The 70924-nt window shown below is 56.9% G+C and overlaps 2 protein-coding genes across 2 annotated transcripts; both read left to right on the top strand.

The window, feature by feature from the left end:
• The first annotated feature begins 14184 nt into the window (after window positions 1–14184).
• On the top strand, window positions 14185–20462 carry LOC138353814 (uncharacterized). Its single transcript, XM_069307228.1, has 3 exons — window positions 14185–14304; window positions 17179–17310; window positions 20355–20462. The coding sequence occupies exons 1-3, from the start codon at window positions 14185–14187 to the stop codon at window positions 20460–20462; spliced, it is 360 nt and encodes a 119-aa protein (XP_069163329.1).
• A 912-nt stretch (window positions 20463–21374) lies between these two features.
• Window positions 21375–43161, top strand: LOC138353813 (fap1 adhesin-like). The gene is made up of 18 exons (XM_069307227.1): window positions 21375–21494; window positions 22520–22621; window positions 23511–23642; window positions 24831–24962; window positions 25803–25857; window positions 26782–26912; window positions 27201–27332; window positions 27441–27572; window positions 27801–28013; window positions 28959–30962; window positions 31611–31742; window positions 32001–32153; window positions 32601–32810; window positions 33819–33941; window positions 38253–38384; window positions 39873–40004; window positions 42283–42432; window positions 42751–43161. Exons 1-18 carry the CDS (start codon window positions 21375–21377, stop codon window positions 43159–43161), a joined length of 4596 nt encoding a protein of 1531 aa, XP_069163328.1.
• Window positions 43162–70924: the final 27763 nt, after the last annotated feature.

The following is a 70924-nucleotide window of genomic DNA, read 5'->3' as shown; positions in this document are numbered from 1 at the left end:
AGGAGTGATCTACGTCCTGGGCTGCCTCAGGCACCACCTCTTGCACCTGCTGCAGGAGCAGCAGGGCTGCTGGAGCTATCTGCCTGTTGTGGGCAGGTTCTTCACGTCGCAGGATGCCATCAGGGGCCTGACCCAAGACCCGGACACAATGATGACGCAAGTGCCGGTCGCTGGCTCGCTGGTTACTCTCTGCTGCCGCATCTGGCAGGTGTCGGTCCTCTTGTGGCGTGTAGAGCCGCGTCGCCTGCTGGAGGGAGGCGTCCTCTACGGTGCTGGGCAGCTGGCAGCCCTCCTGTGTGTTATCTGTGGAGCTGTTATCGTCTTTATGAAGACTCGTATGGCGGACCTCCGGGTGAGGGCCCGGTCTCCCGGTCCTCCCCACCAGCACCACCAGCAGCAGCAGCAGCAGCAGGTGGAAGAGGACCACTCTCCCCACCAGCACCACCACCAGCAGCAGCAGGTGGAAGAGGACCACTCTCCCCACCAGCAGCAGGTGGAAGAGGACCACTCTCCCCACCAGCACAACCAGCAGCAGCACCAGCAGCAGCACCAGCAGCAGGGGGATGAGGACCACTCTCCCCAACAGGACCCCCAACAGGACCACCAGCAGGGGGATGAGGACCACTCTCCCCACCAGGACCACCAGCAGGGGGAAGAGGACCACTCTCCCCACCAGCACCACCAGCAGCAGGGGGAAGAGGGCCACTCTCTCCGGCTCCAGCATAGAGTGGTTGCGAATCTCCCTTCCTCCAAAAACGGTTGTTCCCAGCAGCAGCAGGTAATCTGCCTCTCTGAACCCTGCGGACGACCGGAGCCCTGCGGACGACCGGAGCCCTGCGGACGACCGGAGCCCTGCAGACGACCGGAGCCCTGCAGACGATCGGAGCCCTGCGGACGACTGGAGCCCTGCGGACGACCGGAGCCCTGCGGACGACCGGAGCCCTGCGGACGACCGGAGCCCTGCGGACGACCGGAGCCCTGCGGACGACCGGAGCCCTGCGGACGACTGGAGCCCTGCGGACGACTGGAGCCCTGCGGACGATCGGAGCCCTGCGGACGATCAGAATGCTTCAAGCGGATACTGAAGAAGAGAGTGAGAGAAGACGACTGGAGGCAGTTAGTTCTGCCGCAGGAAGATCAGCGTACCGCAGACCGGAGGCAGAGGACACCGCAGGAAGATCAGCGTACCGCAGACCGGAGGCAGATGACGCCGCAGGAAGATCAGCGTACCGCAGACCGGAAGCAGATGACGCCGCAGGAAGATCAGCGTACCGCAGACCGGAAGCAGATGACGCCGCAGGAAGATCAGCGTACCGCAGACCGGAGGCAGAGGACGCCGGAGGAAGATCAGCGTACCGCAGACCGGAGGCAGAGGACGTCGCAGGAAGATCAGCATACCGCAGACTGGATGCAGTTAATGCTGCCGCAGAGACAGTGTGAAGCATACTGGAAGGTGGTGAGTTTACAGAAGCTTCAGCAGGGTCTCGCAGACATTCCATCGCCAGTACGAGACGCAGAATTCGTCTTGGTTTACTTCAAAGTTGGCGGATGTGCGTGCGCCGCCTGTCTCAAGCACCACTTTCAGTTCTACTTGCAGGCGCATCACTCGCTCACTCCTCTCCACTACAAGTGCTCGGCCACAGAAGGGCATTCCAAGGCACACTCGGGCAGCAAAGAGGGACCTCAGATGATCTCAATAACCAAAGGAGAACCTGAGGTAGGGGCTCACTCATCCCGCCTCCAGCATAGGATTGTTGCGGATCTCTCTCCGTCCACAACGGGCGAATCCCAGCAACAGCAGGAGCAGACCACATATATCTCTGAACCCAGCGGACGATTTGAACCCAGCGGACGACCTGAACCCAGCGGACGATCTGAACCCGGCGGACGACCTGAACCCAGCGGACGACCTGAATCCTCCAGACGATCAGCGCTCTGCGGACGACCTGAGCCATGTGGACGACAAGACTGCTTCGAGCAGATTATGAAGAAATGGCAGGAGAGAGATAGAGGAGACGACTGGAGGCAGGAACATCCCATAGTGCGCTTGGCCCCCAAGGAGGAACCTCGGGACCACTCGAGAACCAGAACAGAATACGAGGTCTTCTCTGTTCCCGAAAAGAAGATCGATGATCGTCCGGCATTAGAGGAAAAATCTGGGATTCGATCGGTGCCTGAAGAACACACGCTCATCTCAACCACCGAAGAGGAACCTGAGGTGGAAGAAGTACCTGAGGTGAGCTCCATCACTGTGAAAGAACCCGAGGTGAGCTTCATCGCCGAGGAAGTACCCGAGGTGGGCTCCATCACCGAGGAAGAACCCGAGGTGAGCTTCATCACCGAGGAAGAACCCGAGGTGAGCTTCATCGCCGAGGAAGTACCCGAGGTGGGCTCCATCACCGAGGAAGAACCCGAGGTGAGCTCCATCACCGAGGAAGTACCCGAGGTGAGCTCCATCACCGAGGAAGTACCCGAGGTGGGCTCCATCACCGAGGAAGAACCCGAGGTGAGCTCCATCACCGAGGAAGAACCCGAGGTGAGCTCCATCACCGAGGAAGTACCCGAGGTGAGCTTCATCACCGAGGAAGAACCCGAGGTGGGCTCCATCACCGAGGAAGTACCCGAGGTGGGCTCCATCACCGAGGAAGTACCCGAGGTGGGCTCCATCACCGAGGAAGAACCCGAGGTGGGCTCCATCACCGAGGAAGTACCCGAGGTGGGCTCAATCACCGAGGAAGAACCCGAGGTGGGCTCATTCACCGAGGAAGTACCCGAGGTGGGCTCATTCACCGAGGAAGAACCCGAGGTGGGCTCCATCACCGAGGAAGAACCCGAGGTGGGATCCATCACCGAGGAAGTACCCGCGGTGGGCTCCATCACCGAGGAAGTACCCGCGGTGGGCTCCATCACCGAGGAAGTACCCGAGGTGGGCTCCTTCACCGAGGAAGTACCCGAGGTGGGATCCATCACCGAGGAAGAACCCGAGGTGAGCTCCATCACCGAGGAAGAACCCGAGGTGGGCTCCATCACCGAGGAAGTACCCGAGGTGAGCTCCATCACCGAGGAAGTACCCGAGGTGGGCTCCATCACCGAGGAAGAACCCGAGGTGAGCTCCATCACCGAGGAAGAACCCGAGGTGGGCTCCATCACCGAGGAAGAACCCGAGGTGAGCTCCATCACCGAGGAAGTACCCGAGGTGGGCTCCATCACCGAGGAAGTACCCGAGGTGGGCTCCATCACCGAGGAAGTACCCGAGGTGGGCTCCATCACCGAGGAAGTACCCGAGGTGGGCTCCATCACCGAGGAAGTACCCGAGGTGGGCTCCATCACCGAGGAAGTTGCCGAGGTGGGCTCCATCACCGAGGAAGTTGCCGAGGTGGGCTCCATCACCGAGGAAGAACCCGAGGTGGGCTCCATCACCGAGGAAGAACCCGAGGTGGGCTCCATCACCGAGGAAGTACCCGAGGTGGGCTCCATCACCGAGGAAGAACCCGAGGTGGGCTCCATCACCGAGGAAGAACCCGAGGTGAGCTCCATCACCGAGGAAGAACCCGAGGTGGGCTCCATCACCGAGGAAGTACCCGAGGTGGGCTCCATCACCGAGGAAGTACCCGAGGTGGGCTCCATCACCGAGGAAGTACCCGTGGTGGGCTCCATCACCGAGGAAGAACCCGAAGTGGGCTCCATCACCGAGGAAGAACCCGAGGTGAGCTCCATCACCGAGGAAGAACCCGAGGTGGGCTCCATCACCGAGGAAGAACCCGAGGTGGGCTCCATCGCCGAGGAAGTACCCGAGGTGGGCTCCATCACCGAGGAAGTACCCGAGGTGGGCTCCATCGCCGAGGAAGAACCCGAGGTGGGCTCCATCACCGAGGAAGAACCCGAGGTGGGCTCCATCACCGAGGAAGAACCCGAGGTGGGCTCCATCACCGAGGAAGAACCCGAGGTGAGCTCCATCACCGAGGAAGAACCCGAGGTGAGCTCCATCACCGAGGAAGTACCCGAGGTGAGCTCCATCACCGAGGAAGAACCCGAGGTGGGCTCCATCACCGAGGAAGAACCCGAGGTGGGCTCCATCACCGAGGAAGTACCCGAGGTGGGCTCCATCACCGAGGAAGTACCCGAGGTGGGCTCCATCACCGAGGAAGTACCCGAGGTGAGCTCCATCACCGAGGAAGAACCCGAGGTGAGCTCCATCACCGAGGAAGAACCCGAGGTGGGCTCCATCACCGAGGAAGAACCCGAGGTGGGCTCCATCACCGAGGAAGTACCCGAGGTGGGCTCCATCACCGAGGAAGAACCCGAGGTGGGCTCCATCACCGAGGAAGAACCCGAGGTGAGCTCCATCACCGAGGAAGAACCCGAGGTGAGCTCCATCACCGAGGAAGAACCCGAGGTGAGCTCCATCACCGAGGAAGAACCCGAGGTGGGCTCCATCACCGAGGAAGAACCCGAGGTGGGCTCCATCACCGAGGAAGTACCCGAGGTGGGCTCCATCACCGAGGAAGAACCCGAGGTGGGCTCCATCGCCGAGGAAGTAGCCGAGGTGGGCTCCATCACCGAGGAAGAACCCGAGGTGGGCTCCATCACCGAGGAAGAACCCGAGGTGGGCTCCATCACCGAGGAAGTACCCGAGGTGGGCTCCATCACCGAGGAGGAACCCGAGGTGGGCTCCATCACCGAGGAAGAACCCGAGGTGGGCTCCATCACCGAGGAAGAACCCGAGGTGGGCTCCATCACCGAGGAAGAACCCGAGGTGGGCTCCATCACCGAGGAAGAACCCGAGGTGGGCTCCATCACCGAGGAAGTAGCCGAGGTGGGCTCCATCACCGAGGAAGTACCCGAGGTGGGCTCCATCACCGAGGAAGTACCCGAGGTGAGCTCCATCACCGAGGAAGTACCCGAGGTGGGCTCCATCACCGAGGAAGTAGCCGAGGTGGGCTCCATCACCGAGGAAGTAGCCGAGGTGGGCTCCATCACCGAGGATGTACCCGAGGTGGGATCCATCACCGAGGAAGAACCCGAGGTGGGCTCCATCACCGAGGAAGAACCCGAGGTGGGCTCCATCACCGAGGAAGAACCCGAGGTGGGCTCCATCACCGAGGAAGTAGCCGAGGTGGGCTCCATCACCGAGGAAGTAGCCGAGGTGGGCTCCATCACCGAGGAAGAACCCGAGGTGGGATCCATCACCGAGGAAGAACTCGAGGTGGGCTCCATCACCGAGGAAGTACCCGAGGTGGGCTCCATCACCGAGGAAGTACCAGAGGTGGGCTCCATCACCGAGGAAGTACCCGAGGTGAGCTACATCACCGAGGAAGTAGCCGAGGTGGGCTCCATCGCCGAGGAAGAACCCGAGGTGGGCTCCATCGCCGAGGAAGAACCCGAGGTGGGCTCCATCACCGAGGAAGTAGCCGAGGTGGGCTCCATCACCGAGGAAGAACCCGAGGTGGGCTCCATCACCGAGGAAATACCCGAGGTGGGCTCCATCACCGAGGAAGTACCCGAGGTGGGCTCCATCACCGAGGAAGTAGCCGAGGTGGGCTCCATCACCGAGGAAGTAGCCGAGGTGGGCTCCATCACCGAGGAAGAACCCGAGGTGGGCTCCATCACCGAGGAAGAACCCGAGGTGGGCTCCATCACCGAGGAAGAACCCGAGGTGAGCTCCATCGACGAGGAAGTACCCGAGGTGGGCTCCATCGACGAGGAAGTACCCGAGGTGAGCTCCATCACCGAGGAAGAACCCGAGGTGGGCTCCATCGCCGAGGAAGAACCCGAGGTGGGCTCCATCACCGAGGAAGAACCCGAGGTGGGCTCCATCACCGAGGAAGAACCCAAAGTGGGCTCCATCACCGAGGAAGAACCCGAGGTGGGCTCCATCGCCGAGGAAGAACCCGAGGTGGGCTCCATCACCGAGGAAGAACCCGAGGTGGGCTCCATCACCGAGGAAGACCCCGAGGTGGGCTCCATCACCGAGGAAGAACCGGAGGTGGGCTCCATCACCGAGGAAGTACCCGAGGTGGGCTCCATCACCGAGAAAGACCCCGAGGTGGGCTCCATCACCGAGGAAGAACCGGAGGTTTGCTCCATCACCGAGGAAGTACCCGAGGAGGGCTCCATCACCGAGGAAGTACCCGAGGAGGGCTCCATCACCGAGGAAGTACCCGAGGTGGGATCCATCACCGAGGAAGTAGCCGAGGTGGGCTCCATCACCGAGGAAGAACCCGAGGTGGGCTCCATCACCGAGGAAGTAGCCGAGGTGGGCTCCATCGCCGACGAAGAACCCGAGGTGGTCTCCATCACCGAGGAAGTAGCCGAGGTGGGCTCCATCGCCGACGAAGAACCCGAGGTGGTCTCCATCACCGAGGAAGTAGCCGAGGTGGGCTCCATCACCGAGGAAGAACCCGAGGTGGGCTCCATCACCGAGGAAGTACCCGAGGTGGGCTCCATCACCGAGGAAAAACCCGAGGTGGGCTCCATCACCGAGGAAGTACCCGAGGTGGGCTCCATCACCGAGGAAGTACCCGAGGTGGGCTCCATCACCGAGGAAGAACCCGAGGTGGGCTCCATCACCGAGGAAGAACCCGAGGTGGGCTCCATCACCGAGGAAGTACCCGAGGTGGGCTCCATCACCGAGGAAGTACCCGAGGTGAGCTCCGTCACCGAGGAAGTACCCGAGGTGGGCTCCGTCACCGAGGAAGTACCCGAGGTGGGCTCCTTCACCGAGGAAGTACCCGAGGTGAGCTCCATCGCCGAGGAAGTACCCGAGGTGGGCTCCATCACCGAGGAAGTACCCGAGGTGGGCTTCATCACCGAGGAAGTAGCCGAGGTGAGCTCCGTCACCGAAGAAGAACCCGAGGTGGGCTCCGTCACCGAGGAAGAACCCGAGGTGGGCTCCATCGCCGAGGAAGTAGCCGAGGTGGGCTCCGTCACCGAAGAAGAACCCGAGGTGGGCTCCGTCACCGAGGAAGAACCCGAGGTGAGCTCCATCACCGAGGAAGAACCCGAGGTGAGCTCCATCACCGAGGAAGAACCCGAGGTGGGCTCCGTCACCGAGGAAGAACCCGAGGTGGGCTCCATCGCCGAGGAAGTAGCCGAGGTGGGCTCCGTCACCGAAGAAGAACCCGAGGTGAGCTCCATCACCGAGGAAGAACCCGAGGTGAGCTCCATCACCGAGGAAGAACCCGAGGTGAGCTCCATCACCGAGGAAGAACCCGAGGTGGGCTCCATCACCGAGGAAGAACCCGAGGTGGGCTCCATCACCGAGGAAGTACCCGAGGTGGGCTCCATCACCGAGGAAGAACCCGAGGTGGGCTCCATCGCCGAGGAAGTAGCCGAGGTGGGCTCCATCACCGAGGAAGAACCCGAGGTGGGCTCCATCACCGAGGAAGAACCCGAGGTGGGCTCCATCACCGAGGAAGTACCCGAGGTGGGCTCCATCACCGAGGAGGAACCCGAGGTGGGCTCCATCACCGAGGAAGAACCCGAGGTGGGCTCCATCACCGAGGAAGAACCCGAGGTGGGCTCCATCACCGAGGAAGAACCCGAGGTGGGCTCCATCACCGAGGAAGAACCCGAGGTGGGCTCCATCACCGAGGAAGTAGCCGAGGTGGGCTCCATCACCGAGGAAGTACCCGAGGTGGGCTCCATCACCGAGGAAGTACCCGAGGTGAGCTCCATCACCGAGGAAGTAGCCGAGGTGGGCTCCATCACCGAGGATGTACCCGAGGTGGGATCCATCACCGAGGAAGAACCCGAGGTGGGCTCCATCACCGAGGAAGAACCCGAGGTGGGCTCCATCACCGAGGAAGAACCCGAGGTGGGCTCCATCACCGAGGAAGTAGCCGAGGTGGGCTCCATCACCGAGGAAGTAGCCGAGGTGGGCTCCATCACCGAGGAAGTAGCCGAGGTGGGCTCCATCACCGAGGAAGTAGCCGAGGTGGGCTCCATCACCGAGGAAGAACCCGAGGTGGGATCCATCACCGAGGAAGAACTCGAGGTGGGCTCCATCACCGAGGAAGTACCCGAGGTGGGCTCCATCACCGAGGAAGTACCAGAGGTGGGCTCCATCACCGAGGAAGTACCCGAGGTGAGCTACATCACCGAGGAAGTAGCCGAGGTGGGCTCCATCGCCGAGGAAGAACCCGAGGTGGGCTCCATCGCCGAGGAAGAACCCGAGGTGGGCTCCATCACCGAGGAAGTAGCCGAGGTGGGCTCCATCACCGAGGAAGAACCCGAGGTGGGCTCCATCACCGAGGAAATACCCGAGGTGGGCTCCATCACCGAGGAAGTACCCGAGGTGGGCTCCATCACCGAGGAAGTAGCCGAGGTGGGCTCCATCACCGAGGAAGTAGCCGAGGTGGGCTCCATCACCGAGGAAGAACCCGAGGTGGGCTCCATCACCGAGGAAGAACCCGAGGTGGGCTCCATCACCGAGGAAGAACCCGAGGTGAGCTCCATCGACGAGGAAGTACCCGAGGTGGGCTCCATCGACGAGGAAGTACCCGAGGTGAGCTCCATCACCGAGGAAGAACCCGAGGTGGGCTCCATCGCCGAGGAAGAACCCGAGGTGGGCTCCATCACCGAGGAAGAACCCGAGGTGGGCTCCATCACCGAGGAAGAACCCAAAGTGGGCTCCATCACCGAGGAAGAACCCGAGGTGGGCTCCATCGCCGAGGAAGAACCCGAGGTGGGCTCCATCACCGAGGAAGAACCCGAGGTGGGCTCCATCACCGAGGAAGACCCCGAGGTGGGCTCCATCACCGAGGAAGAACCGGAGGTGGGCTCCATCACCGAGGAAGTACCCGAGGTGGGCTCCATCACCGAGAAAGACCCCGAGGTGGGCTCCATCACCGAGGAAGAACCGGAGGTTTGCTCCATCACCGAGGAAGTACCCGAGGAGGGCTCCATCACCGAGGAAGTACCCGAGGAGGGCTCCATCACCGAGGAAGTACCCGAGGTGGGATCCATCACCGAGGAAGTAGCCGAGGTGGGCTCCATCACCGAGGAAGAACCCGAGGTGGGCTCCATCACCGAGGAAGTAGCCGAGGTGGGCTCCATCGCCGACGAAGAACCCGAGGTGGTCTCCATCACCGAGGAAGTAGCCGAGGTGGGCTCCATCGCCGACGAAGAACCCGAGGTGGTCTCCATCACCGAGGAAGTAGCCGAGGTGGGCTCCATCACCGAGGAAGAACCCGAGGTGGGCTCCATCACCGAGGAAGTACCCGAGGTGGGCTCCATCACCGAGGAAAAACCCGAGGTGGGCTCCATCACCGAGGAAGTACCCGAGGTGGGCTCCATCACCGAGGAAGTACCCGCGGTGGGCTCCATCACCGAGGAAGAACCCGAGGTGGGCTCCATCACCGAGGAAGAACCCGAGGTGGGCTCCATCACCGAGGAAGTACCCGAGGTGGGCTCCATCACCGAGGAAGTACCCGAGGTGAGCTCCGTCACCGAGGAAGTACCCGAGGTGGGCTCCGTCACCGAGGAAGTACCCGAGGTGGGCTCCTTCACCGAGGAAGTACCCGAGGTGAGCTCCATCGCCGAGGAAGTACCCGAGGTGGGCTCCATCACCGAGGAAGTACCCGAGGTGGGCTTCATCACCGAGGAAGTAGCCGAGGTGAGCTCCGTCACCGAAGAAGAACCCGAGGTGGGCTCCGTCACCGAGGAAGAACCCGAGGTGGGCTCCATCGCCGAGGAAGTAGCCGAGGTGGGCTCCGTCACCGAAGAAGAACCCGAGGTGGGCTCCGTCACCGAGGAAGTACCCGAGGTGAGCTCCATCGCCGAGGAAGTAGCCGAGGTGGGCTCCATCGCCGAGGAAGAACCCGAGGTGAGCTCCATCACCGAGGAAGTACCCGAGGTGGCCTCCATCACCGAGGAAGTAGCCGAGGTGGGCTCCATCACCGAGGAAGAACCCGAGGTGGGCTCCATCACCGAGGAAGAACCCGAGGTGGGCTCCATCACCGAGGAAGAACCCGAGGTGGGCTCCATCACCGAGGAAGAACCCGAGGTAGGCTCCATCACCGAGGAAGTACCCGAGGTGGGGTCCATCACCGAGGAAGTACCCGAGGTAGGCTCCATCACCGAGGAAGTACCCGAGGTGGGCTCCATCACCGATGAAGAACCCGAGGTGGGATCCATCACCGAGGAAGAACCCGAGGTGGGCTCCATCACCGAGGAAGTACCCGAGGTGGGCTCCATCACCGAGGAAGAACCCGAGGTGGGCTCCATCACCGAGGAAGTACCCGAGGTGGGCTCCATCACCGAGGAAGAACCCGAGGTGGGCTCCATCACCGAGGAAGTTCCCGAGATGAGCTCCATCACCGAGGAAGTAGCCGAGGTGGGCTCCATCACCGAGGAAGAACCCGAGGTGGGCTCCATCACCGAGGAAGTACCCGAGGTGGGCTCCATCACCGAGGAAGAACCCGAGGTGGGCTCCATCACCGAGGAAGAACCCGAGGTAGGCTCCATCACCGAGGAAGTAGCCGAGGTGGGCTCCATCACCGAGGAAGTACCCGAGGTGGGCTCCATCACCGAGGAAGTACCCGAGGTGAGCTCCATCACCGAGGAAGTACCCGAGGTGGGCTCCATCACCGAGGAAGAACCCGAGGTAGGCTCCATCACCGAGGAAGTAGCCGAGGTGGGCTCCATCACCGAGGAAGAACCCGAGGTGGACTCCATCACCGAGGAAGAACCCGAGGTGGGCTCCATCACCGAGGAAGTACCCGAGGTGGGCTCCATCACCGAGGAAGAACCCGAGGTGGGCTCCATCACCGAGGAAGTAGCCGAGGTGGGCTCCATCACCGAGGAAGTAGCCGAGGTGGGCTCCATCACCGAGGAAGTAGCCGAGGTGGGCTCCATCACCGAGGAAGTAGCCGAGGTGGGCTCCATCACCGAGGAAGTACCCGAGGTGGGCTCCATCACCGAGGAAGAACCCGAGGTGGGCTCCATCACCGAGGAAGAACCCGAGGTGGGCTCCATCACCGAGGAAGTACCCGAGGTGGGCTCCATCACCGAGGAAGAACCCGAGGTGAGCTCCATCACCGAGGAAGTACCCGAGGTGGGCTCCATCACCGAGGAAGAACCCGAGGTGGGCTCCATCACCGAGGAAGTAGCCGAGGTGGGCTCCATCACCGAGGAAGTAGCCGAGGTGGGCTCCATCACCGAGGAAGTACCCGAGGTGGGCTCCATCACCGAGGAAGAACCCGAGGTGGGCTCCATCACCGAGGAAGTACCCGAGGTGGGCTCCATCACCGAGGAAGTAGCCGAGGTGGGCTCCATCACCGAGGAAGTACCCGAGGTGGGCTCCATCACCGAGGAAGAACCCGAGGTGGGCTCCATCACCGAGGAAGTACCCGAGGTGAGCTCCATCACCGAGGAAGTACCCGAGGTGGGCTCCATCACCGAGGAAGTACCCGAGGTGGGCTCCATCACCGAGGAAGAACCCGAGGTGGGCTCCATCACCGAGGAAGAACCCGAGGTGAGCTCCATCACCGTGGAAGTACCCGAGATGAGCTCCATCACCGAGGAAGTACCCGAGGTGGGCTCCATCACCGAGGAAGTACCCGAGGTGAGCTCCATCACCGAGGAAGTACCCGAGGTGAGCTCCATCACCGAGGAAGTACCCGAGGTGGGCTCCATCACCGAGGAAGTACCCGAGGTGAGCTCCATCACCGAGGAAGTACCCGAGGTGGGCTCCATCACCGAGGAAGTACCCGAGGTGAGCTCCATCACCGAGGAAGTACCCGAGGTGGGCTCCATCACCGAGGAAGAACCCGAGGTGGGCTCCATCAACGATGAAGAACCCGAGGTGGGCTCCATCACCGAGGAAGTACCCGAGGTGGGCTCCATCACCGAGGAAGTACCCGAGGTGGGCTCCATCACCGAGGAAGTACCCGAGGTGGGCTCCATCACCGAGGAAGTACCCGAGGTGGGCTCCATCACCGAGGAAGTACCCGAGGTGGGCTCCATCACCGAGGAAGAACCCGAAATGGGCTCCATCACCGAGGAAGAACCCGAGGTGGGCTCCATCACCGAGGAAGTACCCGAGGTGGGCTCCATCACCGAGGAAGTACCCGAGGTGGGCTCCATCACCGAGGAAGAACCCGAGGTGAGCTCCATCACCGAGGAAGAACCCGAGGTGGGCTCCATCACCGAGGAAGTACCCCAGGTGAGCTCCATCACCGAGGAAGAACGTGAGGTGAGCTCCATCACCGAGGAAGAACGTGAGGTGAGCTCCATCACCGAGGAAGAACGTGAGGTGAGCTCCATCACCGTGGAAGTACCCCAGGTGAGCTCCATCACCGAGGAAGAACGTGAGGTGAGCTCCATCACCGAGGAAGAACCCGAGGTGGGCTCCATCACCAAGGAAGTACCCCAGGTGAGCTCCATCACCGAGGAAGAACGTGAGGTGAGCTCCATCACCGAGGAAGAACGTGAGGTGATCTCCATCACCGAGGAAGAACGTGAGGTGAGCTCCATCACCGAGGAAGAACGTGAGGTGATCTCCATCACCGTGGTAATACCCCAGGTGAGCTCCATCACCGTGGAAGTACGCCAGGTGAGCTCCATCACCGAGGAAGAACGTGAGGTGACCTCCATCACCGTGGAAGTACCCCAGGTGAGCTCCATCACCGAGGAAAAACGTGAGGTGAGCTCCATCACCGTGGAAGTACCCCAGGTGAGCTCCATCACCGAGGAAGAACGTGAGGTGAGCTCCATCACCGTGGAAGTACCCCAGGTGAGCTCCATCACCGAGGAAGAACGTGAGGTGAGCTCCATCACCGTGGAAGTACCCCAGGTGAGCTCCATCACCGAGGAAGAACGTGAGGTGAGCTCCATCACCGTGGAAGTACCCCAGGTGAGCTCCATCACCGAGGAAGAACGTGAGGTGAGCTCCATCACCGTGGAAGTACCCCAGGTGAGCTCCATCACCGAGGAAGAACGTGAGGTGACCTGCATCACCGAGGAAGTACCCCAGGTGAGCTCCATCACCGAGGAAGTACCTGAGGTGAGCTTCATCACCGAGGAAGTACCCGAGGTGAGCTCCATCACCGAGGAAGTACCTGAGGTGACCTGCATCACCGAGGAAGTACCTGAGGAGAGCTTCATCACCGAGGAAGTACCCGAGGTGAGCTTCATCACCGAGGAAGTACCTCAGGTGAAGTACTCCAGGTGAGCTCCATCACCGAGGAAGTACCTGAGGTGAGCTCCATCACCGAGGAAGTACCTGAGGTGAGCTTCATCACCGAGGAAGTACCTCAGGTGAAGTACTCCAGTTGAGCTCCATCACCGAGGAAGTACCTGAGGTGAGCTCCATCACCGAGGAGACGACGAGGAGACGACATGGTAGTCCACCTCCCGGCGAGTCCCCCTCCCAGCGAGTCCCCCTCCTGGCGAGTCCTCCTCCCGGCGAGTCCCCCTCCTGGCGAGTCCCCCTCCCAGCGAGTCCCCCTCCCGGCGAGTCCCCCTCCCAGCGAGTCCCCCTCCCAGCGAGTCCCCCTCCCATCGAGTCCCCCTCCCAGCGAGTCCCCCTCCCGGCGAGTCCCCCTCCCAGCGAGTCCCCCTCCCAGCGAGTCCCCCTCCCGGCGGGCTTCCCGACCGGCGGGCGTCCCGACCGGCGGGCTTCCCGACCGGCGGGCGTCCCGACCGGCGGGCTTCCCGACCGGCGGGCGTCCCGATCGGCGGGCTTCCCGACCGGCGGGCTTCCCGACCGGCGGGCGTCCCGGCCGGCGGGCTTCCCGACCGGCGGGCGTCCCGACCGGCGAGGGGGACTCGCTGGGAGGGGAACTCGCCAAGAGGGGGACTCGCCGGGAGGGGGACTCGCCGGGAGGGGAACTCGCCGGGAGGGGAACTCGCCGGGAGGGGAACTCGCCGAGAGGGGAACTCGCCGAGAGGGGAACTCGCCGAGAGGGGAACTCGCTGGGAGGGGAACTCGCTGGGAGGGGAACTCGCTGGGAGGGGAACTCGCCGGGAGGGGGACTCGCAGGGAGGGGGTCTCGCCGGTCGGGTCGCTCACCGGTTGGGACGTATTTGATTTGAAGTATAGAGTATCATTCAAATAATTCATTGCCAAAACCCCCACAAGTGGCGTCCTGGCTCATTGTCGGCCTGAGGTGACACCAATTTTGTCGGTTCGTGACCAGACCGACCACCAGTAGCGTCCGGTCTGGTCACTGGCGTCCGGTGATGAGCTCCATCACCGAGGAAGAACGTGAGGTGAGCTCCATCACCGAGGAAGAACGTGAGGTGAGCTCCATCACCGTGGAAGTACCCCAGGTGAGCTCTATCACCGTGGAAGAACGTGAGGTGAGCTCCATCACTGAGGAAGAACGTTAGGTGAGCTCCATCACCGTGGAAGTACCTCAGGTGAGCTCCATCACCTATGAAGAACGTGAGGTGAGCTCCATCACCGTGGAAGTACCCGAGGCGAGTTCCATCACCGAGTTTCAAAGTTTTGTTTCATTTTTTTTTTTGTATCAAAATATAACTATGGAGAGGAGATATGGGAGGCCCAGCGATCAAGAAACTTTGCTGGGTGACTGGTTTGTGTCCGGGGATGGTCACAGCGGGTCAGGTTCGAGCCCCATGCCACCCATTGGCGTGAAATGAGAAATAATCCTGATTTCCAATTGTCGGAAATCCGACACACAAGTTAACATACAACAGTTACCCCTTGAAGGCTTTAGAGAATGGGTGATTCCGTGACGGAATCTTGTCTTGTCTTGTCTTGCGGGGTCTTGTTTGAGCATTGTTAATAATAGTAAAGTGTTTCAGGTCAGAGATGGTGATGAGTGGAGCTGTGTTCGCGCCTCCGTCAACACGTGAAGCACCAGAATGCCACGAAGCCCTTCCAACAAGCAACAAAACCAAAATTATGTAAAATATGAACACCGTGTAAATCACCGTGTAAATCATCGAGTAAATCACTGAGTGTCTCAACGATCCCGAACTGGCGGTTTCATCACCGTATAAAGTACTCTTGTTGGTGTTCTTCGTTCATCAACATAACAGCTTTACAGATGAATAGAAACTCAAAGACTTGGATTAAACTAAAGCCGATCGTGTCATCACGTGTAGCAGTAGCCGCCGTGTTCAGTGAGATTGTATCATGTCATCATGATACAATCATTGTATTGTATCATGATCAGACGTCATGATGCATGATTCAGACATGATACATTGTATTCTATCATGTAGACATCATGATTGTATCATATAATCATGATACAGATTCATGGAAGACACTCTAACCAGCAGGATTGATTTGATAAATAATTTAATTACATGTAATTTGTGAACTTCCTCGGTTCATCACCGAGGAAGTACCCGAGGTGGGCTCCATCACCGAGGAAGTACCCGAGGTGGGCTCCATTACCGAGGAAGTACCCGAGGTTGGCTCCATCACCGAGGAAGAACCCGAGGTGGGCTCCATCACCGAGGAAGAACCCGAGGTGGGCTCCATCACCGAGGAAGACCCCCGAGGTGGGCTCCATCACCGAGGAAGAACCCGAGGTGGGCTCCATCAGCGAGGAAGTACCCGAGGTGGGCTCCATCACCGAGGAAGTACCCGAGGTGGGATCCATCACCGAGGAAGTAGCCGAGGTGGGATCCATCACCGAGGAAGTAGCCGAGGTGGGCTCCATCACCGAGGAAGAACCCGAGGTGGGCTCCATCACCGAGGAAGAACCCGAGGTGGTCTCCATCACCGAGGAAGTAGCCGAGGTGGGCTCCATCACCGAGGAAGAACCCGAGGTGGGCTCCATCGCCGACGAAGAACCCGAGGTGGTCTCCATCACCGAGGAAGTACCCGAGGTGGGCTCCATCACCGAGGAAGTAGCCGAGGTGGGCTCCATCACCGAAGAAGAACCCGAGGTGGGCTCCATCGCCGAGGAAGAACCCGAGGTGGTCTCCATCACCGAGGAAAAACCCGAGGTGGGCTCCATCACCGAGGAAGAACCCGAGGTGGGCTCCATCACCGAGGAAGAACCCGAGGTGGGCTCCATCACCGAGGAAGTACCCGAGGTGAGCTCCATCACCGAGGAAGTACCCGAGGTGGGCTCCATCACCGAGGAAGTACCCGAGGTGGGCTCCATCACCGAGGAAGTACCCGAGGTGGGCTCCATCACCGAGGAAGAAGCCGAGGTGGGCTCCATCGCCGAGGAAGAACCCAAGGTGGGCTCCATCACCGAGGAAAAACCCGAGGTGGGCTCCATCACCGAGGAAGTACCCGAGGTGGGCTCCATCACCGAGGAAGTACCCGAGGTGGGCTCCATCACCGAGGAAGTACCCGAGGTGGGCTCCATCACCGAGGAAGAACCCGAGGTGGGCTCCATCACCGAGGAAGAACCCGAGGTGGGCTCCATCACCGAGGAAGTACCCGAGGTGAGCTCCATCACCGAGGAAGAACCCGAGGTGAGCTCCATCACCGAGGAAGAACCCGAGGTGGGCTCCATCACCGAGGAAGTACCCGAGGTGGGCTCCGTCACCGAGGAAGTACCCGAGGTGGGCTCCGTCACTGAGGAAGTACCCGAGGTGAGTTCCATCACCGAGGAAGTACCCGAGGTGGGCTCCATCACCGAGGAAGTAGCCGAGGTGGGCTCCATCGCCGAGGAAGTAGCCGAGGTGGGCTCCATCACCGAGGAAGAACCCAAGGTGGGCTCCATCACCGAGGAAGTACCCGAGGTGGGCTCCATCACCGAGGAAGTACCCGAGGTGGGCTCCATCACCGAGGAAGTAGCCGAGGTGGGCTCCATCACCGAGGAAGAACCCGAGGTGGGCTCCATCACCGAGGAAGTACCCGAGGTGGGCTCCATCACCGAGGAAGTACCCGAGGTGGGCTCCATCACCGAGGAAGTACCCGAGGTGGGCTCCATCACCGAGGAAGTACCCGAGGTGGGCTCCATCACCGAGGAAGTACCCGAGGTGGGCTCCATCACCGAGGAAGAAGCCGAGGTGGGCTCCATCACCGAGGAAGAACCTGAGGTGGGCTCCATCACCGAGGAAGTACCCGAGGTGGGCTCCGTCACCGAGGAAGTACCCGAGGTGGGCTCCACCACCGAGGAAGTACCCGAGGTGGGCTTCATCACCGAGGAAGTACCCGAGGTGGGCTCCATCACCGAGGAAGTACCCGAGGTGGGCTCCATCACCGAGGAAGTAGCCGAGGTGGGCTCCATCACCGAGGAAGAACCTGAGGTGGGCTCCATCACCGAGGAAGTACCCGAGGTGGGCTCCGTCACCGAGGAAGTTCCCGAGATGAGCTCCATCACCGAGGAAGTAGCCGAGGTGGGCTCCATCACCGAGGAAGAACCCGAGGTGGGCTCCATCACCGAGGAAGAACCCGAGGTAGGCTCCATCACCGAGGAAGTACCCGAGGTGGGCTCCATCACCGAGGAAGTACCCGAGGTGGGCTCCATCACCGAGGAAGTACCCGAGGTGAGCTCCATCACCGAGGAAGAACCCGAGGTGAGCTCCATCACCGAGGAAGAACCCGAGGTGGGCTCCATCACCGAGGAAGAACCCGAGGTAGGCTCCATCACCGAGGAAGTAGCCGAGGTGGGCTCCATCACCGAGGAAGTACCCGAGGTGGGCTCCATCACCGAGGAAGTACCCGAGGTGAGCTCCATCACCGAGGAAGTACCCGAGGTGGGCTCCATCACCGAGGAAGAACCCGAGGTAGGCTCCATCACCGAGGAAGTAGCCGAGGTGGGCTCCATCACCGAGGAAGAACCCGAGGTGGACTCCATCACCGAGGAAGAACCCGAGGTGGGCTCCATCACCGAGGAAGTACCCGAGGTGGGCTCCATCACCGAGGAAGTACCCGAGGTGGGCTCCATCACCGAGGAAGTACCCGAGGTGGGCTCCATCACCGAGGAAGTAGCCGAGGTGGGCTCCATCACCGAGGAAGTAGCCGAGGTGGGCTCCATCACCGAGGAAGTAGCCGAGGTGGGCTCCATCACCGAGGAAGTACCCGAGGTGGGCTCCATCACCGAGGAAGAACCCGAGGTGGGCTCCATCACCGAGGAAGTACCCGAGGTGGGCTCCATCACCGAGGAAGAACCCGAGGTGAGCTCCATCACCGAGGAAGTACCCGAGGTGGGCTCCATCACCGAGGAAGAACCCGAGGTAGGCTCCATCACCGAGGAAGTAGCCGAGGTGGGCTCCATCACCGAGAAAGAACCCGAGGTAGGCTCCATCACCGAGGAAGAACCCGAGGTGGGCTCCATCACCGAGGAAGTACCCGAGGTGGGCTCTATCACCGAGGAAGAACCCGAGGTGGGCTCCATCACCGAGGAAGTACCCGAGGTGGGCTCCATCACCGAGGAAGTAGCCGAGGTGGGCTCCATCACCGAGGAAGTACCCGAGGTGGGCTCCATCACCGAGGAAGAACCCGAGGTGGGCTCCATCACCGAGGAAGTACCCGAGGTGAGCTCCATCACCGAGGAAGTACCCGAGGTGGGCTCCATCACCGAGGAAGTACCCGAGGTGGGCTCCATCACCGAGGAAGAACCCGAGGTGGGCTCCATCACCGAGGAAGAACCCGAGGTGAGCTCCATCACCGTGGAAGTACCCGAGATGAGCTCCATCACCGAGGAAGTACCCGAGGTGGGCTCCATCACCGAGGAAGTACCCGAGGTGAGCTCCATCACCGAGGAAGTACCCGAGGTGAGCTCCATCACCGAGGAAGTACCCGAGGTGGGCTCCATCACCGAGGAAGTACCCGAGGTGAGCTCCATCACCGAGGAAGTACCCGAGGTGGGCTCCATCACCGAGGAAGTACCTGAGGTGAACTCCATCACCGAGGAAGTACCCGAGGTGGGCTCCATCACCGAGGAAGAACCCGAGGTGGGCTCCATCACCGAGGAAGTACCCGAGGTGGGCTCCATCACCGAGGAAGAACCCGAGGTGGGCTCCATCACCGAGGAAGTACCCGAGGTGGGCTCCATCACCGAGGAAGTACCCGAGGTGGGCTCCATCACCGAGGAAGTACCCGAGGTGGGCTCCATCACCGAGGAAGTACCCGAGGTGGGCTCCATCACCGAGGAAGTACCCGAGGTGGGCTCCATCACCGAGGAAGAACCCGAAATGGGCTCCATCACCGAGGAAGAACCCGAGGTGGGCTCCATCACCGAGGAAGTACCCGAGGTGGGCTCCATCACCGAGGAAGTACCCGAGGTGGGCTCCATCACCGAGGAAGAACCCGAGGTGAGCTCCATCACCGAGGAAGAACCCGAGGTGGGCTCCATCACCGAGGAAGTACCCCAGGTGAGCTCCATCACCGAGGAAGAACGTGAGGTGAGCTCCATCACCGAGGAAGAACGTGAGGTGAGCTCCATCACCGTGGAAGTACCCCAGGTGAGCTCCATCACCGAGGAAGAACGTGAGGTGAGCTCCATCACCGAGGAAGAACCCGAGGTGGGCTCCATCACCAAGGAAGTACCCCAGGTGAGCTCCATCACCGAGGAAGAACGTGAGGTGAGCTCCATCACCGAGGAAGAACGTGAGGTGATCTCCATCACCGAGGAAGAACGTGAGGTGAGCTCCATCACCGAGGAAGAACGTGAGGTGATCTCCATCACCGTGGTAATACCCCAGGTGAGCTCCATCACCGTGGAAGTACCCCAGGTGAGCTCCATCACCGAGGAAGAACGTGAGGTGACCTCCATCACCGTGGAAGTACCCCAGGTGAGCTCCATCACCGAGGAAAAACGTGAGGTGAGCTCCATCACCGTGGAAGTACCCCAGGTGAGCTCCATCACCGAGGAAGAACGTGAGGTGAGCTCCATCACCGTGGAAGTACCCCAGGTGAGCTCCATCACCGAGGAAGAACGTGAGGTGAGCTCCATCACCGTGGAAGTACCCCAGGTGAGCTCCATCACCGAGGAAGAACGTGAGGTGAGCTCCATCACCGTGGAAGTACCCCAGGTGAGCTCCATCACCGAGGAAGAACGTGAGGTGAGCTCCATCACCGTGGAAGTACCCCAGGTGAGCTCCATCACCGAGGAAGAACGTGAGGTGAGCTCCATCACCGTGGAAGTACCCCAGGTGAGCTCCATCACCGAGGAAGAACGTGAGGTGAGCTCCATCACCGTGGAAGTACCCCAGGTGAGCTCCATCACCGAGGAAGAACGTGAGGTGACCTGCATCACCGAGGAAGTACCCCAGGTGAGCTCCATCACCGAGGAAGTACCTGAGGTGAGCTTCATCACCGAGGAAGTACCCGAGGTGAGCTCCATCACCGAGGAAGTACCTGAGGTGACCTGCATCACCGAGGAAGTACCTAAGGAGAGCTTCATCACCGAGGAAGTACCCGAGGTGAGCTTCATCACCGAGGAAGTACCTCAGGTGAAGTACTCCAGGTGAGCTCCATCACCGAGGAAGTACCTGAGGTGAGCTCCATCACCGAGGAAGTACCTGAGGTGAGCTTCATCACCGAGGAAGTACCTCAGGTGAAGTACTCCAGTTGAGCTCCATCACCGAGGAAGTACCTGAGGTGAGCTCCATCACCGAGGAGACGACATGGTAGTCCACCTCCCGGCGAGTCCCCCTCCCAGCGAGTCCCCCTCCTGGCGAGTCCTCCTCCCGGCGAGTCCCTCTCCCAGCGAGTCCCCCTCCTGGCGAGTCCCCCTCCCAGCGAGTCCCCCTCCCAGCGAGTCCCCCCTCCCAGCGAGTCCCTCTCCCAGCGAGTCCCTCTCCCAGCGAGTCCCCCTCCCGGCGAGTCCCCCTCCCAGCGAGTCCCCCTCCCAGCGAGTCCCCCTCCCGGCGGGCTTCCCGACCGGCGGGCTTCCCGACCGGCGGGCGACCCGACCGGCGGGCTTCCCGACCGGCGGGCGTCCCGACCGGCGGGCTTCCCGACCGGCGGGCGTCCCGACCGGCGGGCTTCCCGACCGGCGGGCTTCCCGACCGGCGGGCGTCCCGGCCGGCGGGCTTCCCGACCGGCGGGCGTCCCGACCGGCGAGGGGGACTCGCTGGGAGGGGAACTCGCCAAGAGGGGGACTCGCCGGGAGGGGGACTCGCCGGGAGGGGAACTCGCCGGGAGGGGAACTCGCCGGGAGGGGAACTCGCCGAGAGGGGAACTCGCCGAGAGGGGAACTCGCCGAGAGGGGAACTCGCTGGGAGGGGAACTCGCTGGGAGGGGAACTCGCTGGGAGGGGAACTCGCCGGGAGGGGGACTCGCAGGGAGGGGGTCTCGCCGGTCGGGTCGCTCACCGGTCGGGACGTATTTGATTTGAAGTATAGAGTATCATTCAAATAATTCATTGCCAAAACCGCCACAAGTGGCGTCCTGGCTCATTGTCGGCCTGAGGTGACACCAATTTTGTCGGTTCGTGACCAGACCGACCACCAGTGGCGTCCGGTCTGGTCACTGGCGTCCGGTGATGAGCTCCATCACCGAGGAAGAACGTGAGGTGAGCTCCATCACCGAGGAAGAACGTGAGGTGAGCTCCATCACCGTGGAAGTACCCCAGGTGAGCTCTATCACCGTGGAAGAACGTGAGGTGAGCTCCATCACTGAGGAAGAACGTTAGGTGAGCTCCATCACCGTGGAAGTACCTCAGGTGAGCTCCATCACCTATGAAGAACGTGAGGTGAGCTCCATCACCGTGGAAGTACCCGAGGCGAGTTCCATCACCGAGTTTCAAAGTTTTGTTTCATTTTTTTTTTTGTATCAAAATATAACTATGGAGAGGAGATATGGGAGGCCCAGCGATCAAGAAACTTTGCTGGGTGACTGGTTTGTGTCCGGGGATGGTCACAGCGGGTCAGGTTCGAGCCCCATGCCACCCATTTGCGTGAAATGAGAAATAATCCTGATTTCCAATTGTCGGAAATCCGACACATAAGTTAACATACAACAGTTACCCCTTGAAGGCTTTAGAGAATGGGTGATTCCGTGACGGAATCTTGTCTTGTCTTGTCTTGCGGGGTCTTGTTTGAGCATTGTTAATAATAGTAAAGTGTTTCAGGTCAGAGCTGGTGATGAGTGGAGCTGTGTTCGCGCCTCCGTCAACACGTGAAGCACCAGAATGCCACGAAGCCCTTCCAACAAGCAACAAAACCAAAATTATGTAAAATATGAACACCGTGTAAATCACCGTGTAAATCACCGTGTAAATCATCGAGTAAATCACTGAGTGTCTCAACGATCCCGAACTGGCGGTTTCATCACCGTATAAAGTACTCTTGTTGGTGTTCTTCGTTCATCAACATAACAGCTTTACAGATGAATAGAAACTCAAAGACTTGGATTAAACTAAAGCCGATCGTGTCATCACGTGTAGCAGTAGCCGCCGTGTTCAGTGAGATTGTATCATGTCATCATGATACAATCATTGTATTGTATCATGATCAGACGTCATGATGCATGATTCAGACATGATATATTGTATTCTATCATGTAGACATCATGATTGTATCATATAATCATGATACAGATTCATGGAAGACACTCTAACCAGCAGGATTGAATTGATAAATAATTTAATTACATGTAATTTGTGAACTTCCTCGGTTCATCACCGAGGAAGTACCCGAGGTGGGCTCCATCACCGAGGAAGTACCAGAGGTGGGCTCCATTACCGAGGAAGTACCCGAGGTTGGCTCCATCACCGAGGAAGAACCCGAGGTGGGCTCCATCACCGAGGAAGAACCCGAGGTGGGCTCCATCACCGAGGAAGACCCCCGAGGTGGGCTCCATCACCGAGGAAGAACCCGAGGTGGGCTCCATCAGCGAGGAAGTACCCGAGGTGGGCTCCATCACCGAGGAAGTACCCGAGGTGGGATCCTTCACCGAGGAAGTAGCCGAGGTGGGATCCATCACCGAGGAAGTAGCCGAGGTGGGCTCCATCACCGAGGAAGAACCCGAGGTGGGCTCCATCACCGAGGAAGAACCCGAGGTGGTCTCCATCACCGAGGAAGTAGCCGAGGTGGGCTCCATCACCGAGGAAGAACCCGAGGTGGGCTCCATCGCCGACGAAGAACCCGAGGTGGTCTCCATCACCGAGGAAGTACCCGAGGTGGGCTCCATCACCGAGGAAGTAGCCGAGGTGGGCTCCATCACCGAAGAAGAACCCGAGGTGGGCTCCATCGCCGAGGAAGAACCCGAGGTGGTCTCCATCACCGAGGAAAAACCCGAGGTGGGCTCCATCACCGAGGAAGAACCCGAGGTGGGCTCCATCACCGAGGAAGAACCCGAGGTGGGCTCCATCACCGAGGAAGTACCCGAGGTGAGCTCCATCACCGAGGAAGTACCCGAGGTGGGCTCCATCACCGAGGAAGTACCCGAGGTGGGCTCCATCACCGAGGAAGTACCCGAGGTGGGCTCCATCACCGAGGAAGAAGCCGAGGTGGGCTCCATCGCCGAGGAAGAACCCAAGGTGGGCTCCATCACCGAGGAAAAACCCGAGGTGGGCTCCATCACCGAGGAAGTACCCGAGGTGGGCTCCATCACCGAGGAAGTACCCGAGGTGGGCTCCATCACCGAGGAAGTACCCGAGGTGGGCTCCATCACCGAGGAAGAACCCGAGGTGGGCTCCATCGCCGAGGAAGAACCCGAGGTGGGCTCCATCACTGAGGAAGAGCCCGAGGTGGGCTCCATCACCGAGGAAGAACCCGAGGTGGGCTCCATCACCGAGGAAGAACCCGAGGTGGGCTCCATCACCGAGGAAGTACCCGAGGTGAGCTCCATCACCGAGGAAGAACCCGAGGTGAGCTCCATCACCGAGGAAGAACCCGAGGTGGGCTCCATCACCGAGGAAGTACCCGAGGTGGGCTCCGTCACCGAGGAAGTACCCGAGGTGGGCTCCGTCACTGAGGAAGTACCCGAGGTGAGTTCCATCACCGAGGAAGTACCCGAGGTGGGCTCCATCACCGAGGAAGTAGCCGAGGTGGGCTTCATCACCGAGGAAGTAGCCGAGGTGGGCTCCATCACCGAGGAAGAACCCAAGGTGGGCTCCATCACCGAGGAAGTACCCGAGGTGGGCTCCATCACCGAGGAAGTAGCCGAGGTGGGCTCCATCACCGAGGAAGTAGCCGAGGTGGGCTCCATCACCGAGGAAGAACCCGAGGTGGGCTCCATCACCGAGGAAGTACCCGAGGTGGGCTCCATCACCGAGGAAGTACCCGAGGTGGGCTCCATCACCGAGGAAGTACCCGAGGTGGGCTCCATCACCGAGGAAGTACCCGAGGTGGGCTCCATCACCGAGGAAGTACCCGAGGTGGGCTCCATCACCGAGGAAGAAGCCGAGGTGGGCTCCATCACCGAGGAAGAACCTGAGGTGGGCTCCATCACCGAGGAAGTACCCGAGGTGGGCTCCGTCACCGAGGAAGTACCCGAGGTGGGTTCCATCACCGAGGAAGTACCCGAGGTGGGCTCCATCACCGAGGAAGTACCCGAGGTGGGCTCCATCACCGAGGAAGTACCCGAGGTGGGCTCCATCACCGAGGAAGTAGCCGAGGTGGGCTCCATCACCGAGGAAGAACCTGAGGTGGGCTCCATCACCGAGGAAGTACCCGAGGTGGGCTCCGTCACCGAGGAAGTACCCGAGGTGGGCTCCATCACCGAGGAAGAACCCGAGGTGGGCTCCATCACCGAGGAAGTACCCGAGGTGGGCTCCTTCACCGAGGAAGTACCCGAAGTGGGCTCCATCACCGAGGAAGTACCCGAGGTGGGCTCCATCACCGAGGAAGAACCCGAGGTTGGCTCCTTCACCGAGGAAGTACCCGAGGTGGGCTCCATCACCGAGGAAGTACCCGAGGTGAGCTCCATCACCGAGGAAGTACCCGAGGTGAGCTCCATCACCGAGGAAGTACCCGAGGTGGGCTCCATCACCGAGGAAGAACCCGAGGTGGGCTCCATCACCGAGGAAGAACCCGAGGTGGGCTCCATCACCGAGGAAAAACCCAAAGTAGGCTCCATCACCGAGGAAGTAGCCGAGGTGGGCTCCATCACCGAGGAAGAACCCGAGGTGGGATCCATCACCGAGGAAGAACCCGAGGTGGGCTCCATCACCGACGAAGTACCCGAGGTGAGCTCCATCACCGAGGAAGTACCCGAGGTGGGCTCCATCACCGAGGAAGAACCCGAGGTGAGCTCCATCACCGAGGAAGTACCCGAGGTGGGCTCCATCACCGAGGAAGTACCCGAGGTGGGCTCCATCACCGAGGAAGAACCCGAGGTGGGCTCCATCACCGAAGAAGTACCCGAGGTGAGATCCATCACCGAGGAACTACCCGAGGTGGGCTCCATCACCGAGGAAGTACCCGAGGTGGGCTCCATCACCGAGGAAGAACCCGAGGAGGGCTCCATCACCGAGGAAGAACCTGAGGTGGGCTCCATCACCGAGGAAGTACCCGAGGTGGGCTCCATCACCGAGGAAGTACCCGAGGTGGGCTCCATCACCGAGGAAGTACCCGAGGTGGGCTCCATCACCGAGGAAGAACCCGAGGTGAGCTCCATCACCGAGGAAGAACCCGAGGTGGGCTCCATCACCGAGGAAGTACCCGAGGTGGGCTCCATCCCCGAGGAAGAACCCGAGGTGAGCTCCATCACCGAGGAAGAACCCGAGGTGGGCTCCATCACCGAGGAAGTAACCCAGGTGAGCTCCATCACCGAGGAAGAACGTGAGGTGAGCTCCATCACCGTGGAAGTACCCCAGGTGAACTCCATCACCGAGGAAGAACGTGAAGTGAGCTCCATCACCGAGGAAGAACCCGAGGTGGGCTCCATCACCGAGGAAGTACCCCAGGTGAGCTCCATCACCGAGGAAGAACGTGAGGTGATCTCCATCCCCGTGGTAATACCCCAGGTGAGCTCCATCACCGTGGAAGTACGCCAGGTGAGCTCCATCACCGAGGAAGAACGTGAGGTGACCTCCATCACCGTGGAAGTACCCCAGGTGAGCTCCATCACCGAGGAAGAACGTGAGGTGAGCTCCATCACCGTGGAAGTACCCCAGGTGAGCTCCATCACCGAGGAAGAACGTGAGGTGAGCTCCATCACCGTGGAAGTACCCCAGGTGAGCTCCATCACCGAGGAAGAACGTGAGGTGAGCTCCATCACCGTGGAAGTACCCCAGGTGAGCTCCATCACCGAGGACGAACGTGAGGTGAGCTCCATCACCGTGGAAGTACCCCAGGTGAGCTCCATCACCGAGGAAGAACGTGAGGTGACCTGCATCACCGAGGAAGTACCTGAGGTGAGCTTCATCACCGAGGAAGTACCCGGGGTGACCTGCATCACCGAGGAAGTACCTGAGGTGAGCTTCATCACCGAGGAAGTACCCGGGGTGACCTGCATCACCGAGGAAGTACCTGAGGTGAGCTTCATCACCGAGGAAGTACCCGAGGGGACCTGCATCACCGAGGAAGTACCTGAGGTGAGCTTTATCACCGAGGAAGTACCCGAGGTGAGCTCCATCGCCGAGGAAGAACCCGAGGTGGGCTCCATCACCGAGGAAGAACCCGAGGTGGGCTCCATCACCGAGGAAGTACCCGAGGTGGGCTCCATCACCGAGGAAGTACCCGAGGTGGGCTCCATCACCGAGGAAGTACCCGAGGTGGACTCCATCACCGAGGAAGTACCCGAGGTGAGCTCCATCACCGAGGAAGTACCCGAGGTGAGCTCCATCACCGAGAAAGTACCCGAGGTGGGCTCCATCACCGAGGAAGTACCCGAGGTGGGCTCCATCACCGAGGAAGTACCCGAGGTGGGCTCCTTCACCGAGGAAGTACCCGAGGTGGACTCCATCACCGAGGAAGTACCCGAGGTGAGCTCCATCACCGAAGAAGTACCCGAGGTGAGGTCCATCACCGAGGAAGAACCCGAGGTGGGCTCCATCACCGAGGAAGTACCCGATGTGGGCTCCTTCACCGAGGAAGTACCCGAGGTGAGCTCCATCACCGAGGAAGTACCCGAGGTGAGCTCCATCACCGAGGAAGTACCCGAGGTGAGCTCCATCACCGAGGAAGAACCCGAGGTGGGCTCCATCACCGAGGAAGTCCCCGAGGTGGGCTCCATCACCGAGGAAGTACCCGGGGTGAGCTCCATCACCGAGGAAGTACCTGAGGTGAGCTCCATCACCGAGGAAGTACCCGAGGTGAGGTCCATCACCGAGGAAGAACCCGAGGTGGGCTCCTTCACCGAGGAAGTACCCGAGGTGGGCTCCATCACCGAGGAAGTACCCGAGGTGGGCTCCATCCCCGAGGAAGTACCCGAGGTGGGCTCCATTACCGAGGAAGTAGCCGAGGTGGGCTCCATCACCGAAGAAGTACCCGAAGTGGGCTCCATCACCGTGGAAGAACCCGAGGTGGGCTCCATCACCGAGGAAGTACCCGAGGTGAGGTCCATCACCGAGGAAGAACCCGAGGTGGGCTCCTTCACCGAGGAAGTACCCGAGGTGGGCTCCATCACCGAGGAAGTACCCGAGGTGGGCTCCATCCCCGAGGAAGTACCCGAGGTGGGCTCCATTACCGAGGAAGTAGCCGAGGTGGGCTCCATCACCGAAGAAGTACCCGAAGTGGGCTCCATCACCGTGGAAGAACCCGAGGTGGGCTCCATCACCGAGGAAGTACCCGAGGTGGGCTCCATTACCGAGGAAGTAGCCGAGGTGAGCTCCATCACCGAGGAAGAACCCGAGGTGGGCTCCATCACTGAGGAAGTACCCGAGGTGAGCTCCATCGCCGAGGAAGAACCCGAGGTGGGCTCCATCACCGAGGAAGAACCCGAGGTGGGCTCCATCACCGAGGAAGTACCCGAGGTGGGCTCCATCACCGAGGAAGTACCCGAGGTGGGCTCCATCCCCGAGGAAGTACCCGAGGTGGGCTCCATTTCCGAGGAAGTAGCCGAGGTGGGCTCCATCACCGAAGAAGTACCCGAAGTGGGCTCCATCACCGTGGAAGAACCCGAGGTGGGCTCCATCACCGAGGAAGTACCCGAGATGGGCTCCATTACCGAGGAAGTAGCCGAGGTGAGCTCCATCACCGAGGAAGAACCCGAGGTGGGCTCCATCACCGAGGAAGTACCCGAGGTGAGCTCCATCGCCGAGGAAGAAACCGAGGTGGGCTCCATCACCGAGGAAGAACCCGAGGTGGGCTCCATCACCGAGGAAGTACCCGAGGTGGGCTCCATCACCGAGGAAGTACCCGAGGTGGGCTCCATCACCGAGGAAGTACCCGAGGTGGACTCCATCACCGAGGAAGTACCCGAGGTGAGCTCCATCACCGAGGAAGTACCCGAGGTGAGCTCCATCACCGAGGAAGTACCCGAGGTGGGCTCCATGACCGGGGCAGTCACCGAGGTGGGCTCCATCACGGAGGAAGTACCCGAGGTGGGCTCCATCACCGAGGAAGTACCCGAGGTGGACTCCATAATAATAATAATTATGTTATAATCTATATATAATCAGGATAATCTACTCCTTCCCCCCATTTGGATGGGACGGGGAAAAGGAATGGTTCCCAGCCACTTGGACGGTCGGGGATTGAACGCCGGCCTGCATGACGCCAGGCCGGTCAGCCCAGGTGGTTGGGCACGGCTTCAGCAACGTGATGACTTATGGAATATACACATGGTAGAGAGGACACAGGTATACTAAAATTTACATGAAGCATCATACATATACATATACATGAGTTTACCTCGCCCCATCATAGACATTAGAGATGAAGGGCCCTTAATCGTAGTGGGAGAGACGCTGTTTAAGGCTTTTGGAAACTTGCCCCGCTCCATGCAGGTCGGAGTTCAATCCCCGACCGTCCAAGTGGTTGGGCTGGTCCAGGTCATCACTGACTCACCACATGATTCACTCATTACCAACATGATTCACTTTACTCATTCACCATCCCCTTTCCCCTTGAAGCGCAAATGACTCCATTACCTCTTGGTAAGGAATCAATACAGTTTTGATAATACTTGGGATAATTCATTAAATATGGTGATGAGTTTTAAAGAGTTTTGTTACGAGTTCTTCTTCAATTGCGTGCTGATTGGCTTGTTCGTGTGGGTGTCGTCGGCAGGAGTGATCTACGTCCTGGGCTGCCTCAGGCACCACCTCTTGCAATTGCTGCAGGAGCAGCAGGGCTGCTGGAGCTATCTGCCTGTTGTGGGCAGGTTCTTCACGTCGCAGGATGCCATCAGGGGCTTGACCCAAGACCCGGACACAATGATGACGCAAGTGCCACTCGCTGGCTCGCTGGTTACTCTCTGCTGCCGCATCTGGCAGGTGTCGGTCCTCTTGTGGCGTGTAGAGCCGCGTCGCCTGCTGGAGGGAGGCGCCCTCTACGGTGCTGGGCAGCTGGCAGCCCTCCTGTGTGTTATCTGTGGAGCTGTTATCGTCTTTATGAAGACTCGTATGGCGGACCTCCGGGTGAGGGCCCGGTCTCCCGGTCCTCCCCACCAGCACCACCACCAGCAGCAGGTGGAAGAGGACCACTCTCCCCACCAGCACCACCACCAGCAGGTGAAAGAGGACCACTCTCCCCTCCAGCACCAGCAGCAGCAGCACCAGCACCAGCAGCACCAGCAGCAGGGGGATGAGGACCACTCTCCCCACCACTACCAGCAGCAGCACCACCAGCAGCAGGGGGAAGAGGACCACTCTCCCCACCAGCACCACCACCAGCAGCAGGGGGATGAGGACCACTCTCCCCACCACCAGATACAGCAGCAGGGGGAAGAGGACCACTCTCCCCACCACCAGCAGCAGCAGCACCAGCAGCAGCAGCAGCACCAGCAGCAGCAGCAGCAGCACCAGCAGCAGGGGGATGAGGACCACTCTCCCCACCACCACCAGCACCACCAGCAGCAGCAGGGGGAAGAGGGCCACTCTCTCCGGCTCCAGCATAGAGTGGTTGCGAATCTCCCTTCCTCCAAAAACGGTTGTTCCCAGCAGCAGCAGGTAATCTGCCTCTCCGAACCCTGCGGACGACCGGAGCCCTGCGGACGACTGGAGCCCTGCGGACGATCGGAGCCCTGCGGACGACCGGAGCCCTGCGGACGACCGGAGCCCTGCGGACGATCGGAGCCCTGCGGACGACCGGAGCCCTGCAGACGACCGGAGCCCTGCGGACGACTGGAGCCCTGCGGACGATCGGAGCCCTGCGGACGATCAGAATGCTTCAAGCGGATACTGAAGAAGAGAGTGAGAGAAGACGACTGGAGGCAGTTAGTTCTGCCGCAGGAAGATCAGCGTACCGCAGACCGGAGGCAGAGGACACCGCAGGAAGATCAGCGTACCACAGACCGGAGGCAGAGGACACCGCAGGAAGATCAGCGTACCGCAGACCAGAGGCAGATGACGCCGCAGGAAGATCAGCGTACCACAGACCGGAGGCAGAGGACACCGCAGGAAGATCAGCGTACCGCAGACCGGAGGCAGAGGACGCCGCAGGAAGATCAGCGTACCGCAGACCGGAAGCAGATGACGCCGCAGGAAGATCAGCGTACCGCAGACTGGATGCAGTTAAAGCTGCCGCAGAGACAGTGTGAAGCATACTGGAAGGTGGTGAGTTTACAGAAGCTTCAGCAGGGTCTCACAGACATTCCATCGCCAGTACGAGACGCAGAATTCGTCTTGGTTTACTTCAAAGTTGGCGGATGTGCGTGCGCCGCCTGTCTCAAGCACCACTTTCAGTTCTACTTGCAGGCGCATCACTCGCTCACTCCTCTCCACTACGAGCGCTCGGCCACAGAAGGGCATTCCAAGGCACACTCGGGCAGCAAAGAGGGACCTCAGATGAGCTCAATAACCAAAGGAGAACCTGAGGTAGGGGCTCACTCATCCCGCCTCCAGCATAGGATTGTTGCGGATCTCTTTCCGTCCACAACGGGCGAATCCCAGCAACAGCAGGAGCAGACCACTTACATCTCTGAACCCAGCGGACGACCTGAACCCAGCGGACGACCTGAACCCAGCTCCATCACCGAGGAAGTACCCAAGGTGGGCTCCATCACCGAGGAAGTACCCGAGGTGGGCTCCATCACCGAGGAAGTACCCGAGGTGGGCTCCATCACCGAGGAAGTACCCGAGGTGGGCTCCATCACCGAGGAAGTACCCGAGGTGGGCTCCATCACCGAGGAAGAACCCGAGGTGGGCTCCATAACCGAGGAAGAACCCGAGGTGGGCTCCATCACCGAGGAAGAACCCGAGGTGAGCTCCATCACCGAGGAAGAACCCGAGGTGGGCTCCATCACCGAGGAAGAACCCGAGGTGGGCTCCATCACCGAGGAAGAACCCGAGGTGGGCTCCATCACCGAGGAAGTACCCGAGGTGAGCTCCATCGCCGAGGAAGAACCCGAGGTGGGCTCCATCGCCGAGGAAGTACCCGAGGTGAGCTCCATCACCGAGGAAGTAGCCGAGGTGGGCTCCATCACCGAGGAAGAACCCGAGGTGGGCTCCATCACCGAGGAAGAACCCGAGGTGACCTCCATCACCGAGGAAGAACCCGAGGTGGGCTCCATCACCGAGGAAGAACCCGAGGTGGGCTCCATCACCGAGGAAGAACCCGAGGTGGGCTCCATCACCGAGGAAGTACCCGAGGTGGGCTCCATCGCCGAGGAAGAACCCGAGGTGGGCTCCATCGCCGAGGAAGTACCCGAGGTGAGCTCCATCACCGAGGAAGTAGCCGAGGTGGGCTCCATCACCGAGGAAGAACCCGAGGTGGGATCCATCATCGAGGAAGAACTCGAGGTGGGCTCCATCACCGACGAAGAACCCGAGGTGGGCTCCATCACCGAGGAAGTACCCGAGGTGGGCTCCATTACCGAGGAAGTACCTGAGGTGGGCTTCATCACCGAGGAAGTACCCGAGGTGAGCTACATCACCGAGGAAGTAGCCGAGGTGGGCTCCATCACCGAGGAAGAACCCGAGGTGGGCTCCATCACCGAGGAAGAACCCGAGGTGGGCTCCATCACCGAGGAAGTACCCGAGGTGGGCTCCATCACCGAGGAAATAGCCGAGGTGGGCTCCATCAACGAGGAAGTAGCCGAGGTGGGCTCCATCACCGAGGAAGGACCCGAGGTGGGCTCCATCACCGAGGAAGAACCCGAGGTGGGCTCGATCACCGAGGAAGAACCCGAGATGGGCTCGATCACCGAGGAAGTACCCGAGGTGGGCTCCATCGCCGAGGAAGTACCCGAGGTGGGCTCCATCGCCGAGGAAGTACCCGAGGTGGGCTCCATCACCGAGGAAGAACCCGAGGTGGGCTCCATCGCCGAGGAAGAACCCGAGGTGGGCTCCATCACCGAGGAAGTACCCGAGGTGAGCTCCATCACCGAGGAAGTACCCGAGGTGGGCTCCATCACCGAGGAAGAACCCGAGGTGGGCTCCATCGCCGAGGAAGAACCCGAGGTGGGCTCCATCGCCGAGGAAGAACCCGAGGTGGGCTCCATCGCCGAGGAAGAACCCGAGGTGGGCTCCATCACCGAGGAAGACCCCGAGGTGGGCTCCATCACCGAGGAAGACCCCGAGGTGGGCTCCATCACCGAGGAAGAACCCGAGGTGGGCTCCATCACCGAGGAAGTACCCGAGGTGGGCTCCATCACCGAGGAAGTACCCGAGGTGGGATCCATCACCGAGGAAGAACCCGAGGTGGGCTCCATCACCGAGGAAGAACCCGAGGTGGTCTCCATCACCGAGGAAGTAGCCGAGGTGGTCTCCATCACCGAGGTGGGCTCCATCGCCGACGAAGAACCCGAGGTGGGCTCCATCACCGAGGAAGTACCCGAGGTGGGCTCCATCACCGAGGAAGTAGCCGAGATTAGCTCCATAACCGAGGAAGAACCCGAGGTGGGCTCCGTCACCGAGGAAGAACCCGAGGTGGGCTCCATCGCCGAGGAAGAACCCGAGGTGGGCTCCATCGCCGAGGAAGAACCCGAGGTGGGCTCCATCACCGAGGAAGAACCCGAGGTGGGCTCCATCACTGAGGAAGAACCCGAGGTGGGCTCCATCACCGAGGAAGAACCCGAGGTGAGCTCCATCACCGAGGAAGTACCCGAGGTGAGCTCCATCACCGAGGAAGTACCCGAGGTGAGCTCCATCACCGAGGAAGTACCCGAGGTGGCCTCAATCACCGAGGAAGTAGCCGAGGTGGGCTCCATCACCGAGGAAGTAGCCGAGGTGGGCTCCATCACCGAGGAAGAACCCGAGGTGGGCTCCATCACCGAGGAAGAACCCGAGGTGGGCTCCATCACCGAGGAAGTAGCCGAGGTGGGCTCCATCACCGAGGAAGTAGCCGAGGTGGGCTCCATCACCGAGGAAGTACCCGAGGTGGGCTCCATCACCGAGGAAGTACCCGAGGTGGGCTCCATCACCGAGGAAGAACCCGAGGTGGGCTCCATCACCGAAGAAGTACCCGAGGTGAGCTCCATCACCGAGGAAGTACCCGAGGTGGGCTCCATCACCGAGGAAGTTCCCGAGGTGGGCTCCATCACCGAGGAAGAACCCGAGGTAGGCTCCATCACCGAGGAAGTAGCCGAGGTGGGCTCCATCACCGAGGAAGAACCCGAGGTGGGATCCATCACCGAGGAAGAACCCGAGGTGGACTCCATCACCGAGGAAGAACCCGAGGTGGACTCCATCACCGAGGAAGTACCCGAGGTGGGCTCCATCACCGAGGAAATACCCGAGGTGAGCTCCATCACCGAGGAAGTACCCGAGGTGAGCTCCATCACCGAAGAAGTACCCGAGGTGAGCTCCATCACCGAGGAAGTACCCGAGGTGGGCTCCATCACCGAGGAAGTACCCGAGGTGGGCTCCATCACCGAGGAAGAACCCGAGGTGGGCTCCATCACCGAGGAAGTACCCGAGATGAGCTCCATCACCGAGGAAGTACCCGAGGTGGGCTCCATCACCGAGGAAGAACCCGAGGTGGGCTCCATCACCGAAGAAGAACCCGCGGTGGGCTCCATCACCGAGGAAGAACCCGAGGTGGGCTCCATCACCGAGGAAGTACCCGAGATGAGCTCCATCACCGAGGTGAGCTCCATCACCGAGGAAGAACCCGAGGTGGGCTCCATTACCGAGGAAGTACCCATGGTGGGCTCCATCACCGAGGAAGAACCCGAGGTGGGCTCCATCACCGAAGAAGTACCCGAGGTGGGCTCCATCACCGAGGAAGTACCCGAGGTGGGCTCCATCACCGAGGAAGTACCCGAGGTGGGCTCCATCACCGAGGAAGTACCCGAGATGAGCTCCATCACCGAGGACGTACCCGAGGTGGGCTCCATCACCGAGGAAGTACCCGAGGTGGGCTCCATCACCGAGGAAGTACCCGAGGTGGGCTCCATCACCGAGGAAGAACCCGAGGTGGGCTCCATCACCGAGGAAGAACCCGAGGTGAGCTCCATCACCGAGGAAGAACCCGAGGTGAGCTCCATCACCGAGGAAGAACCCGAGGTGGGCTCCATCACCGAGGAAGTACCCGAGGTGGGCTCCATCACCGAGGAAGAACCCGAGGTGGGCTCCATCACCGAAGAAGTACCCGAGGTGGGCTCCATCACCGAGGAAGTACCCGAGGTGGGCTCCATCACCGAGGAAGTACCCGAGGTGGGCTCCATCACCGAGGAAGTACCCGAGGTGGGCTCCATCACCGAGGAAGTACCCGAGGTGGGCTCCATCACCGAGGAAGAACCCGAGGTGAGCTCCATCACCGAGGAAGAACCCGAGGTGGGCTCCATCACCGAGGAAGTACGCCAGGTGAGCTCCATCACCGTGGAAGTACCCCAGGTGAGCTCCATCACCGAGGAAGAACGTGAGGTGAGCTCCATCACCGAGGAAGAACCCGAGGTGGGCTCCATCACCGAGGAAGAACGTGAGGTGAGCTCCATCACCGAGGAAGAACGTGAGGTGATCTCCATCACCGTGGTAATACCCCAGGTGAGCTCCATCACCGTGGAAGTACGCCAGGCGAGCTCCATCACCGAGGAAGAACGTGAGGTGACCTCCATCACCGTGGAAGTACCCCAGGTGAGCTCCATCGCCGAGGAAGAACGTGAGGTGAGCTCCATCACCGTGGAAGTACCCCAGGTGAGCTCCATCACCGAGGAAGAACGTGAGGTGAGCTCCATCACCGTGGAAGTACCCCAGGTGAGCTCCATCGCCGAGGAAGAACGTGAGGTGAGCTCCATCACCGTGGAAGTACCCCAGGTGAGCTCCATCACCGAGGAAGAACGTGAGGTGAGCTCCATCACCGTGGTAATACCCCAGGTGAGCTCCATCACCGTGGAAGTACGCCAGGCGAGCTCCATCACCGAGGAAGAACGTGAGGTGACCTCCATCACCGTGGAAGTACCCCAGGTGAGCTCCATCGCCGAGGAAGAACGTGAGGTGAGCTCCATCACCGTGGAAGTACCCCAGGTGAGCTCCATCACCGAGGAAGAACGTGAGGTGAGCTCCATCACCGTGGAAGTACCCCAGGTGAGCTCCATCACCGAGGAAGAACGTGAGGTGAGCTCCATCACCGTGGAAGTACCCCAGGTGAGCTCCATCACCGAGGAAGAACGTGAGGTGAGCTCCATCACCGTGGAAGTACCCCAGGTGAGCTCCATCACCGAGGAAGTACCCCAGGTGAGCTCCATCACCGAGGAAGTACCTGAGGTGAGCTTCATCACCGAGGAAGTACCCGGGGTGACCTGCATCACCGAGGAAGTACCTGAGGTGAGTTTCATCACCGAGGAAGTACACGGGGTGACCTGCATCACCGAGGAAGTACCTGAGGTGAGCTTCATCACCGAGGAAGTACCCGAGGTGACCTGCATCACCGAGGAAGTACCTGAGGTGAGCTTTATCACCAAGGAAGTACCCGAGGTGACCTGCATCACCGAGGAAGTACCTGAGGTGAGCTTCATCACCGAGGAAGTACCCGAGGTGAGCTCCATCACCGAGGAAGTACCTGAGGTGACCTGCATCACCGAGGAAGTACCTGAGGAGAGCTTCATCACCGAGGAAGTACCCGAGGTGAGCTTCATCACCGAGGAAGTACCTCAGGTGAAGTACTCCAGGTGAGCTCCATCACCGAGGAAGTACCTGAGGTGAGCTCCATCACCGAGGAAGTACCCGAGGTGAGCTCCATCACCGAGGAAGTACCCGAGGTGAGCTCCATCACCGAGGAAGTACCTGAGGTGAGCTCCATCACCGAGGAAGTACCCGAGGTGAGCTCCATCACCGAGGAAGTACCTGAGGTGAGCTTCATCACCGAGGAAGTACCTCAGGTGAAGTACTCCAGTTGAGCTCCATCACCGAGGAAGTACCTGAGGTGAGCTCCATCACCGAGGAGACGACTACGACATGGTAGTCCACCTCCCGGCGAGTCCTTCTCCCGGCGAGTCCTTCTCCCGGCGAGTCCTCCTCCCGGCGAGTCCCTCTCCCAGCGAGTCCCCCTCCTGGCGAGTCCCCCTCCCAGCGAGTCCCCCTCTCAGCGAGTCCCCCTCCCGGCGAGTCCCTCTCCCAGCGAGTCCCCCTCCCAGCGAGTCCCCCTCCCAGCGAGTCCCCCTCCCAGCGAGTCCCCCACCCGGCGGGCTTCCCTCCCGGCGGGCTTCCCGACCGGCGGGCTTCCCGACCGGCGGGCGTCCCGACCGGCGGGCGTCCCGGCCGGCGGGCTTCCCGACCGGCGGGCGTCCCGACCGGCGGGCGTCCCGACCGGCGGGCGTCCCGACCGGCGGGCGTCCCGACCGGCGGGCGTCCCGACCGGCGAGGGGGACTCGCTGGGAGGGGAACTCGCCAAGAGGGGGACTCGCCGGGAGGGGGACTCGCCGGGAGGGGGACTCGCCGGGAGGGGGACTCGCCGGGAGGGGAACTCGCCGGGAGGGGGACTCGCCGGGAGGGGAACTCGCCGGGAGGGGAACTCGCAGGGAGGGGGTCTCGCCGGTCGGGACATATTTGATTTGAAGTATAGAGTATCATTCAAATAATTCATTGCCAAAACCGCCACCAGTGGCGTCCTGGCCCATTGTCGGCCTGAGGTGACACCAATTTTGTCGGTTCGTGACCAGACCGACCACCAGTGGCGTCCGGTCTGGTCACTGGCGTCCGGTGATGAGCTCCATCACCGAGGAAGAACGTGAGGTGAGCTCCATCACCGTGGAAGTACCCCAGGTGAGCTCTATCACCGAGGAAGAACGTGAGGTGAGCTCCATCACTGAGGAAGAACGTTAGGTGAGCTCCATCACCGTGGAAGTACCTCAGGTGAGCTCCATCACCTAGGAAGAACGTGAGGTGAGCTCCATCACTGTGGAAGCACCCGAGGCGAGTTCCATCACCGAGTTTCAAAGTTTTGTTTCATTTTTTTTGTATCAAAATATAACTATGGAGAGGATATGGGAGGCCCAGCGATCAAGAAACTTTGCTGGGTGACTGGTTTGTGTCCGGGGATGGTCACAGCGGGTCAGGTTCGAGCCCCATGCCACCCATGGGCGTGAAATGAGAAATAATCCTGATTTCCAATTGTCGGAAATCCGACACACAAGTTAACATGCAACAGTTACCCCTTGAAGGCTTTAGAGAATGGGTGATTCCGTGACGGAATCTTGTCTTGTCTTGTCTTGCGGGGTCTTGTTTGAGCATTGTTAATAATAGTAAAGTGTTTCAGGTCAGAGCTGGTGATGAGTGGAGCTGTGTTCGCGCCTCTGTCAACACGTGAAGCACCTGAATGCCACGAAGACCTTCCAACAAGCAAAAAAATCAAAATAATTTAAAATATGAACACCGTGTAAATCACCGTGTAAATCACCGTGTAAATCATCGAGTAAATCACTGAGTGTCTCAACGATCCCGAACTGGCGGTTTCATCACCGTATGAAGTACGCTTGTTCTTCTTCGTTCATCAACATAACAGCTTTACAAATGAATAGAAACTCAAAGAGTTGGGTTAAACTAAAGCCGATCGTGTCATCACGTGTAGCAGTAGCCGCCGTGTTCAGTGAGATTGTATCATGTCATCATGATACAATCATTGTATTGTATCATGATCAGACGTCATGATGCATGATACAGACATGATACATTGTATTCTATCATGTAGACGTCATGATTGTATCATATAATCATGATACTGATTCATGGAAGACACTCTAACCAGCAGGATTGAATTGATAAATAATTTAATTACATGTAATTTGTGAACTTCCTCGGTTCATCACCGAGGAAGTACCCGAGGTGGGCTCCATCACCGAGGAAGAACCCGAGGTGGGCTCCATCACCGAGGAAGTACCCGAGGTGGGCTCCATTACCGAGGAAGTAGCCGTGGTGGGCTCCATCACCGAGGAAGAACCCGAGGTGGGCTCCATTACCGAGGAAGTAGCCGAGGTGATCTCCATCACTGAAGAAGTACCCGAGGTGGGCTCCAACACCGAGGAAGAACCCGAGGTGGGCTCCATCACCGAGGAAGTACCCGAGGTGGGCTCCATTACCGAGGAAGTAGCCGAGGTGGGCTCCATCACCGAGGAAGAACCCGAGGTGGGCTCCATCACCGAGGAAGTACCCGAGGTAAGCTCCATCGCCGAGGAAGAACCCGAGGTGGGCTCCATCACCGAGGAAGAACCCGAGGTGGGCTCCATCACCGAGGAAGTACCCGAGGTGGGCTCCATCACCGAGGAAGTACCCGAGGTGGGCTCCATCACCGAGGAAGTACCCGAGGTGGACTCCATCACCGAGGAAGTACCCGAGGTGAGCTCCATCACCGAGGAAGTACCCGAGGTGAGCTCCATCACCGAGAAAGTACCCGAGGTGGGCTCCATCACCGAGGAAGTACCCGAGGTGGGCTCCATCACCGAGGAAGTACCCGAGGTGGGCTCCTTCACCGAGGAAGTACCCGAGGTGGACTCCATCACCGAGGAAGTACCCGAGGTGAGCTCCATCACCGAAGAAGTACCCGAGGTGAGGTCCATCACCGAGGAAGAACCCGAGGTGGGCTCCATCACCGAGAAAGTACCCGAGGTGGGCTCCTTCACCGAGGAAGTACCCGAGGTGAGCTCCATCACCGAGGAAGTACCCGAGGTGAGCTCCATCACCGAGGAAGTACCCGAGGTGAGCTCCATCACCGAGGAAGAACCCGAGGTGGGCTCCATCACCGAGGAAGTACCCGAGGTGGGCTCCATCACCGAGGAAGTACCCGAGGTGAGCTCCATCACCGAGGAAGTACCCGAGGTGAGCTCCATCACCGAGGAAGAACCCGAGGTGGGCTCCATCACCGAGGAAGAACCCGAGGTGGGCTCCATCACCGAGGAAGAACCCGAGGTGGGCTCCATCACCGAGGAAGAACCCGAGGTGGGCTCCATCACCGAGGAAGAACCCGAGGTGGGCTCCATCACCGAGGAAGTACCCGAGGTGGGCTCCATCACCGAGGAAGTACCCGAGGTGGGCTCCATCACCGAGGAAGAACCCGAGGTGGGCTCCATCGCCGAGGAAGAACCCGAGGTGGGCTCCATCACCGAGGAAGAACCCGAGGTGGGCTCCATCACCGAGGAAGAACCCGAGGTGGGCTCCATCACCGAGGAAGAACCCAAGGTGGGCTCCATCGCCGAGGAAGAACCCGAGGTGGGCTCCATCACCGAGGAAGAACCCGAGGTGGGCTCTATCACCGAGGAAGTACCCGGGGTGGGCTCCATCACCGAGGAAGTACCCGAGGTGGGCTCTATCACCGAGGAAGAACCCGAGGTGGGCTCCATGACCGAAGAAGTACCCGAGGTGAGCTCCATCACCGAGGAAGTACCCGAGGTGGGCTCCATCACCGAGGAAGTAGCCGAGGTGGGCTCCATCACCGAGGAAGAACCCGAGGTGGGCTCCATCGCCGAAGAAGAACCCGAGGTGGGCTCCATCACCGAGGAAGAACCCGAGGTGGGCTCCATCACCGAGGAAGAACCCGAGGTGGGCTCCATCACCGAGGAAGTACCCGAGGTGAGCTCCATCACCGAGGAAGAACCCGAGGTGAGCTCCATCACCGAGGAAGAGCCCGAGGTGGCGTCCATCACCGAGGAAGTACCCGAGCTGGGCTCCATCACCGAGGAAGTAGCCGAGGTGGGCTCCATCACCGAGGAAATAGCCGAGGTGGGCTCCATCACCGAGGGATAACCCGAGGTGGGCTCCATCGCCGAGGAAGAACCCGAGGTGGGCTCCATCACCGAGGAAGAACCCGAGGTGGGCTCCATCACCGAGGAAGTACCCGAGGTGAGCTCCATCACCGAGGAAGAACCCGAGGTGGGCTCCATCACCGAGGAAGAACCCGAGGTGGGCTCCATCACCGAGGAAGAACCCGAGGTGGGCTTCATCACCGAGGAAGAACCCGAGGTGGGCTCCATTACCGAGGAAGTACCCGAGGTGGGCTCCATCACCGAGGAAGTACCCGAGGTGGGCTCCATCACCGAGGAAGTACCCGAGGTGGGCTCCATCACGGAGGAAGTACCCGAGGTGGGCTCCATCACCAAGGAAGAACCCGAGGTGGGTTCCATCACCGAGGAAGAACCCGAGGTGGGCTCCATCACCGAGGAAGTACCCGAGGTGGGCTCCATCACCGAGGAAGAACCCGAGGTGGGCTCCATCACCGAGGAAGAACCCGAGGTGGGCTCCATCGCCGAGGAAGAACCCGAGGTGGGCTCCATCGCCGAGGAAGTACCCGAGGTGGGCTCCATCACCGAGGAAGTAGCCGAGGTGGGCTCCATCACCGAGGAAGAACCCGAGGTGGGTTCCATCACCGAGGAAGTACCCGAGGTGGGCTCCATCACCGAGGAAGAACCCGAGGTGGGCTCCATCACCGAGGAAGAACCCGAGGTGGGCTCCATCACCGAGGAAGAACCCGAGGTGAGCTCCATCACCGAGGAAGAACCCGAGGTGGGCTCCATCACCGAGGAAGAACCCGAGGTGGGCTCCATCACCGAGGAAGTACCCGAGGTGGGCTCCATCACCGAGGAAGAACCCGAGGTGGGCTCCATCACCGAGGAAGAACCCGAGGTGGGCTCCATCACCGAGGAAGAACCCGAGGTGGGCTCCATCACCGAGGAAGAACCCGAGGTGAGCTCCATCACCGAGGAAGAACCCGAGGTGGGCTCCATCACCGAGGAAGAACCCGAGGTGGGCTCCATCACCGAGGAAGTACCCGAGGTGGGCTCCATCACCGAGGAAGTACCCGAGGTGGGCTCCATCACCGAGGAAGTACCCGACGTGGGCTCCATCACCGAGGAAGAACCCGAGGTGGGCTCCATCACCGAGGAAGATCCCGAGGTGGGCTCCATCACCGAGGAAGTACCCGAGGTGGGCTCCATCACCGAGGAAGAACCCGAGGTGGGCTCCATCACTGAGGAAGTACCCGAGGTGGGCTCCATCACCGAGGAAGTACCCGAGGTGAGCTCCATCACCGAGGAAGTACCCGAGGTGGGCTCCATCACCGAGGAAGTACCCGAGATGGGCTCCATCACCGAGGAAGAACCCGAGGTGGGCTCCATCACCGAGGAAGTACCCGAGGTGAGCTCCATCACCGAGGAAGAACCCGAGGTGGGCTCCATCACCGAGGAAGTACCCGAGGTGGGCTCCATCACCGAGGAAGAACCCGAGGTGGGCTCCATCACCGAGGAAGATCCCGAGGTGGGCTCCATCACCGAGGAAGTACCCGAGGTGGGCTCCACCACCGAGGAAGTACCCGAGGTGGGCTATTACCGAGGAAGTACCCGAGGTGGGCTCCATCACCGAGGAAGTACCCGAGGTGGGCTCCATCACCGAGGAAGAACCCGAGGTGGGCTCCATCACCGAGGAAGTACCCGAGGTGGGCTCCAACACCGAGGAAGTACCCGAGGTGGGCTCCATCACCGAGGAGGAACCCGAGGTGAGCTCCATCACCGAAGAAGTTCCCGAGGTGGGCTCCATCACCGAGGAAGAACCCGAGGTGGGCTCCATCACCGAGGAAGTACCCGAGGTGAGCTCCATCACCGAGGAAGTACCCGAGGTGGGCTCCATCACCGAGGAAGTACCCGAGGTGAGCTCCATCACCGAGAAAGTACCCGAGGTGGGCTCCATCACCGAGGAAGAACCCGAGGTGGGCTCCATCACCGAGGAAGTACCCGAGGTGAGCTCTATCACCGAGGAAGTACCCGAGGTGAGCTCCATCACCGAGGAAGAACCCGAGGTGGGCTCCATTACCGAGGAAGTACCCGAGGTGGGCTCCATCACCGAGGAAGTACCCGAGGTGGGCTCCATCACCGAGGAAGTACCCGAGGTGGGCTCCATCACCGAGGAAGTACCCCAGGTGAGCTCCATCACCGAGGAAGAACGTGAGGTGAGCTCCATCACCGTGGAAGTACCCCAGGTGAGCTCCATCACCGAGGAAGTACCTCCGGTGAGCTCCATCACCGAGGAAGAACGTGAGGTGATCTCCATCACCGTGGTAGTACCCCATGTGAGCTCCATCACCGTGGAAGTACGCCAGGTGAGCTCCATCACCGAGGAAGAACGTGAGGTGAGCTCCATCACCGTGGAAGTACGCCAGGTGAGCTCCATCACCGAGGAAGAACGTGAGGTGAGCTCCATCACCGTGGAAGTACCCCAGGTGAGCTCCATCACCGAGGAAGAACGTGAGGTGAGCTCCATCACCGTGGAAGTACCCCAGGTGAGCTCCATCACCGAGGAAGAACGTGAGGTGAGCTCCATCACAGTGGAAGTACCCCAGGTGAGCTCCATCACCGAGAAAGAACGTGAGGTGAGCTCCATCACTGTGGAAGTACCCCAGGTGACCTGCATCACCGAGGAAGTACCTGAGGTGAGCTTCATCACCGAGGAAGTACCCGGGGTGACCTGCATCACCGAGGAAGTACCTGAGGTGAGCTTCATCACCGAGGAAGTACCCGGGGTAACCTGCATCACTGAGAAAGTACCTGAGGTGAGCTCCATCACCGAGGAAGTACCCGAGGTGAGCTGCATCACCGAGGAAGTACCTCAGGTGAGCTCCCTCACCGAGAAAGTACCCCAGGTGAGCTCCATCACCGAGAAAGTACCCCAGGTGAGCTCCATCATCGAGAAAGTACCCCAGGTGAGCTCCATCACCGAGGAAGTACCCCAGGTGAGCTCCATCACCGAGGAAGTACAGGAGGTGAGCTCCATTACCGTGGAAGTACCCCAGTTGAGCTCCATCACCGAGGAAGTACCTGAGGTGAGCTCCATCACCGAGGAGACGACTACGACCTGGTAGTCCCCCTCCCAGCAAGTTCCCCTCCCAGCGAGTCCCCCTCCCAGCGAGTCCCCCTCCCAGCGAGTCCCCCTCCCAGCGAGTCCCCCTCCCAGCGAGTTCCCCTCCCAGCGAGTCCCCCTCCCAGCGAGTTCCCCTCCCAGCGAGTCCCCCTCGCCGGTCGGGAAGCGAGACCTGCAAGAAGCGAGACCGAGAGAGACGGTAATAGTAGCAAAGCTACGGAGGAAATTATTCTGAATGTCAGGATTTTTTTATGGATAAAGAACACAGTTGGAAAGTGAAGTAATATTTTTACCTACACCCTCCTCCCCCCCCTGTCCCATCCCTAATCCTTATCTTTCCCACTGATATATAGTTTAACGGCTTGGCGCTTTCCTCCTGATAGTTACCTGCCCTTTATTATATAGGGAATATTAGCACATTATACATGTTAATTTCACTATGTGTGTAACCGTGTCCAGCTTGGTAAACTCACTACTCACTCATGAGTACGTGTCCAGCCTGGTAAACTCACTAAACACACTCATGAGTGTGTCCAGCTTAGTAAACTCACTATATACTCATGAGTGAGTCCAGCTTGGTAAACTCACTATATACTCATGAGTGTGTCCAGCTTGGTAAACTCACTAGACACTTATGAGTGTGTCCAGCCTGGTAAACTCTCTACACACTTATGAGTGTGTCCAGCCTGGTAAATTCACTATATACTCATGAGTACGTGTCCAGTTTGGTAAACTCACTACATACTCATGAGTCTGTGTCCAGCTTGGTAAACTCACTACATACTCACGAGTCTGTGTCCAGCCTGGTAAACTCACTACATACTCATGAGTACTTGTCCAGCTTGGTAAACTCACTATATACTCATGAGTGTGTCCAGCTTGGTAAACTCACTATATACTCATGAGTACGTGTCCAGCTTGGTAAACTCACTATATACTCATGAGTGTGTCCAGCCTGGTAAGCTCACTACAAACTGATGAGTGTGTCCAACCTGGTAAACTCACTACACACTCATGAGTGTGTCCAGCCTGGTAAACTCACTATATACTCATGAGTACGTGTCCAGCTTGGTAAACTCACTATATACTCATGAGTACGTGTCCAGCTTGGTAAACTCACTACCCACTCATGAGTGTGTCCAGCCTGGTAAACTCACTACACACTCAGGAGTGTGTCCAGCCTGGTAAACTCACTACACACCCATGAGTATGTCCAGCCTGGTAAACTCACTACACTCTCATAAGCGTGTCCAGCTTAGTAAACTCACTACTCATGAGTGTGTCCAGCTTGGTAAACTCACTACACTCTCATAAGCGTGTCCAGCTTAGTAAACTCACTACTCATGAGTGTGTCCAGCTTGGTAAACTCACTACACACTCATGAGTGTGTCCAGCCTGGTAAACTCACTACACACTCAGGAGTGTGTCCAGCCTGGTAAACTCACTACACACCCATGAGTGTGTCCAGCCTGGTAAACTCACTACACATCCATGAGTGTGTCCAGCCTGGTAAACTCACTACTCACATCTCTGGTAAACTCTAACGCAACATTTCCCACAAGGTCGGTCACCATATTTACAAACTTTTAAACCACTTAAGATCCTTTACAAAGCAAATCTCTCCCAGTTTTCTCGGTAAATATTGAAAATTTCCGCCTCGACTCTTAAATGGTCCATTGGTTCTCAGCTCGGATACGTGCCTGACGGAAACGCTTGGGCTCAGAAACTGAAACTTCAGAAACTGTTACTGACGCCAGGCATATGGGGGGGGGGGTTGAAGAGAAGTGTCAGGTGAAAAAGGCAAAACCATTACAGGTATACTGATCCACCACCGGCAGGTAGACTGTTGACCTAGACATGATGGACTGAAGTAATCTCTGTATATACCTTCCTTGGAGTTCCACACACCATATCCAGGACCCAATTAAACCTGCCGGCTGGTCAGCAGGCTGGTGCCACAGCTTCAATAACTCTTCAGAGACTGACAGGCTCTAGGCCAGACACAAAGCCAACCACAACAGCCAAGTGGAAACCAAAACTGGAATGGTATTCGAATGTAATAACGTTATCTCTTGTACAATTTTCTGCGTCACATTGACAGGAATTTTGTCCACAAAATATTCCGAACGGAACACTAAACCTGCAAACTTTATTAGTGCCTTTACAGACTTTATTGCTCAGCACGCTGTCAGCTGCTCAGTAATATTGCTCAACACGCTGTCAGCTGCACAGTAATATTAATCACCACGCTGTCAGCTGCACAATAATATTGCTCAGCACGCTGTCAGCTGCACAGTAATATTGCTCAGCACGCTGTCAGCTGCACAATAATATTGCACAACACACTGTCAGCTGCACAGTAATATTGTTCAGCACGCTGTCAGCTGCACAGTAATATTGCTCAACACGCTGTCAGCTGCACAGTAATATTAATCACCACGCTGTCAGCTGCACAATAATATTGCTCAGCACGCTGTCAGCTGCACAGTAATATTGCTCAGCACGCTGTCAGCTGCACAATAATATTGCACAACACACTGTCAGCTGCACAGTAATATTGTTCAGCACGCTGTCAGCTGCACAGTAATATTGCTCAACACTGTCAGCTGCACAGTAATATTGCTCAGCACGCTGTCAGCTGCACAGTAATATTGCTCAACACACTGTCAGCTGCACAGTAATATTGCTCAACACACTGTCAGCTGCACAGTAATATTGCACAACACACTGTCAGCTGCACAGTAATATTGCTCAGCACACTGTCAGCTGCACAATAATATTGCTCAACACTGTCAGCTGCACAGTAATATTACTCAACACAGTGTCAGCTGCACAGTAATATTGCACAACACTGTCAGCTGCACAGTAATATTGCACAACACACTGTCAGCTGCACAGTAATATTGCTCAACACTGTCAGCTGCACAGTAATATTGCACAACACACTGTCAGCTGCACAGTAATATTGCTCAACACTGTCAGCTGCACAGTAATATTGCACAACACACTGTCAGCTGCACAGTAATATTGCTCAGCACACTGTCAGCTGCACAATAATATTGCTCAACACTGTCAGCTGCACAGTAATATTCTTCAACACACTGTCAGCTGCACAGTAATATTCCTCAACACACTGTCAGCTGCACAATAATATTGCTCAACACTGTCAGCTGCACAGTAATATTCCTCAGCAAACTGTCAGCTGCACAATAATATTGCTCAACACTGTCAGCTGCACAGTAATATTCTTCAACACACTGTCAGCTGCACAATAATATTGCTCAACACTGTCAGCTGCACAGTAATATTCCTCAGCAAACTGTCAGCTGCACAATAATATTGCTCAACACTGTCAGCTGCACAGTAATATTCTTCAACACACTGTCAGCTGCACAGTAATATTGCTCAACACTGTCAGCTGCACAATAATATTGCTCAACACTGTCAGCTGCACAATAATATTGCTCAACACGCTGTCAGCTGCACAATAATATTGCTCAGCACACTGTCAGCTGCACAATAATATTGCTCAGCACACTGCCAGCTGCACAATAATATTGCTCAACACACTGTCAGCTGCACAGTAATATTGCTCAACACTGAGCCATCAAGGTGACTCTTTATTACTTACTGAGCACAGCGTCAACTGCGTCACTCTTCATTAATAAATTATCAAGTTATGACTTTATTAGTAGTGACTTTATTGTGCACGTGTGTTGTTGTTGTTGTTGTTGTTGTTGTTGTTGTTGTTGTTGTTGTTGTTGTTGTTGTTGTTGTTGTAGTTGTTGTAGTTGTTGTTGTTGTTGTTGTTGTTGTTGTTGTTGTTGTTGTTGTTGTTGTTGTTGTTGTTGTTGTTGTTGTTGTAGTTGTTGTTGTTGTTGTTGTTGTTGTTGTTGTTGTTGTTGTAGTTGTTGTAGTTGTTGTTGTTGTTGTTGTTGTTGTTGTAGTTGTTGTTGTTGTTGTTGTTGTTGTTGTTGTTGTTGTTGTTGTTGTTGTTGTTGTTGTTGTTGTTCAGAGCGTGGACTCCTACACCTGCGGCCTTATTGTCAAACACACACATCTGTTTTTTATTAATAATATCGTTGGTATCTGTTATTACAACTATTTACTCAATACAGGGACACTTGTACTCGCCTAGTTGTGTTTGTGGGGGTTGAGCTCTGGCTCTCTCGGCCCGCCTCTCAACTGTCAATCTACCTTTTTACTTGTACTCTTGAATCTTTTCAATTTCTTCAATCGGGTATGAACAGTGTATTTGCAGCTGTATTTTTCCGTAATCTCCCGTGTGGGCTGTACAAGGAACTCTCATTAAGTTGCTGTATTGTTGAGAAATCAGTAGGAGCCTTCAGCAAGGGTTCGATCCCCCTGCTGGGGTTGGACTGCTTCTACTCCCCGGCTCCGGGGAGTACAAGAACTCCAGAAACTCTCTGCAGGTATGTTCCAGGTAAGCAGTAATAATAATAACCCTTGTTGCGAGAAAGTTGGACCGAGTGAATATTTCTTGAGAGTCAGAAAGGTTTTAGCTATTTATTTAATTATAAGGGGAAAGTGCCAAGCCATTTCGACTACATAGCACTGGGAAGGGATCAGGAAAATGATTTGGGATGGGACGGAGGAAAGGAATGGTGCCCAACCACTTGTATGTCTGCAATCCCCGACAATGCATGTCGGGGATTGAACGCCGACCTGCATAGTTCCTCATTAATGGGGGTCATGTTAACAATTAGGTCTTGGCTGGCATAACTAGACAACAGCCAGGACGCCTGAAAAGTTATCTTTTTCTGGTAGGAAACTATATTAGCACGCAATATATTTCATAATATATTCCATAATTATTTCCATATTAGCAGGCAATATATTCCATAATTACGTCGACGTCCTTGCAGAGGAAATTGTCTGACATATCTATTTTTTTGTGGATTTTGCAACATTGATGAGAAAATTGAGACACGCAGCTGACTAAGGTCTACGTCTGGGACACCAAGATGCCATCCAGCGGTGGTCAAGGAGATCTTGATGCTTAATTACTTCTAAATCTGAAATATGTCATGTGATGAGTATAGAGATGAAGGGGCCCAAAGGTCATGGTGGAAGCTGGAGACACAGAAGATCAGGAGAGACGTCGCGACCAGAGGTCATGGTGGAAGCTGGAGACACAGAAGATCAGGAGAGACGTCGCGACCAGAGGTCATGGTGGAAGCTGGAGACACACAAGATCAGGAGAGACGTCGCGACCAGAGGTCATGGTGGAAGCTGGAGACACACAAGATCAGGAGAGACGTCGCGACCAGAGGTCATGGTGGAAGCTGGAGACACACAAGATCAGGAGAGACGTCGCGACCAGAGGTCATGGTGGAAGCTGGAGACACACAAGATCAGGAGAGACGTCGCGACCAGAGGTCATGGTGGAAGCTGGAGACACACAAAATCAGGAGAGACGTCGCGACCAGAGGTCATGGTGGAAGCTGGAGACACAGAAGATCAGGAGAGACGTCGCGACCAGAGGTCATGGTGGAAGCTGGAGACACAGAAGATCAGGAGAGACGTCGCGACCAGAGGTCATGGTGGAAGCTGGAGACACAGAAGATCAGGAGAGACGTCGCGACCAGAGGACATGGTGGTAGCTGGAGATATCATTCATTTCCACATGTCTTACTCGTGATAATGGATCATCCACTTACAACTGCATTACTTATTACACTGCATCATACACTTTCATCTGTATTACTTATGGCGTTGTATCATACACTGAGCTATGTGACCCAGGACCTGACATCATACACCACACTGCCAGTGTTCGCTCCTCCAGCAGCCCATGGACTCAGACCCAGAGTCCATGGACTCAGACACACAGTCCATGGACTCAGACCCACAGCCCATGGACTCAGACCCACAGCCCATGGACTCGTAAACACAGTACCTCACAAAAGGCTGTTACAAAAGTTGGAGCAACAGGCAGGAGTAAAAGGTAAGGTGCTCTAGTGGATAAGGGAGTACCTAAGCAACAGGAAACAACGAGTAACGGTGAGAGGGGAGACATCAGAGTGGCGAGATGTCACTAGCGGACTCCCACAGGGCTCTGTACTTGGACCCATCCTGTTTCTAGTATATGTAAACGACCTTCCAGAGGGTATAGACGCATTCCTCTCAATGTTTGCTGATGATGCAAAAATTATGAGAAGAATCAAGACGGATGAAGATAGCCAGAGACTACAGGACGACCTGGACAAACTGGAGGAATGGTCTAGAAAATGGCTGCTAAAGTTCAACTCAGGAAAGTGTAAAGTAATGAAATTAGGTGAAGGGAGCAGGAGGCTGAACACAAGGTACCATCTGGGAGGTGAAATCCTGCAAGAGTCAAAGAGAGAGAAAGATCTGGGGTTGATATCACACCGAACCTGTCCCCAGAGGCCCACATCAAAAGGATATCATCAGCGGCATATGCTAGACTGGCCAATATAAGAACTGCCTTTAGAAACTTGTGTAAGGAATCGTTCAGGACCCTGTATACCACTTATGTCAGACCAATCCTGGAGTATGCAGATCCAGCCTGGAGTCCATACTATTATAGACTGTGGGTTGGTTATTGTCGTCGTTGATCCTTCTCTACGGACAACCCAACCCACAACTCGGTAGAGTGCTTTTACTTCACTAGGAGATCACACTAGGCGTTTCTGGCTCTTGGAGAGGGGCTCGACGTCACACGTTTAGGGGATGCGGCTCCAACACTAAGCCTCGTTGTCACGTGCACACACCCACTCGAGCCGCTGTGACTTCCCACTCTCTCCTTAGGTGATATGATCTCCTCGATCCCCCTTGGACTTATTAATATTACCTTCTACCCTGTCCACAGCAGTGGTTCTTGGTTCTTTCTCTCTCTCTCTCTCCTTCTTTACTACCTCCTGGGAAGCCTCACTAGGACAAGGGCAAACACCAGCAAATTGTGATACATTTACTGGACAAAGCACATACACAATACATACACACATATAATAATAATGAATCCTATACTCTATAATATTACAATCAGGTTGCACTCCAACACCATCAGAACTCTATTATCAGCTTATCAAGTGGTATCCTATCTCCTGGTTCACCACCTGATACTATCAACCTCCTCAAGTTGATCAAGTCTACATACACTGTTGCACCACCAGCAAGATAATATATATATATATATATAGAAAAGCAGCATTTGAATGTAATAACATATATCAGTATAAATGTTCATTGATACACAACAATGATCAATCGATCACTGTCAGTCCTGGAACGCATACATCTGTAGGTAATCCAGCCTACGACTGTAACTCTAAACTTCAGTTTAAAACACTCCCTGACATAAGAATGCAAACAGTCACTCACCTCTCACTGCGTCTTGCACGCTAATGACAACCCAACACTATCAACTCCCTACAAGTAATCCACCAGAACTTCCCCTTCCACCTCTGGAAGTTCACTACCCTAATATCCTTAGGTTCTTCCGGGCTTCACTACCAGGATCCTCTGCAGCTCCTCCAGGCTGCTGTCATGAAGTTTTCTTGAGCAACTAAGGTGCTTCACCCTTCTGCTAGGTTCCTCCACAGCTCTCTTGGCTGGTACACCATGAAGTTTCCTCGAGCAACTATGGTGCTTCTCCACCTCTACAGAAGCACGTGACACTCCTCTTCACTGCTTCTCCTCACAGCTCGAGGTCCTCTGCTTCACTACCTTGGAGTCTCATCAATTACTTCATCTATGCTGGCTTCGAAGTTCTCAGCAACTTCTTCCCCAAAAGACAAACCTGCAACCCATCGACACTCCAATAAAATGTTCCCCTTCAACACATAAACCAAAATTCACACAATATGTTTGTCTCCAACCTCTATCTGTCCTCTACATACAGTGAGAGTGGACTCCCCCGTTTTGGGCGGGTCCATATACTCCACCTCGCCTGGCGGCGGTCCTCACTCACTGGGAGGGTCTTCCTCCGTCAGGAGCCAGGCTCCCTCAGTCGCCCGCCAGCGCTCAGAGGGGATGGACGTCGCTCCGTGTTCCTCCCTCTCCACTCTCTTATTTCAGGCCTTCTGCCTTATTAAAACATGTCTAACTTATAAATAAACATCGCTACTGTCGCTGGGCACACGACCAACTACAAGCAATCACTATGAACTGGCGTATATCGTGCTTACCACAGATCGTCTGGTCGAGGGCGCTTCTTCCTCTGACGAGGCTTGGTCAGGGCGCTCCACGGCCCACAATAATGCCTCCGGGCGGCTTAATATTCACTAATTATCGCCCACGACTTGAGACCACACGTCCACAGCTTGATTCCACAGCTGGTACGTCTGCACACTTCTCTTCTCTTCGAGATATATCACTAGGGGTTCCCTTCTGACGGGAGCTCAAACGGAGCGCGGCTTCCCCCTGCGATGTCTGGCACTCAAGTGAGGTCAAGGTCCTCCGGAAGCGAGCCTCACGCCTCCAGCAAAATGTCCACATCTCCTCGCCAGTCATTTATCTGTTTTCTTCTTCATTGCCCATAATCTCAAACTGTTATACATATCCAAGCAACTATTTTACATATGGATTATTACCTCAATATTTGCTAGACCTTCTAATCAGGTCAGGCTTGATGAATAACTCTCAAAGAGGGAGACTCGTTTCTCCTGCAGGCTGAGATCATAACAATACCTAGTTAAACACAAGACGAAGTTAGAGAAGATTCAGAGGTATGCCATCAGACTGGTCCCGGAACTGAGAGGAATGAGTTACGAGGAAAGGCTAAGGGAGCTGAACCTCACATCCCTGGAAAATAGAAGAGTAAGAGGAGACATGATAACCACCTACAAAGTTCTCAGGGGAATTGACAGGGTGGACAAAGACAAACTCTTTAGCGCGGGTGGAACACGCAGTAGGGGACACAGGTGGAAACTTAGTACCCACATGAGCCACAGAGACGTTAGAAAGAACTTTTTCAGTGTCAGGGTAGTTAACAAATGGAATGCATTAAGTAGTGTTGTGGTGGAGGCTGACTCCATACACAGTTTCAAATGTAGATATGATAGAGCCCAATAGGCTCAGGAATCAGTACACCAGTTGATTGACAGTTGAGAGGCGGGACCAAAGAGCCAGAGCTCAACCCCCGCAAGCACAACTAGGTGAGTACACTCCATGGACTCATAAACACAGCCCATGGACTCATAAACACACTCCATGGACTCATAAACACACTCCATGGACTCATAAACACACCCCATGGACTCATAAACACAGCCCATGGACTCATAAACACAGCCCATGGACTCATAAACATAGCCCATGGACTCATAAACACACCCCATGGACTCATAAACACACCCCATGGACTCATAAACACACTCCAGGGACTCATAAACATAGCCCACTCTGCGTGTATCAATATCCATATATGCCAAGTGAGAACTGGTTCATAACTGTGAATACATTTATACAAAACTGTGAGGACTGTGTGAGTGGGGGCGAAGCTTTGCATGTATTGTTGGGGTTTCACCTCTCTATTATTCTCTACCCTTACTCTGGGGTGAGCAATAGTTATGCTCAAGGTAACTCACCGTAGCCCTGCGGGTCTTCCCTCGATCCTCACGGCGCCACTGCACGCCAGGAGAGTCTCCCAGTCAATCTTAACGGCCTCCTATTAAGAAAGAGTGAGAACACGACTCGTTCACCTCGACTGTCGTGTGCCCTCCCCAACAATAGGGCTCTACGGTTAAACACAAGATCGCCAACTGGTGTTTAAGGTGGCCAGTAACACCCTCAGTGGACTGGTGTATTCAGTGGTAGCCTTGGCAAGGTCACACTCAAAGATCAGGAATCAGGCAGGTACTTATTGTTATCACTCTATGCTTACAGGTATAGTATAGCCACAAGATCAATGGAGGGGATGATAAAAACACAAAGAGAGTTTTGTATTTTACTTAAAATGTATGAAAGATGTCACAAGGCCACACAATAATCATAAATCAACTGATCCTGACGCGGCTGGTAATTCCCACGGATATTATGCGATCATCAGGGGGCAACATCTCCCCCCCCTCATCAAGTGTCAAAAACCAGCTGATCGCGTGGCCTCTCCGCGCGAACTTTGCTTGTTTTCTAGATTCGCTGTTTCGTTAAATTCTCCAATATTACTAGAAACTCGCACACTCGATATTGGCTAAATAAACCGGATTACTCAGTTACACTGTACTCAGGCTCAAACAGTCTTTTCTACAATCAATGCTATAATGATTCACTGTAATGGCTTTACATTGTTCTTCACTCAACCATATATTATGAAATATTAACACTGGAGTTTTCAATACTTTCTCTCGTGGGCGATAACGCAATAATTCACTGTACTCACAAATGATTATTCACTGAATGAACATAGACATATATATGGTATATAAATCAATCATCAATACATGGAAAATAAATAGTTTCTGGGCACATAGCCTAACCTCCAAATACTGGCATAATATTATATATAATTTACCACTATATGTTCATATCAAAAAATCTATAGAAAGATATACACAACACAGTAAATTTATCACTGGTTCCTGGTGCCTGTACACACCAATAATCAACATAAATATTACAAGTACTCTTGATAGTACTGTCTAGCACACTGGTGCTTTACCGTGACATAGGTGAGACTTGCTCACGACATATAAAATCTTTGGGCTAGATAATATAGCCGAATAATATAGCTAACTAAAGGGGAATGGGGAGGGAACTAGAACCACCTACTTCACCCTATCCTCCGATGAGAGTCGAGATGTAGCTCCTGGTCCTCGTGTCGGGAACGCCCCCACACTACACGTCGTCGTGTCCTACCAGAGCCTTCTCGTCGTCCCACCGTTTAGCGCGTCGTCTCCGTGCCTCCTCACTGCAGGTCCGTCCTCCTCCTTGACTTCTTGAAGGTTGGAGTCGGTCTCCTGGCCGTCGTCTTCTCCCAGCAACGGCTGTCGCCTACGTCTCAGCTACAGTCGTCCGGTTCCCCAAATAGTCCTCTCTTCCTCAGCTACCCAGTGGCTCTGTCAGCCACTACGCTGTCACGAACTGGTGAATTGCCACAGACGTCAACCTACGTCACTGCACGGCTTCACTGCTACTGGCACAGTACCTGACTGGAGCACTTGTTGCTCAAATAACCGTCAATTCCCTCTTCTGGTTCAACACATGAACTAGGGAAGACTTCTCAGAGTACTGGCGAACTTCCGATGACGCGTAAATCCACGGTAGTGGGAAACAGCTGTCCGACAGGCAGGACCACTCGTCGCACGTCCGACCTCTATGACGTGTCGTGTATGACTGCTGGCGCCAGCCCGGCGCGCTGGCCGGACCCCCTTCCTTCGTGACGTCACTTTCGCTACGGGAAGTTTTCATTGGCTCCCGGTGCCACATTGCTGTCGGTGACCAATCCGGTGCCACTGACGTCACACGGTTTTGGCGGGAGATCAGAGAGGCCAGCGCCATCTTGGCTCCCTAAAGGGCCTAAACCACAGGCCAAAATATTACTATTTCACAAATTTCTCGGCTCTCCGAGAACACTTCACTCTCTCCCATATATCAAATTGTAGCCTGCAACGTAGAGAACGCTTGGGAAAAGTAGACATGACTCTTACTGCAGGCGTGGGAGAATTATAAGGGGGGGGAACTCCGTCACATACCCCTCCCCTTAAAATAAGAGTCATGTCTCGTTAGTGTATGCGGGATAGGGCGTCCGCTACTACGTTTTCCTTCCCCTTGATGTGTTTGATCTCCAGCCGGTATTCTTGCAGTAACAACGCCCACCTCGTTAGACGTTGGTTGGAATTCTTCATCTTGTATAGAAATGTGAGAGGGTTGTGATCGGTGAATACTAGGACAGGTCTCGCCCCTCCTCCCACGTATACATCAAAGTGCTTCAGGGCCATAACTAGCGCCAATGCCTCCTTCTCAACGGTGCTGTAGGCCCGCTGGTATTTTACGAACTTCTTCGAGTAGAAGGCAACTGGCCTATGCACTTCACTCCGTTCTTGAGCCAACATGGCCCCTATTCCAACGTCGCTGGCGTCCACGTACAGGATAAAACCGGCTGAAAAATCTGGAGATATCAATACTGGGGCCTCCGTCAACAATTTCTTGGTCTTTTCAAAAGACTCTTGGCAGGCCTCTCCCCATCTCCATCTTACATTCTTGGAGAGTAGCTCGGTTAGGGGATGCGCTACCGTGGAGAAATTCCGGCAGAACCCACGATAGTACCCTATCATTCCGAGGTACCTGAGCAACTCCTTGCGCGTCTTGGGCACGGGGTATTCCTTTATGGCTGCTACTTTGTTATCAACTGGAGTGACTTCACCTTGGCCGATGACAAAACCGAGGTACTCTAAGTGAGCTTTCCCAAACTCACTCTTGGCCAAATTTACAGTCAGGTTAGCCTCCTCTAACCTTCTGAATAATTCCCCAAGTCTCTCCAGATGCGTCTCCCAACCGTCGGCGTACACGACGATGTCATCGATGTAAACCGTGCATCCTACTGCACCCCTTAACAGCTCGTTCATCATTCGCTGGAAGCAGCTGCCGCTGTTTTTCATGCCGAAGGGCAACACCTTGTACTGGTACAGCCCATCAGGAGTCGCGAAAGCTGATATCTTCCTGGCCTCAGGAGTCAGGGAGATCTGGTAGTACCCCTTGAGAAGATCGACCTTGGATACATACCGTGCACTGCCCACCTGGTCAATGCAGTCACTCACTCTTGGCATGGGGTGAGAATCCGCCACAGTGATGGAGTTCACCCTCCTGTAATCTGTACAAAAGCGGTATGTTCCGTCGCTTTTCCTCACCAACAGGCACGGGGAACTCCACTCACTTTTGCTGGGCTCCGCAAGGTCGTTCTCAAGGAGGTACTCCACCTCCTTTCTCATCAGCTCTCGCTTCTCTGGGCTCACCCTGTACGCGCTCTGTTTGACGGGCCTGGCGTCCCTCACCTCCACCTCGTGCGTCACACTCCGGTGTCGTCGGGGCACGTCGGTGAAGAGGGAGGCATTCTTTCTCAGTAGGTCCGTCAGGTCCGCTCTCTGTTGCCCTTCCAGATGTGACAGCTTGTCCTCGATGTTTGCCAGACTCTCAGTGTTGGTGAGACGGGTGCCATCCGCCCTGGACCACTTTCCTTCCTCCTCCGGGAGTTCTTGGTCCACCTGTACGCACAGAACTGTCTTTTGCTGGGGTTCCCGGGTCATCGTTCCTTCCTGCCTGGCGGTTCCTCCTTCCACCGTGAAGAAGGGTTTCAGGCGGTCCACGTGACACACCTGTTTCTTTCGGGATCTGTTCGACTTCCCAATTTCGTACGACACCGGACCCAGCCGTCGCAGCACTCGGTATGGTCCCTCGAACCGTGACTCGGTCACCCTACCTTTACCTGGAAGCAAGACCATTACTTGGGACCCGACCTGGAAATCCCTCTGTGTAGCTCTCTTGTCGTACCACTCCGACATCTTACGCTGTGCCTCCTTCAGGTGCTTCCCAGCCAGTTCCTTCGCTAGAGTGAGACGTTCTTTAAACTTCTGGACATATTCGTTCACCGTTCCCACGGTCGCTGCCGGTGTCCATTGTTCCCTCAGCATGGACAGGGGACTTCTCACCTCGTGTCCATACACTAGCTGGAATGGGGAGAATCCTAGTGACTCTACCACCGCGTTGCGTATGGCAAATAACGCGGGGTATATGGCCTCATCCCACTCAGCCCCCTGTTCTGCGCAGAACACTCTCAGCACAGTTTTCAATGTGGAGTGGAATCTTTCGATCGCCCCCTGCGACTGCGGTCGGTAGGGCGACGATCGAATCTGAGTTACTCCCCATCCTGCCATCGTCTGTCGGAACCACTTCGACTGAAAAATGCTTGCGCAGTCTGTTTGGATCTCTTTGGGCATCCCCACCCACGAGAAAAAACCGCTGCAGTTGGCTGGCTACTCCTCGCGATGTTAAACGTCGCATCGGGACGGCTTCCGGAAACCTGGTGGAGGCACACATTATTGTCATTAGGTAGGTGTTCCCTTTCCTCGTCCTTGGCAAAGGACCCACTCCATCAACTAGCAGACGCTCGAAAGCAGGCCCAAACGCCGGAACAGGGATCAATGGGGCCTTCGGTATCGCGGACTGGCTCTTCCCTGCCCTCTGGCAAGGTAAGCACGTCTTACAATAGCGTCTCACCTCGGCGTCCATACCTGGCCAGTAAAAGTAATCCCTGATCCGTCGCAGCGTCTTAGTCACTCCCAGGTGGCCTGCAGAGTCCACGGAGTGCGCTAGGTCCAACACGGCCGCTCTGCACTGGGCCGGCAACACTACCTGGCGCCTCGTGCTTAGAGACTCTTCCCCGGCCTCCACCCTCACAGGTCTCCACTGCCTCATCAGCATTCCGTCTTGAAGGTAAAAATGGGTAGCCTTCTCAGGGCCAACACGTCCTCCTTGGGCCTCACTAATCAAATCGGGGAACTCCTCCTGCTGCAACTGTTCAAGACGAGTGCGATCTACCCCTAGAGAACTGGTAAGGGTCACCTGCAACTCACCATTTGGGCTATCTTCGCCCTCCGCTCGTTCTCCGGGTTCCACGAAGAGGCGATCTATTCTCAGGCTGTCAGTTGTCTCCTCAGCCCCATCAGATCCACAACCTCCTTGTTCTTCGCGTCGTCTTGGCATCACAGCACAAACTGGGAACGCCACCGGTGCGATTCCCTTCTCGTCCCCACAGACGTTCAACTCTCCGCCTGTCTTCCTGTATTGTTCTATGTACTCTTCGCCTTTCACGAGATGTGGGAGGACGTATCCTCCACATGCGTCATTCCCCAAGATGACCTGCGCCTCCATCTTGGGCATTGATGTACAGACTCCCACCAATAGGGTCTGGCAGCCATAGTCGGAATCTAAAGTTACCTGGTGTAGGGGCATCCTCACTGGGCCTCCCACAGTGGTCACACTTGCTACCCCCACACTGGTACTTTCGTAACCCTCGGGGAACAGGGTCTCACTCACCAGGGTAAAATCGGCCCCAGTGTCTCTTAAGATCTTCACAGGGATGGGGTCTGCGTCCCCCATCCTTACGGTTCCTTGACACACGAATGGGTGAACTTGCTTCTCCCCACTCAGCGCGGGTTCATCCCGCACTCTCTCGGCCCTCTGGTCCTCGAACATCACTAAAGCAACGTGTCCCCGCTGCTTAGGGCGTCTGCACTCCCGCGCGACGTGTCCGGGTATTCCGCAGTTGTAGCAGCGGCCCCTCGGCGGAGACCATCCGCCACCGCTCGCCTTAGCACTGCCTCCAGAGGCCGTCGCACCCTGTGTCTTTCCCGAACCGCTTGTTGACTCCTTGGTCGCAACAACAGCTCCCGAGCTCTCCGCATGGTTCTTCTTGATCGGTTCTACAGCACCTTTTGTACCTCGGGTGTTCCAACTTGAGAAATGGGACTTGGGAGAACTCGTTCCTGCCCTCCATCCATCCGTCCTTCTATAACTCCGATCGTTTCCGACGTATGCGGGTGGTCGGTTCTGTCCCTCTCGGCGTGGGCGTAGGGCTTCTTCTAGCATGTCGGCCCGGTCGGCTGCGGCCCTCAGGTCCTTTATGTCCGCCTCCTTTACCCTCATCCTGATCTCAGGAGGGAGCACGGACATAAACTTTTCCATGACCATTAGTTCCTTGATTTCTTCGGCCGACCCCGCTTCTTCAGAGTCCATCCACTTAAGGAACTTTCTTTCCATGTCCCTCGCCGTCTCCGCATACGATTTTCCTGGTGACCGGGTACATTCTCTAAACCTCTTCCGGTAACACTCTGGCGTGAGTTTAAAGGAACGGAGCACAGCTCGTTTTACCGCATCGTAGTTAGTGCATTCTTGGAAGTCGAGCATAGTGAAGGCTTGGCGAGCTTCCCCTGTGAGCCTTCCTTGGACCAACTCCGCCCACTCCGCCCTCGGCCACCTCTTCATAGCAGCAACTCTCTCAAAGTGATCGAAGAAACTTTCGGCTTCACTAGGCACAAAGACCGGCAGGTCTCGTTCCCTCACTCGTCGGTCTTCCTGTGGCGGGGCAGGGGCACCTAGTCCCAGTTCAGCTCGCTTCAGCTCCACCTCCTGGTTGGCTTCTATTTCCATTTGTCTCAGCCTAACTTCTTGCTCTCGTTCTTCCCTGCGTAGCTGTGCTTCTCGTTCTTGCTCTTCCCGGCGCAGCTGTGCTTCTCGCTCCTCACGCTTCGACTGTGCTTCTCGCTCCTGTTCTTCCCGGCGCAGCTGTGCTTCTCGCTCCTCACGCTTCGACTGTGCTTCTCGCTCCTGTTCTTCCCGCGCAGCTGTGCTTCTCGCTCCTGTTCTTCCCGGCGCAGCTGTGCTTCTCGCTCCTGTTCTTCCCGGCGCAGCTGTGCTTCTCGCTCCTCACGCTTCATCTGTGCTTCTTCTCTCCTCAGCTGCGCTTCTGCTTCCCGCTCTTCCTTGCGCTGTTGTGCTTCTCGCTCTTCTTTGCGCTGCTGTGCTTCCTCTCTCCTCAGCTGCGCTTCTAGCTGCAGCTTCATTATTTCCAGCTTTATGCTGTGCCTGCTGCCGCTGGATCCCCTGCTGCTTCCACCAATACTCAGGCGCTCACCCTCACTGGCAGGTGTTTGGGGCCGTTCCTCCCCCAAAGCTTCGTCTCGAGCCTTTAGCTGAGCCATTATCTCTAGTCTTCTTTCACCAACTCGGGTAGATTTCAGCTTTATTCCAAAATGATCCGCTATAGCCTGTAACTGTGCCTTGGTGCACTCTTCCAGCACCTGTTCGTCTCTAGAGTCAATAAACCTCGCTACTTTATCATCCTCCATCTTGTGCTACGAGTGATAACCTTCACCTGATCTCTAACACCACTGCCAAGTACCACTGCAACCTTTGCTCCGATCTATATCCTGACAAGGTCGCCAATGTTGGGGTTTCACCTCTCTATTATTCTCTACCCTTACTCTGGGGTGAGCAATAGTTATGCTCAAGGTAACTCACCGTAGCCCTGCGGGTCTTCCCTCGATCCTCACGGCGCCACTGCACGCCAGGAGAGTCTCCCAGTCAATCTTAACGGCCTCCTATTAAGAAAGAGTGAGAACACGACTCGTTCACCTCGACTGTCGTGTGCCCTCCCCAACAATAGGGCTCTACGGTTAAACACAAGATCGCCAACTGGTGTTTAAGGTGGCCAGTAAACACCCTCAGTGGACTGGTGTATTCAGTGGTAGCCTTGGCAAGGTCACACTCAAAGATCAGGAATCAGGCAGGTACTTATTGTTATCACTCTATGCTTACAGGTATAGTATAGCCACAAGATCAATGGAGGGGATGATAAAAACACAAAGAGAGTTTTGTATTTTACTTAAAATGTATGAAAGATGTCACAAGGCCACACAATAATCATAAATCAACTGATCCTGACGCGGCTGGTAATTCCCACGGATATTATGCGATCATCAGGGGGCAACATACTCCCCCCCCTCATCAAGTGTCAAAAACCAGCTGATCGCGTGGCCTCTCCGCGCGAACTTTGCTTGTTTTCTAGATTCGCTGTTTCGTTAAATTCTCCAATATTACTAGAAACTCGCACACTCGATATTGGCTAAATAAACCGATTACTCAGTTACACTGTACTCAGGCTCAAACAGTCTTTTCTACAATCAATGCTATAATGATTCACTGTAATGGCTTTACATTGTTCTTCACTCAACCATATATTATGAAATATTAACACTGGAGTTTTCAATACTTTCTCTCGTGGGCGATAACGCAATAATTCACTGTACTCACAAATGATTATTCACTGAATGAACATAGACATATATATGGTATATAAATCAATCATCAATACATGGAAAATAAATAGTTTCTGGGCACATAGCCTAACCTCCAAATACTGGCATAATATTATATATAATTTACCACTATATGTTCATATCAAAAAAATCTATAGAAAGATATACAAACACAGTAAATTTATCACTGTTCCTGTGCCTGTACACACCAATAATCAACATAAATATTACAAGTACTCTTGATAGTACTGTCTAGCACACTGGTGCTTTAACCGTGACATAGGTGAGACTTGCTCACGACATATAAAATCTTTGGGCTAGATAATATAGCCGAATAATATAGCTAACTAAAGGGGAAATGGGGAGGGAACTAGAACCACCTACTTCACCCTATTCCTCCGATGAGAGTCGAGATGTAGCTCCTGGTCCTCGTGTCGGGAACGCCCCCACACTACACGTCCGTCGTGTCCTACCAGAGCCTTCTCGTCGTCCCACCGTTTAGCGCGTCGTCTCCGTGCCTCCTCACTGCAGGTCCGTCCTCCTCCTTGACTTCTTGAAGGTTGGAGTCGGTCTCCTGGCCGTCGTCTTCTCCCAGCAACGGCTGTCGCCTACGTCTCAGCTACAGTCGTCCGGTTCCCCAAATAGTCCTCTCTTCCTCAGCTACCCAGTGGCTCTGTCAGCCACTACGCTGTCACGAACTGGTGAATTGCCACAGACGGTCAACCTACGTCACTGCACGGCTTCACTGCTACTGCACAGTACCTGACTGGAGCACTTGTTGCTCAAATAAACCGTCAATTCCCTCTTCTGGTTCAACACATGAACTAGGGAAGACTTCTCAGAGTACTGGCGAACTTCCGATGACGCGTAAATCCACGGTAGTGGGAAACAGCTGTCCGACAGACAGGACCACTCGTCGCACGTCCGACCTCTATGACGTGTCGTGTATGACTGCTGGCGCCAGCCCGGCGCGCTGGCCGGACCCCCTTCCTTCGTGACGTCACTTTCGCTACGGGAAGTTTTCATTGGCTCCGGTGCCACATTGCTGTCGGTGACCAATCCGGTGCCACTGACGTCACACGGTTTTGGCGGGAGATCAGAGAGGCCAGCGCCATCTTGGCCTCCCTAAAGGGCCTAAACCACAGGCCAAAAATATTACTATTTCACAAATTTCTCGGCTCTCCGAGAACACTTCACTCTCTCCCATATATCAAATTGTTAGCCTGCAACGTAGAGAACGCTTGGGAAAAGTAGACATGACTCTTACTGCAGGCGTGGGAGAATTATAAGGGGGGGGAACTCCGTCACAGTATGAATACTAATGAAGTATCCAGAGCCTGTGATGTATTACTGTATACGTGCAAGCAATGTATACGAGAGTTATGATGTATTGCTATGTATCCAAGCAAGTATACAGACTGAATGAATACTGACCGATGGGATAATTGTGTTTATCCAGGCAAAGCATCCTGATTGGTTGTTTAATAATCTTAACTTTATATTAACTATACCTTGAGTGGGTGTTTTATATTTTTATTTAAACTTTATGTTCGTTTTATCGGTTTTATTGATTTTGTTTAAGTATTTATCTCGTGAGTCAGCTATATTAATTTTCTAAACTTTGCATCTCTATCATTACTTAGATATCTTTCTTATATGAATAATATATTAAGTAGATGGACGATAGTTATATATAATTATATATCATGAGGAATAAAAAAGTTTTTTCTTTTAAATTAGGTTTTCCCTATAATTTACTACTTTTTTTCCCCAATAATTCGATAAAACTTTTTTTCTCTGTTTTAATTAATAAAGTAGAAGTATCTCTCTATCTTCGAGATAATTATTCACAAAGTTATGCAAAAATTATGCTTAAGACTAAGTTGTGTACTCAGCTTTACTATTAAGATTGTTTGAGAATACTCAACTCCTGTACCAGCCACGGGCTAGATTCACAAAGCAGTTACGCAGGCACTTACGGGCCTGTACATCTTTTCTCAATCTTTGGCGCTTTGTTTACAATTATTAAACAGTTAATGAGCTCCGAAGCACTAGGAGGCTGTTTATAACACTAGCAAACAGTTGATTGGCAAGTTTTCATGCTTGTAAACTGTTTAATAAATGTAACCAAAGCCGTCAAAGTCCTGAGGAAAGATGTATTACGTTAGTAAGTGCTTGCATAACTGCGTCGTGAATCTGGCGCCTGATCTTCGAGCCTGTTGTGGTCTGATGTGATCTGTATACCCTTTTCTGGCGTCTGAAAATGTTGAATAGGATGAGGCTGGACAACATTGATACGATGAATATTAAAATTGTAGCAGTAGGCATCCATGAGTCTCAGGAGACTATGGAGTTGCGCTCATGGTTGTCGGTCTGGAGTGGCCATGAAAATTTACATGAAGCATCATACATATACATATACATGGTTTTACCTCGCCCCATCATAGACATTAGAGATGAAGGGCCCTTAATCGTAGTGGAGAGACGCTGTTTAAGGCTTTTGGTAACTTGCCCCGCTCCATGCAGGTCGGAGTTCAATCCCCGGACCGTCCAAGGTGGTTGGGCCTGGTCCAGGTCCTCACTGACTCGCCACATGATTCACTCATTACCCACATGATTCACTTTACTCATTCACCATCCCCTTTCCCCTTGAAGCGCAAATGACTCCATTACCTCTTGGTAAGGAATCAATACAGTTTTGATAATACTTGAGGTAATTCATTAAATATGGTGAAGAGTTTTAAAGAGTTTTTGTTACGAGTTCTTCTTCAATTGCGTGCTGATTGGCTTGTTCGTGTGGGTGTCGTCGGCAGGAGTGATCTACGTCCTGGGCTGCCTCAGGCACCACCTCTTGCACCTGCTGCAGGAGCAGCAGGGCTGCTGGAGCTATCTGCCTGTTGTGGGCAGGTTCTTCACGTCGCAGGATGCCATCAGGGGCCTGACCCAAGACCCGGACACAATTGATGACGCAAGTGCCGGTCGCTGGCTCGCTGGTTACTCTCTGCTGCCGCATCTGGCAGGTGTCGGTCCTCTTGTGGCGTGTAGAGCCGCGTCGCCTGCTGGAGGGAGGCGCCCTCTACGGTGCTGGGCAGCTGGCAGCCCTCCTGTGTGTTATCTGTGGAGCTGTTATCGTCTTTATGAAGACTCGTATGGCGGACCTCCGGGTGAGGGCCCTGTCTCCCGGTCCTCCCACCAGCACCACCAGCAGCAGCGGCAGGGTGGAAGAGGACCACTCTCCCCACCAGCACACCACCAGCAGCAGCAGGTGGAAGAGGACCACTTCTCCCCACCAGCACCACCAGCAGCAGGTGGAAGAGGACCACTCTCCCCACCAGCACCAGCAGCAGCAGGGGGATGAGGACCACTCTCCCCCAACAGGACCCCCAACAGGGACCACCAGCAGGGGGATGAGGACCACTCTCCCCACCAGGACCACCAGCAGGGGGAAGAGGACCACTCTCCCCACCAGCACCACCAGCAGCAGGGGGGAAGAGGGCCACTCCTCTCCGGCTCCAGCATAGAGTGGTTGCGAATCTCCCTTCCTCCAAAAACGGTTGTTCCCAGCAGCAGCAGGTAATCTGCCTCTCTGAACCCTGCGGACGACCGGAGCCCTGCGGACGACCGGAGCCCTGCGGACGACCGGAGCCCTGTGGACGATCGGAGCCCTGCGGACGACTGGAGCCCTGCGGACGACCGGAGCCCTGCGGACGACCGGAGCCCTGCGGACGACCGGAGCCCTGCGGACGACTGCAGCCCTGCGGACGATCGGAGCCCTGCGGACGATCAGAATGCTTCAAGCGGATACTGAAGAAGAGAGTGAGAGAAGACGACTGGAGGCAGTTAGTTCTGCCGCAGGAAGATCAGCGTACCTCAGACCGGAGGCAGAGGACACCGCAGGAAGATCAGCGTACCGCAGACCGGAGGCAGATGACGCCGCAGGAAGATCAGCGTACCGCAGACTGGAAGCAGATGACGCCGCAGGAAGATCAGCGTACCACAGACCGGAAGCAGATGACGCCGCAGGAAGATCAGCGTACCGCAGACCGGAGGCAGAGGACGCTGCAGGAAGATCAGCGTACCGCAGAGACCGGAGGCAGAGGACGTCGCAGGAAGATCAGCGTACCGCAGACTGGATGCAGTTAATGCTGCCGCAGAGACAGTGTGAAGCATACTGGAAGGTGGTGAGTTTACAGAAGCTTCAGCAGGGTCTTGCAGACATTCCATCGCCAGTACGAGACGCAGAATTCGTCTTGGTTTACTTCAAAGTTGGCGGATGTTCGTGCGCCGCCTGTCTCAAGCACCACTTTCAGTTCTACTTGCAGGCGCATCACTCGCTCACTCCTCTCCACTACGAGTGCTCGGCCACAGAAGGGCATTCCAAGGCACACTCGGGCAGCAAAGAGGGACCTCAGATGATCTCAATAACCAAAGGAGAACCTGAGGTAGGGGCTCACTCATCCCGCCTCCAGCATAGGATTGTTGCGGATCTCTCTCCGTCCACAACGGGCGAATCCCAGCATCAGCAGGAGCAGACCACTTATATCTCTGAACCCAGCGGACGATCTGAACCCACCGGACGACCTGAACCCAGCGGACGATTCTGAACCCCGGCGGACGACCTGAACCCAGCGGACGACCTGAATCCTCCAGACGATCAGCGCTCTGCGGACGACCTGAGCCATGCGGACGACAAGACTGCTTCGAGCAGATTATGAAGAAATGGCAGGAGAGAGATAGAGGAGACGACTGGAGGCAGGAACATCCCATAGTGCGCTTGGCCCCCAAGAAGGAACCTCGGGACCACTCGAGAACCAGAACAGAATACGAGGTCTTCTCTGATCCCGAAAGAAGATCGATGATCGTCCGGCATTAGAGGAAAAATCTGGGATTCGATCGGTGCCTGAGAACACACGCTCATCTCAACCACCGAAGAGGAACCTGAGGTGGAAGAAGTACCTGAGGTGAGCTCCATCACTGTGAAAGAACCCGAGGTGAGACTTCATCGCCGAGGAAGTACCCGAGGTGGGCTCCATCACTGACAAAGAACCTGAGGTGGGCTCCATCACCGAGGAAGTACCCGAGGTGAGCTCCTCGCTGAGGAAGTACCCGAGGTGGCTCCATCGCCGAGGAAGTAACCCGAGGTGAGCTCATCACCGAGGAAGTACCCGAGGTGGGCTCCATCACCGAGGAAGTACCCGAGGTGGCTCCATCACCGAGGAAGAACCCGAGGTGAGCTCCATCACCGAGGAAGAACCCGAGGTGAGCTCCATCACCGAGGAAGTACCCGAGGTGGGCTCCATCACCGAGGAAGAACCCGAGGTGGGCTCCATCACCGAGGAAGAACCCGAGGTGGGCTCCATCACCGAGGAAGTACCCGAGGTGGGCTCCATCACCGAGGAAGAACCCGAGGTGGGCTCCATCACCGAGGAAGAACCCGAGGTGGGCTCCATCACCGAGGAAGTACCCGAGGTGGGCTCCATCACCGAGGAAGAACCCGAGGTGGGCTCCATCACCGAGGAAGAACCCGAGGTGGGCTCCATCACCGAGGAAGAACCCGAGGTGGGCTCCATCACCGAGGAAGAACCCGAGGTGGGCTCCATCACCGAGGAAGTACCCGAGGTGGGCTCCATCACCGAGGAAGAACCCGAGTGGCTCCATCACCGAGGAAGAACCCGAGGTGGGCTCCATCACCGAGGAAGAACCCGAGGTGGGATCCATCACCGAGGAAGAACCCGAGGTGGCTCCATCACCGAGGAAGTACCCGAGGTGGGCTCCATCACCGAGGAAGTACCCGAGGTGGCCATCACCGAGGAAGAACCCGAGGTGAGCTCCATCACCGAGGAAGAACCCGAGGTGGGCTCCATCACCGAGGAAGTACCCGAGGTGAGCTCCATCACCGAGGAAGTACCCGAGGTGGGCTCCATCACCGAGGAAGAACCCGAGGTGGGCTCCATCACCGAGGAAGAACCCGAGGTGGGCTCCATCACCGAGGAAGAACCCGAGGTGGCTCCATCACCGAGGAAGTACCCGAGGTGGGCTCCATCACCGAGGAAGTACCCGAGGTGGGCTCCATCACCGAGGAAGTACCCGAGGTGGGCTCCATCACCGAGGAAGAACCCGAGGTGGGCTCCATCACCGAGGAAGAACCCGAGGTGGGCTCCATCACCGAGGAAGAACCCGAGGTGGGCTCCATCACCGAGGAAGACCCGAGGTGGGCTCCATCACCGAGGAAGAACCCGAGGTGGGCTCCATCACCGAGGAAGAACCCGAGGTGGGCTCCATCACCGAGGAAGTACCCGAGGTGGGCTCCATCACCGAGGAAGAACCCGAGGTGGGCTCCATCACCGAGGAAGAACCCGAGGTGGGCTCCATCACCGAGGAAGAACCCGAGGTGGCTCCATCACCGAGGAAGAACCCGAGGTGGGCTCCATCACCGAGGAAGAACCCGAGGTGGGCTCCATCACCGAGGAAGACCCGAGGTGGGCTCCATCACCGAGGAAGTACCCGAGGTGGGCTCCATCACCGAGGAAGAACCCGAGGTGGGCTCCATCACCGAGGAAGAACCCGAGGTGGGCTCCATCACCGAGGAAGAACCCGAGGTGGGCTCCATCACCGAGGAAGAACCCGAGGTGGGCTCCATCGCCGAGGAAGTACCCGAGGTGGGCTCCATCACCGAGGAAGAACCCGAGGTGGGCTCCATCACCGAGGAAGAACCCGAGGTGGGCTCCATCACCGAGGAAGAACCCGAGGTGGGCTCCATCACCGAGGAAGAACCCGAGGTGGGCTCCATCACCGAGGAAGAACCCGAGGTGGGCTCCATCACCGAGGAAGAACCCGAGGTGGGCTCCATCACCGAGGAAGTACCCGAGGTGGCTCCATCACCGAGGAAGAACCCGAGGTGGGCTCCATCACCGAGGAAGAACCCGAGGTGGGCTCCATCACCGAGGAAGAACCCGAGGTGGGCTCCATCACCGAGGAAGTACCCGAGGTGGGCTCCATCACCGAGGAAGACCCGAGGTGAGCTCCATCACCGAGGAAGAACCCGAGGTGGGCTCCATCACCGAGGAAGTACCCGAGGTGGGCTCCATCACCGAGGAAGAACCCGAGGTGGGCTCCATCACCGAGGAAGAACCCGAGGTGGGCTCCATCACCGAGGAAGACCCGAGGTGGGCTCCATCACCGAGGAAGTACCCGAGGTGGGCTCCATCACCGAGGAAGTACCCGAGGTGGCTCCATCACCGAGGAAGAACCCGAGGTGGGCTCCATCACCGAGGAAGAACCCGAGGTGGGCTCCATCACCGAGGAAGAACCCGAGGTGGCTCCATCACCGAGGAAGAACCCGAGGTGGCTCCATCACCGAGGAAGAACCCGAGGTGGGCTCCATCACCGAGGAAGAACCCGAGGTGGGCTCCATCACCGAGGAAGAACCCGAGGTGGGCTCCATCACCGAGGAAGTACCCGAGGTGGGCTCCATCACCGAGGAAGAACCCGAGGTGGGCTCCATCACCGAGGAAGTACCCGAGGTGGGCTCCATCACCGAGGAAGAACCCGAGGTGGGCTCCATCACCGAGGAAGAACCCGAGGTGGGCTCCATCACCGAGGAAGACCCGAGGTGGGCTCCATCACCGAGGAAGAACCCGAGGTGGGCTCCATCACCGAGGAAGAACCCGAGGTGGGCTCCATCACCGAGGAAGAACCCGAGGTGGGCTCCATCACCGAGGAAGAACCCGAGGTGGGCTCCATCACCGAGGAAGTACCCGAGGTGGGCTCCATCACCGAGGAAGTACCCGAGGTGGGCTCCATCACCGAGGAAGTACCCGAGGTGGGCTCCATCACCGAGGAAGTACCCGAGGTGGCTCCATCACCGAGGAAGTACCCGAGGTGGGCTCCATCACCGAGGAAGTACCGAGGTGGGCTCCATCACCGAGGAAGTACCCGAGGTGGGCTCCATCACCGAGGAAGAACCCGAGGTGGGCTCCATCACCGAGGAAGAACCCGAGGTGGGCTCCATCACCGAGGAAGTAGCCGAGGTGGGCTCCATCACCGAGGAAGTAGCCGAGGTGGGCTCCATCACCGAGGAAGAACCCGAGGTGGGCTCCATCACCGAGGAAGAACCGAGGTGGGCTCCATCACCGAGGAAGTACCCGAGGTGGGCTCCATCACCGAGGAAGTACCAGGTGGGCTCCATCACCGAGGAAGTACCCGAGGTGGGCTCCATCACCGAGGAAGAGGTGGGCTCATAGAGAAGTAGCCGAGGTGGGCTCCATCACCGAGGAAGAACCCGAGGTGGGCTCCATCACCGAGGAAGTACCCGAGGTGGGCTCCATCACCGAGGAAGTAGCCGAGGTGGGCTCCATCACCGAGGATACCCGAGGTGGGCTCCATCACCGAGGAAGAACCCGAGGTGGGCTCCATCACCGAGGAAGAACCCGAGGTGGGCTCCATCACCGAGGAAGTACCCGAGGTGGGCTCCATCACAGGAAGAACCAGGTGGGCTCCATCACCGAGGAAGAACCCGAGGTGGGCTCCATCACCGAGGAAGAACCCGAGGTGGGCTCCATCACCGAGGAAGAACCGAGGTGGGCTCCATCACCGAGGAAGTACCCGAGGTGGGCTCCATCACCGAGGAAGACCCGAGGTGGGCTCCATCACCGAGGAAGTACCCGAGGTGGGCTCCATCACCGAGGAAGTACCCGAGGTGGGCTCCATCACCGAGGAAGAACCCGAGGTGGGCTCCATCACCGAGGAAGAACCCGAGGTGGGCTCCATCACCGAGGAAGTACCGAGGTGGGCTCCATCACCGAGGAAGAACCCGAGGTGGGCTCCATCACCGAGGAAGTACCCGAGGTGGGCTCCATCACCGAGGAAGTACCCGAGGTGGGCTCCATCACCGAGGAAGTAACCCGAGGTGGGCTCCATCACCGAGGAAGTAGCCGAGGTGGGCTCCATCACCGAGGAAGAACCCGAGGTGGGCTCCATCACCGAGGAAGAACCCGAGGTGGGCTCCATCACCGAGGAAGAACCCGAGGTGGGCTCCATCACCGAGGAAGTAACCCGAGGTGGGCTCCATCGCCGAGGAAGACCCGAGGTGGCTCCATCACCGAGGAAGAACCCGAGGTGGGCTCCATCGCCGAGGAAGAACCCGAGGTGGGCTCCATCACCGAGGAAGAACCCGAGGTGGGCTCCATCACCGAGGAAGAACCCGAGGTGGGCTCCATCACCGAGGAAGACCCGAGGTGGGCTCCATCACCGAGGAAGAACCCGAGGTGGGCTCCATCACCGAGGAAGCCCGAGGTGGGCTCCATCACCGAGGAAGAACCCGAGGTGGGCTCCATCACCGAGGAAGTACCCGAGGTGGGCTCCATCACCGAGGAAGACCCGAGGTGGGCTCCATCACCGAGGAAGAACCGAGGTGGGCTCCATCACCGAGGAAGTACCCGAGGTGGGCTCCATCACCGAGGAAGTACCCGAGGTGGGCTCCATCACCGAGGAAGAATACCCGAGGTGGGCTCCATCACCGAGGAAGAACCCGAGGTGGGCTCCATCACCGAGGAAGTACCGAGGTGGGCTCCATCGCCGAGGAAGAACCCGAGGTGGGCTCCATCACCGAGGAAGTACCCGAGGTGGGCTCCATCGCCGAGGAAGAACCCGAGGTGGGCTCCATCACCGAGGAAGTAGCCGAGGTGGGCTCCATCACCGAGGAAGAACCCGAGGTGGGCTCCATCACCGAGGAAGAACCCGAGGTGGGCTCCATCACCGAGGAAGTACCCGAGGTGGGCTCCATCACCGAGGAAGTACCCGAGGTGGGCTCCATCACCGAGGAAGTACCCGAGGTGGGCTCCATCACCGAGGAAGAACCCGAGGTGGGCTCCATCACCGAGGAAGAACCCGAGGTGGGCTCCATCACCGAGGAAGTACCCGAGGTGGCTCCATCACCGAGGAAGAACCCGAGGTGGGCTCCATCACCGA

Source organism: Procambarus clarkii, chromosome 59 (genome assembly GCF_040958095.1).
Source record: "Procambarus clarkii isolate CNS0578487 chromosome 59, FALCON_Pclarkii_2.0, whole genome shotgun sequence".
Lineage (NCBI taxonomy): Eukaryota > Metazoa > Arthropoda > Malacostraca > Decapoda > Cambaridae > Procambarus > Procambarus clarkii.
Note: the sequence above shows the minus strand (reverse complement) of the source record. Positions and strands in the feature narration are given on the sequence as shown.

Excerpts from the sequence above, each read along its gene's own strand:
- LOC138353814 (XM_069307228.1), top strand. The coding sequence starts at position 14,185 with ATGAGCTCCATCACCGAGGAAGAACGTGAGGTGAGCTCCATCACCGAG. Across the intron at positions 14,305-17,178 it reads TCACCGTGGAAGAACGTGAG|GAAGAACCTGAGGTGGGCTC; the intron begins GTGAGCTCCATC and ends TCCATCACCGAG. Across the intron at positions 17,311-20,354 it reads TCACCGAGGAAGAACCCGAG|GTGAGCTCCATCACCGAGGA; the intron begins GTGGGCTCCATC and ends GAAGTACTCCAG.
- LOC138353813 (XM_069307227.1), top strand. The coding sequence starts at position 21,375 with ATGAGCTCCATCACCGAGGAAGAACGTGAGGTGAGCTCCATCACCGAG. Across the intron at positions 32,811-33,818 it reads TCACCGAGGAAGAACCCGAG|GAAGTACCCGAGGTGGGCTC; the intron begins GTGGGCTCCATC and ends TCCATCACCGAG. Across the intron at positions 38,385-39,872 it reads TCACCGAGGAAGTACCCGAG|GAAGTACCCGAGGTGAGCTC; the intron begins GTGGGCTCCATT and ends TCCATCACCGAG.